Source organism: Coregonus clupeaformis, unplaced genomic scaffold, assembly GCF_020615455.1.
Source record: "Coregonus clupeaformis isolate EN_2021a unplaced genomic scaffold, ASM2061545v1 scaf0662, whole genome shotgun sequence".
Taxonomy (NCBI): Eukaryota; Metazoa; Chordata; class Actinopteri; order Salmoniformes; family Salmonidae; genus Coregonus; species Coregonus clupeaformis.
The window spans coordinates 84,567-156,060 of NW_025534117.1; the positions used below are offsets into that span (position 1 = coordinate 84,567).

General features: G+C 43.2%; 3 protein-coding genes across 10 annotated transcripts; 2 read left to right on the forward strand and 1 right to left on the reverse strand.

The window, feature by feature from the left end:
* Nucleotides 1–17,860: 17,860 nt before the first annotated feature.
* Nucleotides 17,861–38,480, forward strand: LOC121551357 (small G protein signaling modulator 3). 5 transcript variants are annotated; one of them, XM_041863971.2, is made up of 21 exons: nt 17,861–18,000; nt 28,013–28,108; nt 28,518–28,603; nt 29,053–29,116; nt 30,279–30,478; nt 30,633–30,740; nt 30,892–31,035; nt 31,396–31,591; nt 32,013–32,158; nt 32,646–32,879; nt 32,940–33,122; nt 33,320–33,475; nt 33,801–33,855; nt 34,367–34,416; nt 34,857–35,009; nt 35,086–35,156; nt 35,450–35,498; nt 35,909–35,994; nt 36,080–36,202; nt 36,507–36,567; nt 37,058–38,480. In XM_041863971.2, the coding sequence occupies exons 2-21, from the start codon at nt 28,102–28,104 to the stop codon at nt 37,139–37,141; spliced, it is 2,256 nt and encodes a 751-aa protein (XP_041719905.1). In that variant the 5' UTR covers nt 17,861–18,000; nt 28,013–28,101; the 3' UTR covers nt 37,142–38,480. The 5 variants fall into 5 exon arrangements, with proteins under 5 accessions (XP_041719905.1, XP_041719901.1, XP_041719904.1 ...); XM_041863967.2 differs by having other exon boundaries at nt 17,862–18,000; nt 30,633–30,755; nt 32,616–32,879; XM_041863970.2 differs by having other exon boundaries at nt 17,862–18,000; nt 30,633–30,755.
* LOC121551359 (zinc finger BED domain-containing protein 4-like) lies at nt 24,267–25,718 on the forward strand. Its single transcript, XM_041863977.2, has 2 exons — nt 24,267–24,835; nt 25,050–25,718. Exons 1-2 carry the CDS (start codon nt 24,450–24,452, stop codon nt 25,708–25,710), a joined length of 1,047 nt encoding a protein of 348 aa, XP_041719911.2. The 5' UTR covers nt 24,267–24,449; the 3' UTR covers nt 25,711–25,718.
* Nucleotides 38,481–38,826: 346 nt separating the features above from the next.
* On the reverse strand, nt 38,827–49,679 carry LOC121551358 (GTP-binding protein 1-like). 4 transcript variants are annotated; one of them, XM_041863974.2, is made up of 14 exons: nt 49,178–49,679; nt 46,499–46,610; nt 46,167–46,347; nt 45,627–45,810; nt 45,253–45,417; nt 44,884–45,007; nt 44,429–44,543; nt 44,168–44,312; nt 43,871–44,053; nt 43,464–43,599; nt 43,195–43,373; nt 42,759–42,923; nt 42,234–42,284; nt 38,827–40,400 (listed from the first exon to the last, which is right to left on the reverse strand). In XM_041863974.2, the coding sequence occupies exons 1-14, from the start codon at nt 49,373–49,375 to the stop codon at nt 40,290–40,292; spliced, it is 2,049 nt and encodes a 682-aa protein (XP_041719908.1). In that variant the 5' UTR covers nt 49,376–49,679; the 3' UTR covers nt 38,827–40,289. The 4 variants fall into 4 exon arrangements, with proteins under 4 accessions (XP_041719908.1, XP_041719906.1, XP_041719909.1 ...); XM_041863972.2 differs by having other exon boundaries at nt 43,195–43,599; XM_041863975.2 differs by lacking the exon at nt 42,234–42,284 and having other exon boundaries at nt 49,178–49,678.
* Nucleotides 49,680–71,494: the final 21,815 nt, after the last annotated feature.

Here is a 71,494-nt window from a genome sequence, read left to right on the forward strand (position 1 = left end):
CCCCTCTTAATTTCGCCTACTGTTCTGACTTGGTGGTGCACATGTAGCCTATAGCCTGTTTTAGAGAAATGTAATCATTGAATATTGTAAGAGTTTTCATTGTCTGCTTATATGCCTAATACTAAGGAAGTCTTGAGGTTTTGCTCGCCTGAGGTAGAGTATCTAATGATAAGCTGTACACCACACTATTTACCAAGAGTTTTCATCTATATTTTTCGTAGCTGTCTATTTACCACCATAATCCGATGCTGGCACTAAGATTGCACTAAATGAGCTGTATAAGGCAATAAGTAAACAGGAAAACGCTCATCCAGAGGCAGTGCTCCTAGTGGCCGGGACTTTATGCAGGGAAACTTAAATCCGTTCTACCTAACTTCTACCAGAATGTTAAATTTGCAACCAGAGGAAAAAAAACTCTAGACCACCTTTACTCCAAACCCAGAGACGCGTACAAAGCTCTCCCTCGCCCTCCATTTGGCAAATCTGACCATAACTCTATCCTCCTGATTCCTGCTTATAAGCAAAAACTAAAGCAGGAAGCACCAGTGACTTGGTTAATAAGGAGGTGGTCAGATGATGCAGATGCTAAGCTACAGGACTGTTTTGCTAGCACAGACTGGAATATGTTCCGGGATTCTTCCGATGGAATTGAGGAGTACACCACATCAGTCACTGGCTTCATCAATAAGTGCATCGATGACGTCATCCCCACAGTGATCGTACATATATACCCAACCAGAAGCCATGGATTACAGGCAACATCCGCACTGACCTAAAGGGTAGAGCTGCCGCTTTCAAGGAGCGGGACTCTAACCCGGACGCTTATAAGAAATCCCGCTATGCCCTCTGACAAACCATCAAACAGGCAAAGAGTCAATACAGGACTAAGATTGAATCGTATTACACCGGTTCTGATGCTCGTCGGATGAGGCAGGGCTTGAAAACTATTACAGACTACAAAGGGAAGCACAGCCACAAGCTGCCCAGTGACACAAGCCTACCAGACAAGCTAAATCACTTCTATGCTCACTTCGAGGCAAGCAACACTGAAGCATGCATGAGAGCATCAGCTGCTCCGGATGACTATGTGATCACGCTCTCTGTAGCCGATGTGAGTAAGACTTTTAAGCAGGTCAACATTCACAGGGCCGCAGGGCAAGACGGATTACCAGGACATGTACTCCGAGCACACGCTGACCAACTGGCAAATGTCGTCACTGACATTTTCAACATGTCCCTGAATGAGTGCTCATCTCACTCTGAAGTCACACTAATAAATGAACTGCGCATGTGTGGAGTTCTAGGAGTTTACAGTTACACAAAACGTTATGCCACTCCCCTGCCTGCACTGAGCTGCTGTTGTTAGGCCTACTGCTGCTAGGTAGCTCTCTCTCTGCTCTCTCCCTCCCCTCTGTCTGTCCTTGATTGCAGGAGTGAAGTCTGGTGTGCGGGAGTCAGGGTTCCAGCTGCAGCTCATTCACCATAATCACCTCAGCCTTTAAGACCCGGTCAAACTTTCCACTCATCGTCAGATCATAGTCAAGACGACCATGTTAGTCTCGCTGCCGACTCAACCTGGTTATTTTTGCTCTTTGTGTTTTTTGGACTGTTTATTTACTTTTTCTCCTGTGCCACAGATATTTGGAACCTGACTCCTGCCTCCGCTTCACTCCTGCCACCACCATCCTGCTCTCCACTATCGGGCCTCTCCTTTGGACTCACCACGGACACTAGGACATTACGGTACCACACCTGCCCTGACCTGGATCTGTACCCTCCCTGTAACCTGGACTTGCTCTTCCCCATTTATTGGAAACCTGGACTATTGAACATTATAATAAACCTGTTAAAACTTCTCTGGCTTGGTGTACTTGTCTGCATTTGGGTTCTATCCAGTTAAATCATAACAGCTGTGGGACGCAGACTTACAGCTGCAGAGAGAAGGAGGGGGAGATTTGAATACACATGAATAAAGTATTCTGTTTGTTAAGCGGCTGGTGCTTGACTAAGAAAACATACAGTGGGGAGAACAAGTATTTGATAAACTGCCGATTTTGCAGGTTTTCCTACTTACAAAGCATGTAGAGGTCTGTAATTTTTATCATAGGTACACTTCAACTGTGAGAGACGCAATCTAAAACAAAAATCCAGAAAATCACACTGTATGATATTTAAGTAATTAATTTGCATTTTATTGCATGACATAAGTATTTGATACATCAGAAAAGCAGAACTTAATATTTGGTACAGAAACTTTTGTCTGCAATTACAGAGATTATACGTTTCCTGTAGGTCTTGACCAGGTTTGCACACACTGCAGCAGGGATTTTGGCCCACTCCTCCATACAGACCTTCTCCAGATCCTTCAGGTTTCGGGGCTGTCGCTGGGCAATACGGACTTTCAGCTCCCTCCAAAGATTTTCTATTGGGTTCAGGTCTGGAGACTGGCTAGGCCACTCCAGGACCTTGAGATGCTTCTTACGGAGCCACTCCTTAGTTGCCCTGGCTGTGTGTTTCGGGTCATTGTCATGCTGGAAGACCCAGCCACGACTCATCTTCAATGCTCTTACTGAGGGAAGGAGGTTGTTGGCCAAGATCTCGCAATACATGGCCCCATCCATCCTCCCCTCAATATGGTGCAGTCGTCCTGTCCCCTTTGCAGAAAAGCATCCCCAAAGAATGATGTTTCCACCTCCATGCTTCACGGTTGGGATGGTGTTCTTGGGGTTGTACTCATCCTTCTTCTTCCTCCAAACACGGCGAGTGGAGTTTAGACCAAAAAGCTCTATTTTTGTCTCATCAGACCACATGACCTTCTCCCATTCCTCCTCTGGATCATCCAGATGGTCATTGGCAAACTTCAGACGGGCCTGGACATGCGCTGGCTTGAGCAGGGGGACCTTGCGTGCGCTGCAGGATTTTAATCCATGACGGCGTAGTGTGTTACTAATGTTTTTCTTTGAGACTGTGGTCCCAGCTCTCTTCAGGTCATTGACCAGGTCCTGCCGTGTAGTTCTGGGCTGATCCCTCACCTTCCTCATGATCATTAATGCCCCACGAGGTGAGATCTTGCATGGAGCCCCAGACTGAGGATGATTGACCGTCATCTTGAACTTCTTCCATTTTCTAATAATTGCGCCAACAGTTGTTGCCTTCTCACCAAGCTGCTTGCCTATTGTCCTGTAGCCCATCCCAGCCTTGTGCAGGTCTACAATTTTATCCCTGATGTCCTTACACAGCTCTCTGGTCTTGGCCATTGTGGAGAGGTTGGAGTCTGTTTGATTGAGTGTGTGGACAGGTGTCTTTTATACAGGTAACGAGTTCAAACAGGGGCAGTTAATACAGGTAATGAGTGGAGAACAGGAGGGCTTCTTAAAGAAAAACTAACAGGTCTGTGAGAGCCGGAATTCTTACTGGTTGGTAGGTGATCAAATACTTATGTCATGCAATAAAATGCAAATTAATTACTTAAAAATCATACAGTGTGATTTTCTGGATTTTTGTTTTAGATTGCGTCTCTCACAGTTGAAGTGTACCTATGATCAAAATTACAGACCTCTACATGCTTTGTAAGTAGGAAAACCTGCAAAATCGGCAGTGTATCAAATACTTGTTCTCCCCACTGTATATGATGATTACTCCAATAGTTTAATATCTGTATTGTATGGTTGAAATAACCCAGTGAGTACATAAAATACTGAATTGTTGTCTGTTTCTTTTGTTCTCCTGTGGTGTGAGAGACGAGAAGGAGGAGACAGAGAGAGAGGAGGTGCTGACCAGTGCGTCACGCAACAGCGTGTGCTGTCCCGGATCCAGTCCAATTAAGGCCAGTACTGTTCTATCCACAAACGTACTTTCCCTTACAGGATATTATAAACACATTTCTCGATAAAGGGCATTTATCTGTTTGTGTATGCCTAAAATATTTCATGTTGTGACCATTTAGCAGGGGACTTGGCAACAGACTGATCAATTGATGTAATTGAGAATTACACATTGAAGTTTTCTTTGTGCATGGGTTGTTTTGATTAGAGTTGTGTTGAAAATCCAGCACTGAGATTATTCTGTAAAATTAAGATGATTGGGTGCTTATTAAGCAATTGGTTTGTGGGTGCTGTAGTGTTGCTGGATTACAAGTCTTTCTTTTTTGATTGCTCTGAAGTTGACTAGTTTCCTTTACTTTTCTTTATCGGATGTGGTAAGATTGCCACTAATCAATAATTTGGTAGAATAAAAACAATTTTTAAAAAAATTAAAAAATAGGAGGGAAAGATAAGCTACATAGCTTAAAGTATTTTTTGGTTTACAAATTAATTAGTTTAAAATAATAATAATAATAAAATAATTCACAATAAAGGAATATAAAAGAGTTGTTACAATACGGAAAAAGGACATCAAAACTATGAAAGTAATTACTCCTGTTGATGTAGTACAAAAGAGTAACCCTCTAGTTCAGTGGTTCTCAATTATTTTCTGTTACACCCCCCCCCTAGGAAGAAGTAAACATTTCGCGCCCTCCAACTCTCCGCCGCGACTGTAAATAGTATCATTTGTCTATAAAATTGTTATAAGTACACCTCTGCATAACATTGTATCCTTATTAACATTAAAGAAAACACAAAAAGAAAAAAAGAAAGTAATATAGATCAACTTACAACAAATATTAACTTTATTAACATTGTTTTTAGTCTGTAACAGAAAATACTTAAAGTTCATCAATTTGCCTGAAATAAAAGAAAAAATTCAAACCTTATTTAAACTGAATTTTTTTTTGGACCATTTGATACTGAAAAATAAAATTAAATATAATCAATAAATAATAATACATTCAAATTGATCAGCAACATTAACTCAGGAGCACAATATATGAAACACTTTGACCTATAAAACAAAAATGAATAAAACAATTTGTGCTGATTTTTTTATAAAAATGAGGAAGTCAGGATTAATGGCTACAATGAGCACGTTTTGCAGTGCACAGCTTTTCGAAGCGGGTTTTGAAGCATGATACTGCAACTCTCAGCTCCTGCTCAATGTTTAGCTGGGACCTGTACTTGGTCTTCAGTGCAGCAACAGCAGAGAAGCCTGTCTCACAAAGATAAGATGTTGCAAAAGGAAGAAGAATGCCCTTGGCCCTCTGCCCTAAGAGTGGATACTGCCTCTCTACACTCAGCCAGAATTCACTCAGTGTCTGTGATGTGAACCTCAGTCTCAATGTGGAGTCAGACATATCAATGAACTGGTCCTCCTCTGCAGAGCTGAAACCAGTTGGAGCTGGTGCATTGAAAGGATCTCTGACCCAGTCATATTGGGAACTGTTTTCAGGGAAGTACTTTTTAAAGAATCCCATCAGTGATGAAATATGCTCCTTAATATATGGAATCACTGAGGTGGCATCATAGTCAGTAGTGTCAACAAATTCATGCAGGTTCTTGAATGAATTAGTATTTCCTTCATCAAGTCGCCTGTCCCACATTGCAAGTGTTCAAGTGAAAGAGCTGATCTTGTCTGTGACCTGAGGTGTTTATCTTTCCCTTGAAGCAGTGGTCTAAGGCACTGCATCGCAGTGCTAACTGTGCCACTAGAGATCCTGGTTCGAATCCAGGCTCTGTCGCAGCCGGCCGTGACCGGGAGACTCATGGGCGGCGCACAATTGGCCCAGCGTCGTCCAGGGTAGGGGAGGGAATGGCCGGCAGGGATGTAGCTCAGTTGATAGAGCATGGCGTTTGCAACGCCAGGGTTGTGGGTTCGATTCCCACGGGGGGCCAGTATAAAAATAAAAAAAATGTATTCACTAACTGTAAGTCGCTCTGGATAAGAGCGTCTGCTAAATGACTAAAATGTAAATGTAAAATGTAGATTTAGTTCATTTAGCTTTCCAAATATGTCACTCAGGGAGGCCAGTTTTGCCAGGAAGTTCTCATCACTAAATTTTTCTGCGAGGTCATACTTGTGCTCCTGCTCCGAAAACATTCTTATCTGCTCTCTGAGCTCAAAAACTCGGTACAAGACTTTTCCTCGTGACAGCCACCTTGCTTCACTGTGAAACAGCACAGCTTGATGTTCAGCTCCCATCTCCTCAAAGATAGCAGAGAAGACTCTTGTTTTTAGTGTTCTGGTGATTGGGGTGTTTCAGCGTGATTGGGGTGTAATGTCTTTAAGTGACGCCTTAATTTATTTGGCTTCATGCTGTCCGCTGCCAACATTTTTAGACACAGTAAACATACCGGTCTTTCCTCGTCTCCCACCGTAGTCGCAGTGAAGCCAAGTGCTACATACGCTTCGTCATATTTCCTTGTCTTAGCTTTCGGGAGACTTATGTTTGTCTCATCTCCATCTCTCTCCGCCTTTCTTTTCATCCCTGTTAAATATTTTTCCCCGGGGTCACACGCGCCCCCCCTGGCATCGCTCCGAGCCCCCCCAGGGTGGCGCGCCCCACTATTTGAGAAGGACTGCTCTAGTTAATGGTATTGCAAGGTTATCTGGAAAATGGCATAAACGTTGGCCTGACATTGAACAACCATGGCCAGTGGAAGGGACTCTTAACCCAGACGTAATTAAAATAATGCAAGTGATTGTGTCCACGTATAAGGCAGATCAAAAGAAGGGGAAAAAAGGGGAACAACGTAAAGAAAAGAGACAAAGAGAGCTGGGTGTTCTTAAGTTGTTTGAAAATGAGGGACAAAAACTGATAAAAGATACAAAAGATAAAAGAGACAGAGGTATAGAGAAAATGGCAAAAGAGGCGAAGGTAACAGAAAAACTAATGGCAGAAGTCAATACACCTTTCTCACATACGGATTCAGCAAAAAGACCCCCACCTTACGAGGAAGAAGTAGAGTTTAAGGACGTCTATCCTCAGCTTCCAGTGATCATTCAGGAGGGTGATTATTGCATCAGAGATGAAGATGAACGAATAATAGAGAGAGGATAAGCAGAAACGACCATAAAGATGAATCCAAACTCCAAAAGTAAGAAGAAAACGACACGTCTGGAAACTAAGGGTAGAGTGAGGTTCAGGAGGATGGAATTTGAAGATGATGATGATGATCAGAGTGATTCAGAATAGATCATGGGTGGATATGACCCTGTGATCAGACGGAGGTTGGCCAGAGCGGAATGAAGGGGTGATGGAAGTTGGAAGAAGAAGGATACAAGAGATCTGACCTCTGATGAAAGTGAAGATGGAGACAGCGATGAAGATTTGGAGATTAAAGGTGCTTCATGTTCAAGAGGATTTTATCCTACAATGACTAGCACAGAAGAAATAGAAAGAGATATGGATCGATGCATATCATGCTTGAATAAGTCGAATAATTTAGAAGAAGTAAGAGAATTGGAAGAACAACTCGAGAAGCTGAAGATACAGAAGGAAAAACTGCTGAAAAAAGAATCCCAAACATTTCAGTGGAAGTATACATTGCGGCCAAGAAAAGGGAGCACAAAGTAAGAAGATGATGCCAGTGATAATCCGACGACAGAACCTGGAGTATAAGCCTTTGCAGAATACCGATATGTCAGATATACTTGAGAAGCTGCCTACTCTTCAAGATGGAGCACATCCTTGGATTTCAAAGTTGGAAGAAATTACGGTGGGAACACAGTCTGCCATAGGAGACATTAAGAGACTTTTGGCTAATCTCCTTGGGATTCCAGGTATGGAAGACATTTTTCAGAGAGCTGGACTTAATCGATATGTGGAGACTGCGGTGAATGATCCTGAGTTGTTAGCTGCAAGTAGAAATCAGCTGTGGAGAGCACTGAAAGATACGTTTCCAACAAAGGTGCATCCTGACAACATTCTGATTGACCCACTAGGACAACAAGAAAATCAGAGAGCCTATGTGTCAAGAGCTCATCAAGTGTGGAGAAATATTACCGGAAATGATCCAGATGTGAGTCAAATGGAGCAGTCAATTTTGCGAGCTAAACTGCAGATGGGGCTGCCCCCACCAGTAAGGAGCAAACTGGCAGAGGTGGTTGGACATGGAAGCATGGCAAAAGGAATCTATACAGATCATATAGCCCATCAAGTGGATCTATACAGGAAAAAGGAACACAACCAGAAAGAATAGGACCAAGAAACTCTCAGAAAACTCAATCAAATAATACTGGTGGAGAATAAGAAGACGGAGAAGAAACAGGCTTTGGTTATGCAGAATCAGTGTTCACCAAATCAACAATCACTGCCACAGCTTCAACCGAACTAGGTCCAACCGCAATTGTCCCAGCCACCACTAGTGGTACCAGTTGTTTCATATCCACAGCCAGTTTCCAGACAGACACAGAATTGGAGAGGAAGAGGACGAGAAGACTTAGGAAGAGGAAGAGGAGGAAGATTTAATCCATACTTCCAGCAATCTTCAGAAGTGTGTTATAATTGTGGACAGGTTGGTCACTTTGCCCGTGAGTGTAATGGGCCAGGAGGAAACACCAGAGGAAATTTCAGAGGAAGATACAGGGGCCAGTCAAGATCATTTGGAGGACCGGTGAACCCTTATAGGGGCCCGGAGCCAGGATTCTAGAGGTGCCCAGAAGATCCGAAAGGGGGGTGTCAGCTGGTAGCATCAGGACCGGAAAAAGATCCAACAATTGAGGTGAAAGTAAACAACCGACCATTGGAAGTGATGGCGGATAGCGGAGCTGCTTTCACCTGTGTTCGGCCTGAAGATGCTACACATCTCCCTATGTCCAATCAACTGATTCGGACAATCGGGTTTGAGGGAGTGAAACAGCTGATTCCTCTTACAGAACCAATTGAGCTCTGCTATAAAAATCAGAAAACTACAATACCCATACTGGTATCGGAACATACACCTATTGCATTGTTGGGAAGAGATGCATTGTGTAGATTGAATTGTACAATAAAATGTACGCCAGACGGCTGTCAGGTAGAAGTGCCAAAAGAAACGGTTTACCAATTGTTGATGACGACAGAGATTGACTCTTCTTCAGTATTTTGGATTGGAAATCTCAGTGCAGATTTTTTGAAGCCGGCTAGGATATGGGAGAAATTCATTGTGGCAAACATGCCAGATGCGAGGCTTCCGGAATATCCATTTCATTGTACGCTCAAGTATTTCAAGAATGCTGCCCAATCAAACTCAGAGGAATGGTTGAGTCATCAACCAAAGAAAGTTCAACTCAGCTCATGTTGCATAATTTTAGGACCACAAGGAGCAGCTATGAAGATAAACACAGACGATTATCTGGATAAAGAATTTGAGATTGAGAAGAGTGTGCCACATGTGACCTTGTTGGTTTCTGAAGACTATGAGCAGAAGCACATAGGAGAAATGATGACAGAAGCAGAGAAAGCTGTTTTTGTACCGATGAAAGAGAATTTGGCGATTTGGAGGAGTGAAGATCAGCGATTTCTCAAAATCATGATTTCGGCTCAAGGACAAGGACAGCCACAAGCTGTACGGATGACACATTAATCTATTTGCAGTGCGAAGATGGATTCAGACCCTATGAAAGAGGAGATGTTGCAACAAGTTCCAGAATGTTTGTGGTCTCAACACAGTACCGATATTGGACTTGTAAAATCAGCCCAACCGGTGAAAGTTGAACTTCGACCAGGAGCCAGACCTCTTTGGAAGAATCAGTATCCCTTGAAAGATGAAGCAATCCAAGGGATCGAACCACAAATTGAAGGACTTTCGAAAGCAGGTGTTTTGAAGACAATAAAAAATCCTCAGAGTAACACGCCTTTGTTGCCTGTGAAGAAACCCGATGAGACTTATCGTATGGTTCATGATTTGAGAGCAGTAAATGAAGTAGTAACTGATTTTCCAGCAGAAGTGCCAGACCCGCATACCTTGTTAGCCCAAATTCCTCCTGATGCGACACATTTCACGGTGTTAGACTTATGTGGTGCATTTTTTTAGTGTTCCACTTAGTGTAGAAAGTCAGGGTTTATTTGGGTTCACATATAATGGACAGTTTTATGAGTACAGGCGATTGCCACAGGGGTTCAAGCATAGCCCTCACATTTTCAATAAAGTACTGAAGGACGATTTGGTAGGGATAGATCAGATATTGCAAAGCACTGTCATTCACTACGTGGATGATATAATTATCTGTTCACAGAATGAGGAAATATGTCATAAAGACTCAATTAAATTGCTACAGGTATTGGCAAAAAGGGGGCATAAGGTTTCACTGAAAAAGTTGCAATATTGCCAGGAGAAGGTCGTTTATTTGGGTCAGAAAATAACGCATGGACACAGAAGCATTTCTGACAGTCAATTGGAAGCTATTCGTGAGGCTCCGAAGCCTAGAACTGTCAGAGAGATGATTACATTTCTTGGTATTGCTGGTTATTCTTCAGCCTGGGTTGAGGGCTATGCTAGTTTGACGGGACCTTTGAGAGCTATGGTTAAAGATACTGGGAATGGTCAACTCCATAGCAATCTTTCCTGGACACAGGAAGGCCTTGTAGCATTTGAAACGATCAAACAGAGGTTACAAGAGGCACCAGCACTCACACTACCAGACTACTCTAAGAATTTCTTGCTATATGTGTCTACTTCTGCTGGAGGTAGATATGCATGTGCAGTTCTTTGTCAGCCGACAGGTACAGGGACGAATCCTCAACCTATTTCCTACTACTCTACTGCCTATTCAGAAGTAGAACTAGGGCTACCACTGTGCTACAGAGCAATGGTGGGAGTATATTTAATGTATGACAAAGCATAATCTGTTACGATGGGTTACCCAGTAACAATTCTTACCCATCATAGTCTCAGAACTATGGAAAATATACATTGACTATGTCAGAGACTATCATAGGCTCTTAGAGCAGGAAGATGTCACCCTAGTGAGGTGTGATACGGTGAATCCAGCCGAGAATTTGCCAACTTCAGAGGATGGTGAGCCACATGATTGTGTTCAAGAAGCTGAGAAATACTTGAGACTTAGATCAGATTTGCAAGCCCTTCCATTACGTGAGGCAGACCTGGAGTATTGGACGGATGGGTCTTGTTATCGTGTGGGAGATAAATTGTGTGCTGGCTATTCAGTAGTTAAAGCCCAAGGAACTGGATTTGTTGTTGAAAAGGCTGAAGTAATACCACAGCCTGCGTCCGCACAACTTGCTGAACTTGTGGGGCTAACAGAAGCGTGTTTGTTAGCAGAAGGAAAGCGAGTGACGATATATACTGATTCTGCATATGCACATAATGTATGTCATTTGTTTGGAGCAGTGTGGAAAGGTCGAGGGTTTAAGAAAACGGATGGTTCTCCGATACAACATTACGCGCAAATAATGAAACTGTTGCATGCTATGATGAAGCCTAAAGAGATAGCGATAGCTAAGTGTGCAGCTCATAAAACAGATGTGTCAAAAGTCACACAAGGGAACAAAGCTGCTGATGAAGCTGCAAAAGCCGTCACAGGAGCGGACAAATTGGGCAAGGTTTTTCTGGTCACTCATGGAGTGGACTTGGAAGACAAAATTACGCTTAAGGATGTGATTTTGATGCAGGAAGCTGCTTCTACGATTGACAAACAGTTTTGGCTAGATCGAGGTGCCGTCAAAGATGCTACGGGTCTTTGGAGAAACCATGAGGGGTTGATAGTAGAGCCTCTAGACCTATTAGGTCTGATGATTCAGGAAGCACATGGGTTAGCTCATGTTGCAAGGGGGGAGGTTAGGAGAAAGATCACAAAGCAGTATGGTTTTTGGGCACCATATTTGCTTGAACAGGTTGACTATGTCATAGGCAGGTGCACAATCTGTCTGAAAAATTATGTTTGCAGGGGTGTGACTGTTCTTCCTGGTCACATTCCAACACCGAGAGGTCCTATGCGTGAGTTGGTTATCGATTTTGTTGATATGATAAAACCAATTGAAGGGAAAAGATACATGCTGGTGGTTGTGGATAGATTTTCACGATGGCCGGAGGCATGTCCAACCAAGCGAAAAGACGCTCAGTCGGTTGCCAAGTTCTTGTGTAAAGAAGTCATAAGCAGGTGGGGACTTCCCGATCGAATATCCTCAGATAATGGGAAAGAATTTGTGGATTAGTCAGTGAAATTGATTTTGCAAAAATTGGGAATTAAGCACTGTCTAGGAGCAGTTTATCACCCACAGAGTCAAGGGATTTGTGAAAAAATGAATGGTGTTTTGAAAAATCGCATTGTCAAGATTTGCCAGCATACGGGTCTAAACTGGATAGCGGCGCTCCCTTTAGCATTAATGGTGTGTCGCTCAAGTGAGTTGCGTGATCTACGTATGACACCCCATGAACTGGTCACAGGAAGAAGGATGCCTACGCCTTGTTTGCGAACAAGCGGAAAGGGTCCAAGTTTGGCTCTTTTGGAAGATGAAATGAGAGCGTATGTTGCATATATGGCCAATTTTCATAAAACGTTATCCACATATGTTTCTGACAGGCAAAGAAAAGAAGAGGTGCAGGAGAAGCTCGATGAGCAAAAAAGGAGTACAGTGCAACCTGGGGACAAAGTGTTCGTGAAGGTATTTAGAAGGAAGTGGTATAACGAACGCCGTGAGGGACCATTTGAAGTTGTTCGTAGTACTGGAACGGCTGTCCAGGTTAAAGGGTCTCCAACGTGGTATCATTTGTCACATTGTGTTAAAGCGCCTAGAGAAGAGGTGCCGCGCGCAGAGAGCCAAGATGTTGAAGGCTCAAGAGAGCAGGATGAAGATAGGGAAGAACAGACAGAAGGAGAGATGCATGACAATTTCCAGAGTCAAAACCCAGAATGAGAGATTGTTCATGCTGTGGACAACGTTGATGATCATGTGTACACTTCTGATGATGCCAGACACGACTCTGCAATGGATGGACAGGAAAGGAGATTTGGGGACATTGATTTTCAATACGTCCCAGAAACAACAGGGCATATTTCAGTGGAATGTGAAACCGCAGAGATCACCAAGGGCAACTCTGTTACAGGAGAAGCCAGTGATTTGGTTAGACAAAGTAGCCCCAGACTAGTTCGGAAAAAAGTCAGACCAAAACGTTACGAAAACTAGGGTTGAAGTAACTCTAGGAAAGTCTTTGTTATTGACTTTTGCGAAGGCTATGATATTGAGATGGGTTGGAGTTGTGATGCCTGGAGACAACACTCAGATGCCGTTGTTAACCGTGACTGATCTAGATGGAGATGAACAAGTGGTACTGGATGGAGTATTGATGGATAGATATCCATTTTGAATATCTGATTGTGCGATAATTTTCACATTTCTTTGCATATTGTTGTGATATTTAGTGTTTTCTTATGAATCAAAGGGGGGAAATGGAATGTGATTCATTTTTATATATTATTTTTGATATTTTTGATATTACTCTGCATTTGCACATATTATTTTTGATATTAATTGATGTTTTAATTTTCATGTGTTGCTTTGCAAAAGACACTGGTTGGTGTTTTCTTTTCTTCCAGAAGCATATGGGGAATGTGTTGAGTGGGATTCAAATACTCAAACATGGACAATATGAATGGACTGGAGGAAGCTGAACAAGGACGGTGTGGAAATGTTCAGATTCCATCATCGACGTTGCATTGAAAGTCGACACTGCTGAGGAGCTGCAGTGTAGTGAACTACATTCCAGTGTCTGCACTGATATATATACATATTTGCATGTGTAATACATAATTTGTGTCATATTCTTTTTGTATACATTTTTTGAAGAATGATGTTTTCTGTTGTTGGGTACATGTGGGGACCTCAGATGTTTTTCGTTTTTTCTTTGACGCTTAGGGATATTGGGTCTAGGCAGGGACAGAGAGAATCCACGGGAGGGTCCGATGGGTCGACAAGCCTGAATGTGGACATTTTTTGATTGTATTTTGTTTTCTGAGGCTTTCACGTGTATTCGATTGCATCATAGCTTAAAATGCATTGATGAAGATTTATAAATTTATCTGGAGTACTTAGGTGGTCGCCTGAGGCAGAGGAGCCGTGAGAGAATTGTCCTGTCTTGATTGATTGATGGATATTTGGAAAGAAAGCTGCCAGACAGGTTTTTCGCTCTTACACTCCATAACAATTTGTTTACACTCCATAACAATTTGTTTACACTCCATAACAATTTGTTCACACTCCATAAACTTTGTTTTATTGCTAAAGTTACACAAGAAGCCTAATGTAACAAAAATTGTTATTTGTCATAATCCTATTATTTTTGTTTTCAAAACTTAATTAGTCTCGAAGAGGGGAAATATGTAGTATCTGAACTTCTATCATATTGTTGGTTAGATGAACTTTACTCTGCTTTGCTGAAACATCTGGAAAGTGTTACTATAGGGGCCCCCTAAAACAGAGGACATTGGGCTATGTGGAGGCCAGGGATTGGTCTATTGAAATCACGCCATCTTATGTTACATAAAGTATAGGATATATATACCATGTTTTAACAAAAGGACAGGGAGAGTGAGCATATTTGGGATTTGTTTCGTTGCTCTCCAGATTCTGCAGAGTCTGTAAATTGATGCTGAAATCTTTGATATAATAAACCTTTATAATCAAAGTACAGTGTCAACGGATTTCTTATCAACACATCATCGCAGCATCGTTGTTCACCACCACAAGAGCTTCAAGTTCCTAGGTGTCCACATCACCAACAAACTATCATGGTCCAAACACACCAGGATAGTCGTGAAGAGGGCACGACAAAGCCTATTCCCCCTCAGGAGACTGAAAATATTTGGCATGGGTCCTCAGATCCTCAAAAAGTTATACAGCTGCACCATCGAGAGCATCCTGACTGGTTGCATCACCGCCTGGTATGGCAACTGCTCGGCCTCCGACCGCAAGGCACTACAGAGGGTAGTGCGTACCGCCCAGTACATCACCGGGGCCAAGCTTCCTGCAATCCAGGACCTCTATACCAGGCGGTGTCAGAGGCCCTAAAAATTATCAAAGACTCCAGCCACCCTAGTCATAGACTGTTCTCTCGGAGCGCCAAGTCTAGGTCCAAAAGGCTTCTTAACAGTTCTACACCCAAGCCATAAGACTCCTGACAGCTAATCATGGCTACCCGGACTAAAAAATATTTTTTAGTTTGCCCCACCAAGATTTACATGCTAAAATCGCCACTGATGATACAGTATGTTACGAATTCTAGCTAGGTGCTAACGTTAGCTAGCTGGCTAACGTTAGCTAGTCTAGGGGTTAGGATTAGGGGTTAGGGTTGAGGTAAGTGTTAAGTTTAGGAGTTAGGTTAAAGGGTTAAGGTTAGGGGAAGGGTTATCTAAAAGGGTTAAGGTTAGGATTAGGGGAAGGGTTAGCTAACATGCTAAGTAGTTGCAAAGTAGCAAAAAAAGTAGTAAGTAGTTAAAAAGCTACTAATTAGCTAAAATGCTAAAGTTGTCCATGATGAGATTCAAACGCACAACCATTGGGTTGCTAGACATTTGAGACATTTGTTTTTGTCTTAAGTAACCATACCAAACATAACATATTATACTAATTTGAGTATCCCTGATTTATATTTAGTGTGTTACGTCTAGTCTATGAGACCAGGCTGACGTCCCCGGTTCCCAAGGTCTATTCTATACAATATATTTATATCTGAAGGAGGGCTTGTTCGCCTCCAGGCTGCCCTTGCTCAGCTCTAATACCTGCCTCCACATTATGAAGTTCCATTCTGAGGCTGTCCCTTACTGTTTCTACCTTATAAAACGGGGAAAAGCCTCCAGGCTTAGACCTATAATGAACCATAGAGAGTTCCGTCTTTGATGGCAGACTGCCAGAGCTGGCATTGAGACACAGAGAGGAAAATATAGGGAAGTGCGTCACCTTGTGGTGATGATGATAAGTGCATCATTGAAATAAATTATAAATACAGCTCTAGCCACAGGTTTCCACAGAAGCAGTTTACGCTTCTCCTAAATCTCAAGCAAATCATATCTAATCTAATTTTATTGGTCTAATACACATATTTAGCCGATTGTATTGCGGGTGTAGCGAAATGCTAGTGTTCCTAGTTCCAACAGTGCACAACAATACACACAAATCTAAAAAAGTAAAAGAATGGAATTAAGAAATATAGAAATATTAGGACGAGCAATGTCGGAGTCCAGAGTATGTAGGTATATACACTACCAGTCAAAAGTTTGGACACACCTACTCATTCAAGGGTTTTTCTTTATTTTTACTATTTTCTACATTGTAGAATAATAGTGAAGACATCAAAACTATGAAATAACACATATGGAATCATATAGTAACCAAAAAGGTGTTAAACAAATCAAAATATATTTTATATTTGAGATTCTTCAAATAGCCACCCTTTGCCTTGATGACAGCTTTGCACACTCTTGACATTCTCAGCTTCATGAGATAGTCACCAGGAATGCATTTCAATTAACAGGTGTGCCTTCTTAAAAGTTAATTTGTGGAATTTACTCCCTTCTTAATGCGTTTGAGCCAATCAGTTGTGTTGTGACAAGGTAGGTGGGGTATACAGAGGATAGCCCTATTTGCTAAAATACCAAGTCTATATTATGGAAAGAACATCTCAAATAAGCAAACAGAAACAACAGTCCATCATTACTTTAGGACATGAAGGTCAGTCAATACAGAAAATGTCAAGAACTTTGAAAGCATGGAGGAGGAGGTGTTATGGTGTGGGGGTGCTTTGCTGGTGACACTGTCTGTGATTTATTTAGAACTCAAGGCATGCTTAACCAGCATGGCTACCAAAGCATTCTGCAGTGATACGCCATCCCATCTGGTTTGGGCTTAGTGGGACTATCATTTGTTTTTCAACAGGACAATGACTCAACACACCTCCAGGCTGTGTAAGGGCTATTTTACGAAGAAGGAGAGTGCTGCATCAGATGACCTGGCCTCCCCAATCCCCCGACCTCAATCCAATTGAGATGGTTTGGGATGAGTCAGACCGCAGATTGAATGAAAAGCAGCCAACAAGTGCTCAGCATATGTGGGAACTGCTTCAAGACTGTTAGAAAAGCATTGCCAAGAGTGTGCAAAGCTGTCATCAAGGCAAAGGGTGGCTATTTGAAGAATCTCAAATATAAAATATATTTTGATTTGTTTAACATTTGTTTTTTTACTACATAATTCCATATGTGTTATTTTACAATGTTAATGTATTCACTACTATTTTACAATGTAGAAAATAGTACAAATAAAGAAAAACCCTTGAATGAGTAGGTGTTTCCAAACTTTTGACTGGTACTGTATATATATGATGGGATGTATAGACATTATTGACAGTATATGGATAGAATATGTAGTATATCTGAAGAATACATAGGATAGAATAGTATATGTATAGTATATGTACAGCAATAGTTAAATAGGATAGGCCTTGATTAGAATACAGTATATACATATGAAGTGGGTAAAACAGTATGTAAACATTATTAAAGTGACTAGTGTTCCATTAAAGGAAAGCTGGGTAGTATTAATTCATGCACACATTAGCAAAACCTTACGCAACAGAAAACAAATTTCTTATTGGACAAGTTCAGGTAGTCCCTTCACGTTCATTACTAGTAAAAATGACCCTGGAGAGGGGGAACAGCACATTGTTAATGCGTCTGTTTACATTGAATAGATGTCAGAGAATGTCTGAACAGGAAATTCATCGAATGTAAATGCCTATTCTTTCCATACTCACTTTATTTCTCTCAAATATCATTTATTCAGACACGTTCTTGGACTGAATCACTTTCAAAGTATATATTATATAATTTAAATAAAGAAATTGATCCATATTCATTCATCTCAATCCACGCACTCACGTCATTAATTTAGTCCAAGGCGGAAGGATATGGAGACATATTACTTTACGTACTGTAGTTCCGGGATTTGGGACTACTTTCCACATTGGAAAACACTGGAGAAGCGTAGGAATACCAAATAGAAACGCACTGCTAACAGGTGCATGACGCAAAACGGAGAACCCTAGTAGTACCAGCTTTGGCGATTTTTACAACCTAAGCAACGCCGTCGGAAAACACTGGACAGAGTTTGTAATGGTACAGACTGATAATAAGGTAAGCCACTCGCTATTGTAATTTAGTCACTGACGCTGCACTTGTTGTAGCCAGAGCCATATGGTTAGCTACCTAGCTCGCCAGTTAGGTAACGTTAGCTAGCTAGTGGTTCTGTTATCAAGCAAGCTAGAACTGTACTAGCCAGCCTCCAGGCTTCATGCACGTCCATTGAATCTATCTCTCAAGATTGGCAATGTAGCTAGCTAGCATGTTCTGAACAGCATATTAGCAAACTAAAGTTACGTTAGCTAGCCAATACAATCACGAATCAAAGAATACGTTTATGTCAAGTGATGACGAACGATAAAGGTTTCCATCCATCCAAGTCGTGACATATGGTTGGACTGTTGACATCAATATAATGTGCTAAAATATGTTATTAATAGCCGAAAAAGTAAAAGTTAGCTAGTATGGCGAGTTTATTAACGAGGATTTGTGAACGGTGGCATGGATGATGGCGCTTACTACGTGCACCTTCACACATGCGTAGTGTACACTTCTACACTTTTTGTAGGCTCGCGGTACATTTTTTTCTTTTTTGGAACTCAGTTGGGATCTCAACTTACTGAGTTACAATATAGAATATATGAGGTGCAATTTGGTTGTGCATCAACAGTTTTCTCTTATGTCAGTCACTGATAGTCACTCAATTAGCCCATGTCAGCAAAACATTTTTTGATTGGTAAATTAGTCTAGCCAGCTATCTAAACTTGTAGTAATCGTGGTCAAATGAACGACCGGGGGTCCTTATTCAGAATTTTATTAATTGTTTTATTCTGTGTTACAGCATTCAACCCGCATAAAGCATAGTGCATTTAATGTAAAAAATTAAATAAACATTCTCTCCGCCCCATGGCAAAATGAGTAGAATTGCATGAAATTAGTTATAAAATTGCAATTATTATTTCATTTTTTTGTCGAGGGGGGCTGCTAAAATGTTTTGCTCAAGCTGTGGATGGGGAGGGGCCCAAGACAATTTCACATAGGGCCCCAAAAGGCTAGGGTCGGCTCTGACCGCATGTGCAGATATGGATATGGACCATGAACAGAGTTACCCATCCCTTGGTCAGGTGCTTGCAGGTTGTGTGTGTAATTTGCATCCTTATTAGCTTACTGTATCTATTAGATGTTTAAAGTGGTGTGAAGTACTTTACTGACACCGTTAAGTATTGATTTGAGGTTGTCATACATGGCTCTGTTTGTTATTGGTGTCTGGTCTGAGCGCCCAGGGTGGTTGTATTTAGCCTATGCAATGCAGCAACATCACGTTTATCAGAGGAGTTAAAAAAATAACAAAATAAGTCTGACGTCTGTACGTTGGTCCAGTGTGTTGGAAACATCTGCACGTCTCAATACTGAAATGAATGGGGAAGACTGCTACCATGTTACTGGCTCCACCACACACACTGCCTTTGACACCTGAGACCACAGTGTGACTGATGTTGTTGCATACTGTGCTCATTTGGATCAGAGGCAGAGCCTGTTGTTTCCTCAATAGGGAGTGATGTGTTTACATTTAATTTCCGTCTAAGCTCCTTGGAAAGCTGTGGATTTATGGATCTTTCCCCAGAATAGTATTTGGGATTTCAGAGAAAGTGCCATTTCTCATTACCGCGTCACACGTGTCTGTATGTGGGAAAAGTTGTGGGAACTGCTAATGAATAGCTGTGGGAACCTGTGATGGGGCGTGTATGCTACTGTTTGTGTGCGTTTGCACCGCCAGCATGCCAAAGAGAATGGGGCCTGCTGCTCATCATTTAGCTGTTGAGCTCGTGGCAGTTATTCTCTTGCGCGTGTGTGTTTCCAATGATATAGCCTGCTGTGACTCACCATTTGCTGACGTGACTGGCTGGCTCTGAGGGGACCTGCTGAAAGGAGAGCCAGGGAGTAAGGGGATTGATTTAAGGATTTTGAGCAGAGAACAGGTCACACATACCAGACTCTGCAGCAGGAGAGAGGGAGAGGGCCCATTACAGCACTTCCTTTAAGAGCATTGGGCCAGTAACTGAAAGGCAGATGGTTTGAATCCCAGAGACAACTAGGTGAAAAATCTGTCTGTACCCTTGAGCAAGGCACTTAACCCTAATTGCTCCTGTAAGTTGCTCTGGATAAGAGCATCTGCTAAATGACTAAAATGTAAAATGTAGCTGCCATTTAATAATAAATAAATAAACTTTGTATAGCACCTTTCAATACAAGCAACACAGTGCTTCACATCATAAAACAATATAAAATAAAAGTACTAACAAAGAAACAGACAGGAGGAAGGAAAAATAAACAAGGTAGATAATTAGAATCATACATTAAACACATTGTTATAAAAGCGTCTTCAGCAGGGATTTAAAGAGGCACAGAATCTGCAAGCCAGATCTGCTCTGGTGACTCAGAGGGCTCACACACACACACACACACACACACACACACACACATGGCTCTCCCAGCCTACACAGCAGGATCTTCATTGTGTAAGGTGTGGGTAAACACAGGATAGCCTCACCTTAAAATCTGTCCAGGCATCTCTCTTTATCTTGCTTTCTTCCATAATCGTCTTTAAGAATGTGGAAAAGAGATACATTTGCGCTATAAATGTGACTGTAATACCAATCCAACCAACAATCAATGCCTGTGTCGCCTACTTGTTGCCCTATACCCCCAAAGCAGGACAACCACTGGGACTAGTCTAGGACTGCTCTGGCCAGCCTCCAAACCACCAATTTGATTTCTCAAATATCCTCTTCATATGCTGATACTCCCTGTCTGGATGAATGACTGCTTTGTTGCCAAACGCTTAGCTGTTTTGCTGGCTGGCTGTAGCTATTTTGCTAATGTAGTCTATGTTTATGAGGAGGTGGTAGTGGGGCTGTTGACTGTGAATGAATGGTCTCTAGGAAGTTGTCTCAGAAGAGCGAGCCTCCTGCTGTTGCTTAATGTTTTCAAGGGGGTCGTGTTGTTGCCGCAATGTTGGTTTTCCGACGGCGTCTATTTCCATGAAGCTGTCGTCGGTTACCATGATATTGTTGCCGGGAGTGATTGTCACAGTTCAACGAGGTAAACAGGATTGTAAAAGGTCTCCTGGTGTTGTAAAATGCATCCGGAAAGCTTAAAAGTGTGTGTGTGCATTTTCCTTTTTCTGTGTGACATGTGTCCCTACATCACTTCCAGTCAACAAGTCTCTGGCTGTCGCTGATTACAACTTCAATAGGCTAAGTACTGTTAGTTACCATGGACACTGTTACTAGGGCCCATGGGGGATGTTATATGTTTTTGTCATAGGGATTAGAGAACATGACTTGTTGGCTCAGAGGAATGGCAAACAAACATCTTCTAGGCTACACAGGTCATAAGACTGATGAGTTGAGTGAGTTTTCCTCCCAACCCAAGATTAAAAGACGACACTCTGTCTCCGGGGGAAACGGTCTCCATGGGTAACCAACCAGGTGTTATTTTGGCCTGTGATGAGGTAACTGCGTTTGCTGTCTGTAAACGCAATCTCAACTTGCTGTGATACAGTGAGGGGAAAAAAGTATTTGATCCCCTGCTGATTTTGTACGTTTGCCCACTGACAAAGACATGATCAGTCTATAATTTTAATGGTAGGTTTATTTGAACAGTGAGAGACAGAATAACAACAAAAAAATCCAGAAAAACGCATGTCAGAAATGTTATGAATTGATTAGCATTTTAATGAGGGAAATAAGTATTTAACCCCTCTGCAAAACATGACTTAGTACTTGGTCCGTTATCTCAGCCAATCATGGCTAGCGGGAAGGTTCCTGTCTTTTTCTGTGGCTAAACCAACTATGCTCGTAATTTACCAATTGTATTCGTATTTACAGATGGCATCAGACTTTGTTATTAAGGCATATGAAACTTCACATGTTCCAGAAGGCATTTCTGCCCCAAAACGCATTTTGATAAAAAAATTAAAATAAAATTACGTTCAAATGCCTCTCCTGTGAAGTAGTGATGTGCGACATACACCTAGCTTCCTCAAACGAGTCACATTTGTGGTTTGTAAGGTATTTTTGGATTGAATGGAATCCTAGGGGCAAACAACGTAACAAAATATGCCTATAAAGTATCTAAATACATAAGATATGGACCAATAACTTTCTTGGGATATCAAACAACAGTATAGTTAAGTGTAAGAATGGATACACATGTCAAAATGGGGGATATCCTCCTTTATGTGGTGGGGTTACTCTTTGCTGAAACACAAACTGCAGATTGTGGCTTAAAGTTAGTTAAATGGGGTTTATACACCCCATATTTCTTGACAAAACCCTTACTCAAATAACTGTTTTACAGAAATCTATACAATAGGTTTAAGAAGTGGTCCTAGTAAATTAATATAGTTACCAGCACAACACATCCATTGACTATACATTAGAATTAGCTTATCGCTACCAAAGGAGACATTTGTTTCGTTAGCTAAATCTGCAAATAATAGGAGACAACTGTTATGAGTCAGCAAACAATTGACCACACCACTAAAGCCCATTCATGCATCCATGTTGGTAAGGTAATGGTTCTCTGACTTTTTCCCAATTTTGATATTTTTAGCCGTTTCGGTAATGAGAAGACAAAGTGGGGTAAAGGGGGTGTTTGAGAATAAGAACCTCATTCTGAAGGCATATAAGCAAATTAATTTGTGCTAATCTAAGGACTTCTTCTCTAGATGCATCATGGCCATGGGTGAATAAAACTTTATTTAGAAATTGATTGGAGTTTTTACAGGAACTTGAAAAGGTGTTACGGTAATGAGATGTCCACAGACACTGTTTTTACGTAATAAATATTATAATATAAACTTCAAGTATACAATTTTTATGATTTATGGACAAACTACATCAACATATGTTGTGTTTTTATTCAAATATGTAAAAACATTTTTACTAAAGTAAAATTGTATAAAATGACCCGGATTTAGTCCGGACGCATTTTGGTACTGAGAATTTAGGGTGAAAATGTACAAAATTCAGGCAAATATACAAGTACAGTGCATTCGGAAAGTATTCAGACCCCCCCATTTTATGTTACAGCCTTATTCTAAAACAGATTGATTTTTTCCCCTCAATCTACACACAATACCCCATAATGACAAAGCGAAAACAGGTTTTAGAAATTGGCTGAAAAGCCTAAAGCACTTGCAATACCTGGCATTAGCTAAATGCTAAACTAAAGACAAGGAAGTTGTCTTATGCTGAAAAATACCTAATCAGGGAAGTAAAGAGGTTATTTCCCTCCTGTTCTTATAGAGGTAGTTTCCCAGAATTAGGCCTACTTTAATCCCTTGTACCTACCTCAGGTAGGGTGGTGTACATATTAAGCCCACCAAAATATAAGTTTAGACATTTCTAACGTATACAGCCCTAATTTTCATTTAAAAAAGTGAAGATAATATTAATCTCTCGAAGTTTTAGGACTATAGGTCAATGTGTGAAAACAAGATGCTACAAGATATATTTGATAATGTGAAAAGTCTGGAGTGGGTGTAATGGGTACCAAATGTACCCTTTAGGCCCATGGGTGTTCCAAATAAGCCCACCTCTTAAATAATCCATTTGAATTAATTTCCAAATGTTAATTTACAAACTGACATTTCTTTATGTAAGATTAAATTTAGGGCTGTCAAAAATAGCGCGTTAACGACGTTAATTAGTTGTTTGCTGTTAATTACGTCAATTTTTTTAACGCATTTCACGCATGCGCAGTGTGACAAATTATTCAGGTCAGGAAAGTGGTTGGGAGCTAGAGGCGAGATGGAGCAAGGTGAGCAAAGTGGGCCTATTGACGGATTCAAATATAAAAAGAATGATGATGGTACAGTTAACAAGTACAAGGTTATTTGCAAGATTTGTAAGAAGGAGTTTCAATTTCACCGGAGCTGTTCAAGCTTGAAGTACCATGTCAACGCCAAACATGCGTTTGCTGGGCCGTCAGATTCAGCAAGTGGTTTGCGCCAGACCACGCTGAATGTTTGCAGGCAATTAACAAAATCAACCTCAGATAATTTGACCAACACAATAGCAAAATGGATTGCAAAGGATTGTAGACCCATTAGCATTGTAGAAGACTCAGGTTTCCTTGATGTTTTGCAAGTGGCGTCTCAAGACTCATTCTATAAGCCACCGTCAAGAGCCACAGTTATGAAGAAAATCCACGAGCTCTATGAAAACGAAAAAGAAAAAAGGAAAGAGGTCTTGGCTCAAGTAAATCATATCGCCCTGACAGGAGACCATTGGACATCAGTGAGTAACAACAATTACCTCGGAGTAACTGCACATTTAATCAGTGACACGTGGGAACTGAAGTCTTTTGCGCTGACTATATTAAAAACTGAGGAGCGTCATTTTGCGGAGGCTTGTAAAGAACAGTTCCTGTCTGTTGCACGTGAGTGGGACATCGAGGGCAAGACTACAACCATTGGGACTGACAGTGCACGCAACATGGTTGCCGCAATTCGACTTACACGCTATGAACACATGAACTGTGTCGCTCACATGGTGCAGAGAAGTGTCACAGTGAGTCTTGCTGACAGCGGCTTTGTAAATGCTTTGGCCAAGGCTCGCAAAGTTGTCGGTCATTTTAAGCACAGCCCAGCAAATGCTGCGGAGCTTCAAGCACAACAAGTCAGCCTGGGAAAGAAGCAAGAGCCATTGATCCAGGATGTTCCAACACGTTGGAATTCGACGCTGGAAATGGTCAAGCGCGTGAGCAGAAATAAAGAGGCTGTCATCGCAGCCCTGGACAATCAGGAGCACAAACTCGTTTTGCCGACCGCAGCAGAGTGGGATAAACTGCAGAGGCTGGAGACACTTCTAGAGCCATGCAGGTAAATCAGTCTGTAACTTATCAAATAACATCGCTTTGATTATTTTCTGGAATGAATTAAACCAAGTCAAATATCAATAACATGTATCTATGTAAAAAATAATGATGATGATGATAATAATAATAATAATAATAATAATAAATAATAATATGTTGATAACCACTGTTCTAATAATACACTGTCTCTGTGTGCATGTGTGTGTTTGTGTGCGTAGGTATGTAACTGAGCTCCTGGGTGGAGAGGCCTATGTCTCCTGTTCTGTGGTACTACCTTCTCTCTGCCACTTGCGTCTCAAGATGGAAGCCTGTGATGAGGACCCTGCATATGTGGTGAGATTCAAGACCAAGTTCAAGGAGGACCTAGCATCCCGTCAAGAACAGCTCAACAATGCATGGCTCCAGATTGCTACAGTTTTGGATCCTCGTTTCAAAGACTTGAAATGCCTGCCCAAGACAGACAGGGAAGAGGTGTGGACCACACTTGAAGGGATGCTGCAACAAGAATCACCCAGAAGGTCTTCACAGACACATGATGATGGGCCACCCAGGAAGAAAATCAGCCTTCTGCAAATGGGCTCAGATTCAGAATCAGAAGATGAAGAGGTCCAACCTGCCATACAGAGGTACAGAGCAGAGCCCACCATTAAATTGGAGGACTGCCCCTTGAGGTGGTGGGCATCTCATTCAGGAGCCCATGAGAAGCTGGCCTCACTAGCTCACAAATATCTAGCCACTCCTGCAACCACTGTTCCCTGTGAACGACTTTTCTCAGTTGCAGGTCACATTGTGAACAAGAAAAGGTCAGCTTTACTTTCAGAAAATGTGAACAAGTTAGTTTGCCTCAGCAACTGGCTGAAAGATGATGAAGCTCAGTAGATTTGAAAGGTGATGTTCAAACAAAATGACCAGTTTCAGTGCAACATGTTATAGTAGTTAGCAACTGGATTTTTGAGCAACTGGATTAAAGAATGGAGGAAAAGGTAAAAGATTGTTCTTTGGTTTGATTTAAAAGTTTTATTGAAAATGTTTTTTTCCACAGATGACTCAAATTGTGCAAAAATGTGGTAGGTCACTGTTATGATTTGACTACATTTATTGCTTTCTGTTCAATTGAATACTGTAAATTGTACATCCTGGTTAAGAGGAATGCCAAAGAGGAAGTGATGGAACATTACAAAGACAAATATTATGGTGTGTAGTATGTTTCAGCTTGATTTAAAACACCATTATTTGGCTGTGTTAATAAACAGACATAATATGAAAATTATGTATCTGTGTCCTGTTATTTATCTTTTGGTATGCATTTCAGAAAAAAAATGGTTAGGATTCAGGTGTAATTGCAAATAGTGATTAATCATGATTAATCCACTGAAAATTCTGATTAATTTGATTAAAAATTTTAATCATTTGACAGCCCTAATTAAATTATAATCATCTCCCCTAAACTCATTAAAATCAATTGATCATTACTATTCATCATGAAAGTAGCATTCCATAACAGGGAGGTAGGTGTCCAATCGTATCCACAGAGATCAATTTGGGACCAAGCTTTTGTTCTTGCCAACCAGTACACACCTGATTCAACTAATCATAGACTTCAATCAAGACTTGATTAGTTGAATCAGGTGTGTTACTGCTTGGTTAGAACAAAACCCTGCACCGTCACCGGCCCTCTGTGGATAAGACGCCATGCACAAAGACCATAACACAAATGACTTTTAATGAATTATCTGAAAGCTGGTTCACATTACTCATAGAATATTTGGAAACCAATTGTCTGGGATATAAATATACACTATATACTACAATATTATGCAAAGTTAGTATTGATGATATTGAACAATATTTATTTATATCCATTTACATTCTGTATACAGAGGGTGATTTTTGTGATACTGTACCCTTTAAGCCCACCTGAGATAAATGTCAAATTTTACAAAAATTGCATCTATGTATAACAATGCAAGGTTCATTTAACAGTAAAATAAGACAAAATGCATAAAAACAATTAGCTGTGAGTTATATTATATTGTTGTGGTTTACAGAGTTCTGTTGCTACTGTATTGACTGTGACGTGGTACAACTGCTAGCATGAAAAAGCCATATTTTCAATTGGTAAGCAATAGTAGTTAATACCCATGTATTTTTCTATCATGCGCATATCAACACATTCATCTCTTAATTTTACATTAAGTACGATCACTTATCTGAGGAGGTACTACAAATATCTGAAAAATGTGTTTATCTGAGAGTCACCTAATTTTTTTGCAGCTTTGAAATAGGCCACTAGTAGGAACATACACAACTGTCCATAACTTAATAATAAAACATCTGAGTAAAAACTGGTATGGATGCAACAACCACATGAACTGATTGAAACATTAGGCCATTGTATTACCCCCCCCCACACCACTCCCTGAGGAGCTAGGCATGTCATGAGTTTACTTTTAAGACAATAACACTCATAGTGTGTGTGGGAGAAGTCAAGGGAGGGCAATATTTACAGTATGTAGAGCAGCAGCCATGGTCACGTTGCCATGATTATTGCATGAGAACAGTTGGTGCTTCAGGGAGTTTTATCCCTCTTTCTCCCTCCTTCACATACCCCCCGCTTTCTTTCTTTCTTTCTCCCACTCTTGCTCTGATTATCGGTTCTTCCTCCTTCTCTCTCGTTTCAATCTCTTTCCTCATCTGGTCTCTCTCTCCATCCTGACCTCCCTCTTGTTCTATCAGTTTTGATCCTGGCTACATGGTGCAGGAATAAGTAATGTGAGTCTCTTCTGTTTTGTTTGTTTTCAATAAGGAAGAGGTGTGTGTGTGTGTGTGTGTACCCTGTGTGTGTGAGAGAGGCTGTTGCTCCAGTAGTACTGTTGCTTCACATTGAGAAGGGTAAAGCTCTTATTGTGTGCTCTGTCTACTGGTAATGTGTTTGAACTGACCCCTCCTTACTAGGGGAGGGAAGATTTGATTATGAAAGGATGTACTGATGATGGATACCTTGCTACATGCAATTGAAGACCAAACTGAACATGCAAGAGCTTTTCTGCCACTCTTGGATTCAAAAAGGAGTTCACTAAAGGGGTCTAATCTTTGGGACCTTATAGTGTGAGAGACGGAGACCCATTTAAGTTACTGGCTCAGATAGGTAATTTGTCTGTGTTGTGTTTTCTCCTTCCAGAGTCGGTGCTAGTATCTGTTGATCTCCCTCCTTTCCCAGAGTGGCTGTCTACACCAACACACTCCTCATTCATTCTGCTCTCCTCCAGCATGTCAGGTAAGGGCTCCCATCCCTCTCTTCCCCTCCTCCCTCAATCTCTCTGTCCTCTCCCTTTTCTTTCCCTTATGCTTCCCCCTTCTGATAGTGCTTTTGATTATCCTTCTGCCAGTTTCTCCTCTCATCCCACTCTCATTTTCTGTTCCGTCTTTCTCTCAAACTCTCTGTCAGTCTATTCTCATTCAGTCCTCTCTCATCCCACCTCGCCCCTTTCCGTTCATGTTTTTTCTCTTGACCTTCTATTCTCTTTCTGTCCCTCACATTATTTGATTCTCTCCATCAGTTCCTCCTCTCACAGTACCTCATCCACCTCTTCTATCTCCCTGTCAGTTCCTCCTCTCACAGTACTCTCATTCATCTCTTCGATCGCCCTCTTCTCTCATATTCCTTCCCCCTCTCTGTGTTCCAGGTGGTTACACTCCGGCCCCTGGGGGCCCCTTCTCAGCCCTGACCTCCAGTATGTGGCCCCAGGACATCCTGGCCAAGTACTATCAGGTATAGACTGACCTGACAGAACCGATATCTTGGTACTGCTGGGTTAACACTGAGGAGAGGGAGCCTCTAGCTTAGTACTGTGGTTGTCTAGGCTATTTCTGGATTCATTGAATGTGAAAGTTTTTACCACTCCAGCACATATTCATATTTTTTGCCATTCATTCTTGTTTGCACACATTGACCTATAAAATTACTGCTGAACTCCGTTGGTCTCAAGGTCTTTGATTTGTTTCAAATTACACACCGTTTGCATATCTCAGGTCAGGCACTGTATCAAAGGGTTGCCATCTTACTGATCTTGTCCCCCTCTGCTGTGGATAATCAATCTAAAAGCATCTGTTCTGCTATTTACTGTAGTAAGCCCTTAGTTTTTCGTGATTTATCTTGTGCTTTAACATAATATGCCATGGAACTCTTTGTTGACTGGCTCTTGTTGTCTCTGTTTACAGAAGGACCCAACAGAGGAGGCTGAACCGCAGTATGATGAGTTTGGCTTCAGGCTGGATAGTGAAGGTAGGAACACACATTAGTTACCCACTTAGTTGCTTTTATTTATTCTGTATTTCAGGCAAAGGCATTTCTCACAAACCTAATATTAGACCTGAGGAGAAAATATCAGAGAATATCTATTAAAGGTTGTTGCGGCCACTATTTTGACCTAACTTCCTGTCCTAGAGAGGACATGCACATTTAGGTTCCACCTCCGAAAAATGATGAAGGCTACTTATACATATTCACAAATTGGGTGTGGGAATTTCCATGATTTAACATCAACAAATATGGCATTGACAGCTGTCAGTGTACCTAGCTAGCATGCTAACCTTATCTAGCTAGCTGGCTATCTTGCTAACCTTATCTAGCTAGTTAATGTTATCTGTTGTTGCTGGTTTTCTTTTTTAGTATTCAAAAGATTAGCCTGCTGGCTCTATGGCTGGTTCTGCAGCTGGATTTGTCATAAGCATTGATTTAGGGAAAACTTCTCCACAGATGGAAACCACTGGCCTATCTTTGACTTCACCATCTATTGTTATCTCCATAGTTGTGGCATCTTCCATAAATTGCGTTCGCAAATCCGCCATTGAAATTGTTAGAAAAAATAAGATGAAGCTCCGGTAATATGGATAACTATTGAAAGATAGCTGGGGTGTTTAACCTTTAGGCACAGCAATGGCTGTACAGTTACAGTATGCAATGTGTGATCAATTCAATGCCGGTGACCTGCACTGATTGCCCAAATCCTATTGACCTGTTGCTGATATTGTAGCTGTAGTCCACTGTAAAGGAACTGAGACACCGCTGAACACTGGGGCTGTTGTTGGGCCCATGTCTAATGGGTTAACCAACGTTTTGCTCTAATCTCGTTGAAGGTGTACACACAGATGTTTGTTGACCTTTTGGTGAAGTGGTAGAATTCATTGAAAGGGGAGGACAGTGGAAGCAGATCTTTGGTGGAGGGGGAGAAACCATTGAAACGGGAGGATAGGGGAAGCAGACATTTGGAGGGGGAGAAACTATTGAAACAGGGGAGGACAGGGGAAGCAGACTGAGTGCCAAAGTAACAGGAAGGTAGGGGTATAACACTGAACTACAATAACTGAAGTTGAACACCATCTCTCTCTCCTTCCCCTTCTCCCCATCTCCCTCCTCCTCCCTCTCGCCCTCCCCCCTCCTCCAGATGGTGTAGAGCCAGAGCCGAGGCCAGAGCCCCAGAGAGAGGACCCCCAGCAGAGGCTGCGCTGGCAGGCCCACCTGGAGTTCACCCACAACCACACCGTTAGAGACCTGACCTGGGACCTCATCTCCCCTGTCCTGCCCCGCTCTGAACGCCTCCGCTCCCTGGTGCTGGGTGGCATACCACACAGCATGAGACCACAGGTAAGGGGGCCTAGAGGGGTAAAACAAAGGGAAAAGGCAGAATGAGACCACAGACTGGTAAGGGGAGGTAAAGTGGTCAGAGGGCCAACTCCTACTACGGTATATAACCTGATTCAGAGATGTCTGTTGTCGCTGCTCCCCCCGGTGGGGCTAGTTGTGGATGCGTCTGTCTGGAGCTCTGCAGAAGAAGAGGACTACAGAGATCTCCTACAAAGAGATCGTTAAGAACAGCACGAACGACGAGTCCACTGCTGCCAAACAGGTACTGGATGCTGAGGTACTGTACATCCAGATGACTCCAGGTGGAGGGTTGGAATGGTACTTATGTTGTAAGATGTTTGTCTCTCCCTTGATGAAAATCTGTGATGGAGGATCAAACGTTGTTAACCCTCCATCTCTTCCCCCTCTCTCAGATAGAGAAGGACCTGTTGCGGACCATGCCCTCCAACGCGTGTTTCTGCAGCCTGCAGAGTGTGGGTGTTCCCAGGCTGAGGCGGGTACTGCGGGGCCTGGCATGGCTCTACCCAGACATCGGCTACTGCCAGGGCACAGGCATGGTGAGGAGGACCTTCACTGTACTCTATTGTGTTGTTACGGTCTATACACTTTTCTCTGGCTGGCAAAGACCTGGCATATTACCATCCAGATCCCTTTCAGAAAAGGTTTTCCTGCATTTTTTAAGAACCTCTCACTCTCTCCCGCCTCCTTCCTCTTCTGCACTTTTTAAATAGTAATTTGATCATGTGTTCTTGATGAACTCTTTAATCTAGGGAGTTTGTAATACCTCTACTGTCATTTGGATTTGTATACTTTTGTATGTGTCCAGTATGTATTTTCACTGCAACCGAATTGCCCTACGGGGACAACAAAGATCAAATCTATTCTGTTCCTTTTCTTCACCCTCTCCCCATCCCCAGGTGGTGTCATGCCTGCTGCTGTTCCTGGAGGAGGAGGACGTGCTGTGGATGATGTGTGCCCTGATCGAGGACCTGCTGCCCCCCTCCTACTTCTCCTCCACCCTGCTGGGGGTCCAGACGGACCAGAGAGTCCTCAGACAGCTCATAGTCCAGTACCTACCAAGCCTGGACAGGCTTCTGCAGGAGCACGACATCGGTGAGAGATAGGGGGTTCTTTACACCAACACTCACACTTATATTTTCCTACTTTGCTGGTAGCTACTTTATTGAGGGAAAAGGTACTGTGACTATGTGGTTGTCTCACCTAGCTATCTTAAGATTAATGCACTTACTGTAAGTCGCTCTGGATAAGAGCGTCCGCTAAATGACTAAAATGTAAATCTAAAAATGTGCATAGGGATCTACTACCCAAGGGGAGCTATAGTTGGGAGAGGGGGGGATAGAGGAGACTGGGGTTAGAGAGGTGTGTTGGAGAGGGATGAGGAGGGGAAACTGAAATAACGAGGTATTTAAAGTCTAGTGGTTAAAGGCCACAAACATTGCTAAGAATGCCAGGTGGAGTGTAGGAGACCAACCTGCCTGTATGTCCTAACCTTTACCCTCCCCTCCTCCCCCAGAGTTGTCTCTGATCACGCTGCACTGGTTCCTGACGTCGTTTGCCAGTGTGGTGGACATCCGCATCCTGCTGAGGATCTGGGACCTGCTGTTCTACCAGGGCTCTGTGGTCCTCTTCCAGGTCACACTGGGCATGCTCAAGATCAAGGTGGGATAGTTGTTACTCTCTGACTGATTGGCTGGCTGGTTGCTGGTTTGATTTTAAACCAACCCCTATCCCATAGACCTGTGTAGATCAGAAAGGATTGGATAGGTATGAAATCGGGGCAGCAGGTAGCTTAGTGGTTAAGAGCGTTGTGCCAGTAACCGAAAGGTTGCTGGTTCTAATCCCCGAGCCGACTAGGTGAAAAATCTGTCTGTGCCCTTGAGCAAGGCACTTAACCCTAATTGCTCCTGTAAGTCGCTCTGGATAAGAGCGTCTGCTAAATGACTAAAAAATAAAAAAATAAAATAATATGGTAATAACTCCACCTCTCTCTGATGAGCTTGAAATGTATTTTTCTTACTACATCTATCCAACACTTTCAGATCTACAGGCCTACAAGTGTCTTGGGGATTTGGGATTGGTCATTCCCCTATTTAACCCTCTCCTTTCCCCCCTACAGGAGGTTGACCTTCTCCTCTCTCCCCTACAGGAGGAGGAGCTGGTGTCCTCTGAGAACTCGGCGTCCATCTTCAACACGCTGTCCGACCTGCCCAGCCAACTGGGTGACGGGGCTGCAGTACTGGGGGAGGCCATGAGGCTGGCAGGGGCGCTGTCCCAGGACACGCTGGAGGCCCAGAGGAACAAACACCTGGCCTACATCCTCAACGAGCAGGCCCAGCTCAACACCAACAACTCCCACACACTCAACACCAACCTCAATAAGGTGAGTGGTCTGATAGTAGAAGTGTGTGTGATAGCATGTCTAACCAGAGTGTGTCTATAGGTTGTGAGGAGACAGTCGTTACGTAGGAAGTCCACCCTGAGCTCTCTGTTGTGGGGTGAGGACGAGGCGGAGGTGCTCAAGTCTAAGAACATCAAGCAGACAGAGCTGGTAGCAGCGCTCCGAGAGGCCATCACCCGCACCGCTGAACACTTCCACTGTCTGGACCCCCGACACACCAGCACTGTGAGTCTCATTAATAAATCAGATTACTGAATCAACTCACTGAATCATATAATTGAATACTTCCCCTGTCTGGACCCCTGACACAGCAGCACCGTGAGTCATGTTACCTAACAATTCTGAGCTAATTTGATTAGATGAATCTATGTCCCTCCCTCTCTCGCCTTCTCTTCATCTCTCTCTGTCCCTCCTCCTCTCAGGACCTGACTCCAGACTACTCCATGGAGAGCCACCAGAGAGACCATGAGAACTTCCTGGTTGTGTCTCGTAACCGACGGAGACGGGCCAAAGCCCTGCTGGACTTTGAGCGCCATGACGACGACGAACTGGGCTTCAGGAAGAACGACATCATCACGGTGAGTGGACAGAACACATACATGTAACGGAGTTAAGAACGCTGCGTGAGCTCAATCCACAGCTAGCTTTAAATGTTGACATGTATTTGTACAGCTCAATCTGTTGGTAAATTGTCAAGGAGGGTGGTCACGTGTGTTTGTGAGCAGAGGATCACTAGTTGGAGCCGGTATGGGACAGTGGAGGAAGCTAGACTGTTAGCAGCACGCTGACATCAGTTTCACAAACACAGTGCGAAAAATGTATGTGAAAACATACATGTAAAAAACAACAACAAAGGGACTAACTCTCACTCCTCCATCTCATCCCTCTGTTTTACTCTCTCAGATCTTTTCCCAGAAGGATGAGCACTGTTGGGTGGGAGAGCTCAATGGGCTGAGAGGTGAGTGGAAACACCCCATCTCTATCCCAATCTCCCCTCCACACATCCTGTTGAATGTCCATCTCTATCCCAATCTCCCCTCCACACATCCTGTAGAATGTCCATCTCTATCCCAATCTCCCCTCCACACATCCTGTAGAATGTCCATCTCTATCCCAATCTCCCCTCCACACATCCTGTAGAATGTCCATCTCTATCCCAATCTCCCCTCCACACATCCTGTAGAATGTCCATCTCTATCCCAATCTCCCCTCCACACATCCTGTAGCATGTCCATCTCTATCCCAATCTCCCCTCCACACATCCTGTAGAATGTCCATCTCTATCCCAATCTCCCCTCCACACATCCTGTAGAATGTCCATCTCTATCCCAATCTCCCCTCCACACATCCTGTAGAATGTCCATCACTTTCCCAATCTCCCCTCCACACATCCTGTAGCATGTTCTAGTCCATGATTTTCTAACACTAGAGAACCTTCTATCTCATGATCTTTTGTTCTCTTACTCCAGGTTGGTTTCCAGCCAAGTTCGTGGAGATCCTCGATGAGCGGAGCAAAGAGGTTTGTCAGTGAATTATTGTATAGTCAAAGTCTAGTAAAAACAGATTTAAATTTGTCAGTGCTCTTTTAGTGGATATATACAGTCTATGGTGTTGTCAGTATTATATGTATGGTGTTGTCAGTTTGTCTAACTCCAGTACTCACAGAATTAATCTATGGTTGTCTGTTGTCCCCAGTACTGCCAGTATTAACTGGTCTGTTGTCCCCAGTACTGCCAGTATTAACTGGTCTGTTGTCCCCAGTACTGCCAGTATTAACTGGTCTGTTGTCCCCAGTACTGCCAGTATTAACTGGTCTGTTGTCCCCAGTACTGTCAGTATTAACTGGTCTGTTGTTCCCAGTACTGCCAGTATTAACTGGTCTGTTGTCCCCAGTACTGCCAGTATTAACTGGTCTGTTGTCCCCAGTACTGCCAGTATTAACTGGTCTGTTGTCCCCAGTACTCTCTGGCGGGTGATGACTCGGTGACGGAGGCGGTGACAGACCTGGTCAGAGGGACGTTGTGTCCTGCCCTGAAGGCCATCTTCCAACACGGCCTGAAGAAACCCTCTATACTGGGAGGACCCTGCCACCCCTGGCTCTTCTTAGAGGAGGTAGGAGAGAGAGGGTGTGGGTGTCTGTCAGTCTGTGCTATACCTGACTGTTCTTTGGTCTGTTTTCTCTCCTCAGGCAGCCAGTAGAGAGGTGGAGAGGGACTTTAACTCAGTCTACTCCAGACTGGTGCTGTGTAAGACGTACAGGTAACTTAAAAAGAGACACACACACCTCTGTACCATATGAACAGCTATGATTCCTACACAGTTGTCTTAGTTGTGTGGTGCAGTCCATCAGTTCTCCCTCTCTCTCTCACTCCCCCCTCTCTCTCTCACCCTCCCCCTCTCTCTCTCACTCCCCCGTCTCTCTCACTCCCCCCCGTCTCTCTCACTCCCCCGGCTCTCTCACTCTCCCCCTCTCTCCCCCCCCTGTCTCTCCTCTTCCCCCCTGTCTCTCATCTCTCCCCCTCTTCTCTCTCCCCCTCTTCTCCCCCCCCCAGATTAGACGAGGATGGCAAGGTTCTCACACCAGAGGAGCTGCTCTACAGAGTGAGTCCTCTTGTAAATGTTATCCTATAACAAGCCTGGTAACATACATAAATACATCCTACCACTAAAGACTTCCTCATTCCATCTCCAAGATCTGAAAGAACTGTGTAATATGGAACCGAGTTCTCTATTAAACTTACAGTATGTTGGCCAAGTTGCAGTTGTAAATGAGAACTTGTTCTCAACTGGCTTAACTGGTTAAATAAAGGTGAAGTGAAATAAAATAAAATACAATCTGTATTTCAGGTGGTTTCAAAGGGGGAATGAGGAAGTGCCTAGTGGTAGGGACAGATAGGCTGTACAGGTCGGCTGTTAGAAACTGTGCCTTAGGCTACAGATAGTTTTGCAGTGAATGTTTGGTTCATAAGCATTTGTTTCAGTGATGCTTCAGCGCCCTCTGTCTCTTTCAGGCGGTGCAGTCTGTCAATATGAGCCACGACTCTGCACACGCTCAGATGGACGTCAAGTTCCGCTCCCTCCTCTGCGTGGGCCTCAAGTGAGTCACACACTCACTCAGAGAACCCGGCTGTCCGTCGTATCAGTGAACACTCACCCTAACCCCCCTTCTCTCTCCCCCACAGTGAGCAGGTGTTACACCTGTGGTTGGAGGTGTTGTGTTCCAGTATGCCTGCAGTAGAGAAGTGGTACCAGCCCTGGTCCTTCCTACGCAGCCCAGGATGGGTCCAGATCAAGTGTGAGCTCAGGTAAGAAATGGACACAGAGATGCACATGAAAGAGAGACAGTGGGAGAGATTAAGAGAGATTGGGGAGAATGAGGAATAAAACAGATTTGAGTGAAACTGTGAGATCATATAAGTGTGAATGAATGAGAGTGATGCACACGAGTGCCAGCAGAATATTACGAGATTAAATCAAGAGATTAAAACATGTATTAACAGCTAGATTATTTTGAAAGACTGAGAGGCCAGGATGAAGTGAAATGGATATAATATGGTATGTGAAAATGGTCATTTTGATTTTTAAAAGGTTGTTTTGATGTTTCCTCAGGGTTCTCTCAAAGTTTGCCTTCAGTCTCTCTCAGGACTGCGAGCTGCCTGCCAAGAAAGAGGTATGCGTGTGTGAAACAGACACAAACACACACACACACCCTGGGAACTCATGCCTGTGTGTGGTCTTGCAGAATTCACCCGTTCTCAGAGAAGAGGTTGCAGATGTGTTGGTTGAGCATTACTTCTTTAGTTGGGATCTCTAGGTAAACTCTGATCTCTGGTCAATGTATTTGGTCTAGTTACTCAACTCTAGTTTCCTATTCTAGTCCCTAAACCCATAATTATCCAAACAGAAGCTATTCCTGGTTCAGTTGTTGGAGAACGTAGCTGGTGGTGGCTAGTGATGGTAGAATAGTGAACATTGGTGAAAACTGTCCCCCGAAACCTCCCTCAAACCCACACCCTTACGCACACTGCATGCATAAACGCGCACACCTCACCCATGCCCCTTTCACCTCCATTGTGGACATTTAAACTGCACCCAACAACTGCTGTTCCTTATACACTCCCTTTAAACAAACAGTTTCTTTCTCTTTTGCCTCCCTCCAGGAGAAAGATCAGAGGCCACTGAAGGAAGGAGTCCAAGACATGTTGGTGAAGCATCATCTCTTCAGCTGGGACATCGACGGCTAGACACACACACATATTCCACACACCCAAAGCCTGCAAAAAAACTCCCCTCCCCACACATGCTGTGTGTATACCAGAGTGATCTTTGTCTCTTTCATATTGACTGCTATGTCAGAACCCACTACTAGTGTTTATATCACTACCTCTCACTAGGAAGTATTGTATTGTTCAGACACTTGATCATCATTCTACAAACACGTTGGTATGGTTTCCCCTCCTCGTCTCAACTAAACTGTATCCAAAGCCTTGCTACTGAGGATTGTATCCCTGTATAGTACACTATGGGGAATAGGGGGCGCGTTCAACACAACGTTTTAGAACGTTCAGATAGAAAAGGCATTGTAGAACAAACATGCCTCTCTGACATGTAGAGTAAGGAATAACATCAGCTCTATTCATGGCATTTCTATCTGCAAGGTTGAAACCAGGAAGTTGATAGAGCCATGGTGACAGCCAGGACTAAGTTCTTGGGTGAAGCTACTGTGTATGTTGTGTCCACACCAGTGTTTCTGCTACTTTAGACTACGTGTGGAAGACTAGAAACATACAGAAAGTGCTCTGATGTAGCATTCCTTAGGTACAGAGTAGGCACCTCTACTGTGCCATATGAAGTATTTCCTCAGACTCAAGGACTGGGGTGTATCACTAGGAACCAAACGGAACAAAACCGGGAGGAATGTACCTGAATTTGTCCCATAGAAACGTGTTTTTGTTGCACAATGTTTTCCGTTGCCAAACATTTTGCTACGGTGTGCACTACTTATGCACTGATCTGATGTCCTAGTAGCACCTGTGTTCACAAGTGTCCTGCTACCAGTACTGTAGTAGGATGTGCTGATTGAGAAGTTTAACGTACTCTGCAACCACCCTGTCGATCCGTGTTGGCACCCAACGTTATAGAACAATCCCATTCTACTCTGCCTTCCGGCCACTATTGTCTTGAAACGTTTGGTGCCAACGTGGCACCCATGAAAATGACTCTCAAACCAAGTTTGTCCCTTGTGGTAGTCTGAAACCACTGTCTGTGCAGCCATTGAATCTGTAGTAGTCACTGGGAGGAACTACTGTACTATGTGTCAGAAAATGAAATTGTATGAAAAATGAGATCTATGATTTATAACTATAATAATGTCAACATTTCCTTTTCATTTCAGTTAATTTCTTTGTAAAACAGTCTTCATATTGAGATGTGTTACGATGGGTGTGTCCACACAACATCAAAAACAATTGGCTTCCATCTTGGTGTGTAATGACTGAAGAAAAGCCACTAGACTAACACACATCCACCTTGTACAGTAATGTTACACTATATACATAAGAAAATAAACATATCAGAATCTCCCTTTTGTGCTCTCTACGATGATAAATGGCAGTGTATATTTAACCATCAGAAAATGGTGGTACACTAACCCAATAACCTGTATGCCTTCCCCTCACCTTAACCCTTAGCACTGCTACCGTACCTATAGACTTTGTTGCGCTAACTTCCTTCATACTGCACACAGAGACAAATGGTATCCACAAGTGCATCTGACTCAATCAGTAGAATGGCTTAAATGCCAGAATCTCACAGTATCCCTTTAGCCTCACTGAAACTATACACAACTTTGACCCCTATGCCTATAGTTTTCACTGTTGGTGAAATATACACTTCATATTTCACGTACACAACAGTTGACCACAATAGAGAAGATCAATAATGCCTGTCTTTTATTGGTGAATGTCAGAGGCAAACTGTTGAATTCCACAACTACGTAAACAGTGATGGTCCAAACAGCTCCTTAGGCTAGGCTACAGCTATTATTATTACAACCAATAGCAACTGTTTAAGTGAGAGGATCAAGTGTAAATTATATTCTTAAATAAACCCTAGATATTCAGTGTAAATGGAAGATTTAGTTTTAGAGCAGACAAGTGGCCTTTTCTCAATTGGATTTGCTCAACTCCTCTCGCCTCCTTCTGAAAAAGATCAAAGGTAATCGAGGAGAGGGAACGTGGACGAAAATGCGCTTGTATGAAATGACGTTTACGGAGTGGATCCCAAAATAAGTGTAAAGTGATCAAATAAATTAAGTTAGTTGTGCAAGACATTATCGTTTTACCTATAAGTAGCATTGTTTTAAAAAGTGCATGTTTTTCTCCTTCAAAACTAGCTGATTCACAGGGGGTGTGGCAGAGTTCTAAACTCTTCCGATAAGAGTAGGATACACATGACTGTCCTCGATGAAAGGTGGCTATCGAGTAGGGGAGGACACTTTTCCATTTCGCCTACTAACGAATTGACACTCAACCACTTATCGGTTTCCGGGCCATGGAGGAGAGAGGACTGACTTTTTCCCAAATGAGAAAGGGCCAGTGTGTGATGATATTCAGACAAACCCTGGGTTTCCTTTTGGTTTCACTGATGGCCATAAATGGCCAATAAGATGTTTGAGGGATATTTTACTAATGAAGGCCCGCTAAAATGTACCATTCACTATGTCAGTTGTGACCTTACTTCCTTCCATTTTTGTATAAAATTAAATATGAAAAAATTATCGAAAACATGCTTCATTATGTCATAAATAGTAGGAAATGAGAGAAACACTTACTAGTATGCCTGCTAAACAGCGAAACAATGATGAGCTATATGCATGGAGCTGGGTTACTCTACTGTAAGGGAATAGCTGCTCATGTTGTGGCTTTGGGCTCATGATGAAGTATACACAGTATTACAGTCATTCTCACCATAGACCCAATAAAAGGAAGGCATATCAGGTTCATACACTGTAAATATAATAAGGATGCTTTCTAAACTAATCGGAGTGATTGAGTTAAGATGAGAGGAGGCAGAGTTAACCATCTACAAGCACAGAGCTGTGTGTTTACTTCGGGAGCTGCTTTTCACCTAGTCCCTCTTAAGACTTTTCTCTGGTGTGAGTGATAAAGACACTTGTTAAGGCGATAGATAGCAGGGTGGTATAGAGGGAGAGAGGTAGGGATGGAGGGGAAGGGACCATTTAGGACCACATAATTCTGCTGAGGGGTTACGACGGGGGGTAGTTGTTGAAGAGGGAGAGGGGAAGGGTAGTTTTGGAAAGGGGAGGGGGGGTTCTGCTGAAACAGGTGGATGGAGGAAGTACTGTAGTTTGGGGTCTGAGAGGGGTGTAGTTTAAGAACCTCCTGTGCCTATTGATGATGGGGCTGCTGTGGTGGAGTTGCTCTGGTTTGATTTGCCTTTATGTCTTTGTCCTCCTCGTCTCCTGCTCCCTCCTGACTTTGGCTGGAGAGAACAGATCACAATCAGACAGATGGACAACATAAAAACAACTGGATTCAAAATGAGGTTAGCATTCAAAATCACTTCCAGCAGAGACTGATGTTATCAAACTGAACTACATGCTGTGTACAGACGTTGGTTTTCACAAAGTTCGCTGCTTCAGTGTTATGAGATATTTTTGTCAGATGTTACTATGGTATACTGAAGTATAATTACAAGCATTCCATAAGTGTGAAAGGCTTTTATTGACAATTACATTAAGTTTATGCAAAGAGTCAATATTTGCAGTGTTGACCCTTCTTTTTCAAGACCTCTGCAATCCGCCCTGGCATGCTGTCAATTAACTTCTGGGCCACATCCTGACTGATGGCAGCCCATTCTTGCATAATCAATGCTTGGAGTTTGTGGGTTTTGTTTGTCCACCCGCCTCTTGAGGATCGACCACAAGTTCTCAATGGGATTAAGGTCTGGGGAGTTTCCTGGCCATGGACCCAAAATGTCGATGTTTTGTTCCCCAAGCCACTTAGTTATCACTTTTGCCTTATGGCAAGGTGCTCCATCATGCTGGAAAAGGCATTCGTCGTCAACCCAGTCCTTGGATGGTTGGGAGAAGTTGCTCTTGGAGGATGTGTTGGTACCATTCTTTATTCATGGCTGTGTTCTTAGGCAAAATTGTGAGTGAGCCCACTCCCTTGGCTGAGAAGCAACCCCACACATGAATGGTCTCAGGATGCTTTACTGTTGGCATGCCACAGGACTGATGGTAGCACTCACCTTGTCTTCTCTGGACAAGGTGTTTTCCGGATGCCCCAAACAATCGGAAAGGGGATTCATCTGAGAAAATGACTTTACCCCAGTCCTCAGCAGTCCAATCCATGTACCTTTTGCAGAATATCAGTCTGTCCCTGATGTTTTTCCTGGAGAGAAGTGGCTTCCTCGCTGCCCTTCTTGACACCAGGCCATCCTGGTGTAGATGCACTCACACCTGCCTGCTGCCATTCCTGAGCAAGCTCTGCACTGGTGGTGCCCCGATCCCGCAGCTGAATCAACTTTAGGAGACGGTCCTGGCGCTTGCTGGACTTTCTTGGGCGCCCTGAAGCCTTCTTCACAACAATTGAACCTCTCTCCTTGAAGTTCTTGATGATCCAATAAATGGTTGATTTAGGTGCAATCTTACTAGCAGCAATATCCTTGCCCGTGAAGCCCTTTATGTGCAAAGCAATGATGACGGCACGTGTTTCCTTGCAGGTAACCATGGTTAACAGAGGAAGAACAATGATTTCAAGCACCACCCTCCTTTTAAAGCTTCCAGTCTGTTATTCTAACTCAATCAGCATGACAGAGTGATCTCTAGCCTTGTCCTCGTCAACACTCTCACCTGTGTTAACGAGATAATCACTGACATGATGGCAGCTGGTCCTTTTGTGGCAGGGCTGAAATGCAGTGGAAATGTTTTTGGGGGATTAAGTTCATTTTCATGGCAAAGAGGGACTTTGCAAATTAATTGAAATTCAACTGATCACTCTTCATGACATTCTGGAGTATATGCAAATTGCCATCATCAAAACTGAGGCAGCAGACTTTGTGAAAATTAGTATTTGTGTCATTCTCAAAACTTTTGACCACGACTGTACACATCTCTAGAAGATTCCTATGTTTGGTTCACAGCAGTTGAGGCATGCATTGTTTCAGGATATTTACAGAAGTTAACGAGCAAGACTCATTTCCCACGCCTCAATTGTTACATACAACTAATTTGACCTAATTCTCTTTTGTTTATCTGTTTACCTGTCTGGTTCCCTTTGTTTATCTTGCTCTGTTTGTTTATCTGTTTACCTTGTTCTCTTTGTTCCCCTCATTACTCTGAGGGTCCTCCTCCCCCTCTGTCTGAGGAAGCAAGCAAAGCAACAACACAGAGAGAGAGAGTGGAGGAGAGAGAGAAGAGGGAGGAATGGAGGGCAAATCAAGGACGTAGTAATGATGTAATGTTATTTGTGCACAAAGAAGAGGATGAAGAGCAAATGAAAAAGTGGAAATTGAAAAGAATGGAGTGAATGAAAGAGGGTGACAGGAAAAGAGACAGGGTGGCAGGTGGCGTAATCAGTAAATGAGAATAGCAATGAAAAGGAAGGAAACAGTAGGGTGTGAAAACATGATGAAGAGGAGAAGAGGAAAGGAGAGGTGTTAGGCAGATCAGACAGAGACAGCTACAGAAGATAACGTTCTAGAAGCAGTAAGGCAAGTGAAGAGTGGGATTCAACTGCCCTGAAACTATTACTTTCATGACTCGACCCGCCATCTAACCATCTCCTCCACTCCCTTCATCCGTTTATATCCTTCCTTCACTCCTCGCACTCTCACCGGTTGTTGTGATTGGTGCGGACTGTCTGGTCGGGCTGTGCTCGCTTCGTCCTCATTGGCTGGCGTGGCTCCATCCTCTCTGCGGTACGGGGCCTTTTTCGTAGACTGCATTTTGATTTGCGGGGGTTTGAAGTTCGACGGCAGGTTATTGGTCGACTGCAGCAGCTGTAAACACCCACCCACCAATAAGAGTAATGCATGAGGGAAGTACTCTGCATGCAGGTACTCTGGTGTCTTTATGACCTTTCGTAAACCATTCAGAACCATTCATAAGCCCTGATCTTGGTGATGATACCTACAGCCCTGGTGCGTCCCTCTGAACACCAGTCTACTCTCTGGTCTATGTGGAGGAACTCTGGGGTCTTCATGCGCATGATCCTTCATAAACCCTTTACAACCATTCATAAACCCTTCATAAGCCTTTCTAACCCCTGACCTTGGTGATGGTGCCCACAGCCTTGGTGCGTCCCTCTCTGAACACCAGTCTCTGGTCTGTGTGGAGGTACTCGGGGGTCTTGATGAAGCGGAAGTGGACCGATGCCTTGTCCCCTGTTCGTAGACAGTCTCTGTTCATGGTCAGGATGGTGGCTGTCTGCCTGATGCTGCCACAGTGCACTGCGGAGGGGGATAAAGAGGGATGGCGAGAGAAGGAGAGACGTATAGTCAGACATGAGACAGCTGTGTGTGTGTGTGAGTGAGTCTCACCCATGGCCTGGTAGCGGGGTGATATCGTTGTTGGGTGGTGCAGAACCAGGATCTCAGCCATAAACTCCCATGATGCCTGTGGGTTTAACCTGGGGGACACCATCACCATGCCTTTCCTTATGGACGAACGCTTGATCTGAGGAGGGAGGAGAGAGGGAGGAGAGAGGGGGAGGGGGGAGAGAGGAGAGAGGGGGGAGAGAGGAGAGAGGGAGGAGAGGGGGAGGTAGAGAGAGGACGTGGAGAGGGAGAGAGGGAAGGAGGGAGGGAGAGAGAGAGAAACAATGAGATGAGAAACAGAGAGACTTGAGGCGTTGACTCGTATTCACTGCAAAACACGTTCAGTTCAACTAAGAAAAGTGTTGTAATACCAAACAACTCCAGCAGGGGACACTAAAGAGAAAACATACCTTTTTGAGGGCGAAGGAGGCAGTCTGTCCACCTCTCACCTCCTTGACTGGCATCCTCTTCCTGTGGATAGATTTGACCGCAATGGAGAGGAAACTGCCCAGTGGGTCTGGGCCTAACAGCATCGTGTCATTCAGACGTATCAATCCACGTAAAGTAGTCCCTGATACGACTGTGCCTACACCCTGACGGAGATGATAAACATGGTTAGAGAGGTGTGTGTGGCGTCAATATGTATGTGTAGTAGCTGCTCTCTGTGTGTGAGAGAGTGAGTGAGAGAATGAGAGAGTGAGACTAACCGGTACTGAGTAGGTATCATCTATCTGGAACTCTGCAGGTTCGTCTTCTCTGAAGGAGGTTTTAGAAGACAGCAAGTTGAGGAACATCTTCAGCAGGTCCATGTTCTCTCCTGTCACATTGGAGATCTGGAAGATTGGACACATCCTACAGAGAGAGACGCACACACACACAGAATGATGGTCCCCTATAATTGAAGCAAAATACAGTTTATAAAGAGCATATGTGTGATTCTGACTACAAAGTGTGTGCCTTAATGTTACCTCTCGGAGCTGAAGTTGGAGGCTGTGACGATGACATCATCTTTGTTTTGGACCAGAACAGGGATCTTTCTGCAGCCTGGGGACTTTAGTAACCTCTGGAGCAGCTTTAACGTCTCTGTTACAATTACATATCCAGTAAAGTCAGGTTTTGTGATGATGACTGTCAATATTGTGGCAAAGAAAGGGGGGGATTCCTCATCTCACCTGAACACTAAATCTAAGAGAAAGCAGTATGGTGGGTAGATGGAATATGGTTTCACCTGTATCATTCTTTCATATCAGTGCAGATGTGGGGAAGGAGTCCAGAAAAGGAAGCAGATTTAGACTTTTGAGATGCACCCAGAAAGAAAGAAAGAAAGAAAGAAAGAAAGAAAGAAAGAAAGAAAGAAAGAAAGAAAGAAAGAAAGAAAGAAAGAAAGAAAGAAAGAAAGAAAGAAAGAAAGAAAGACCCTGACCTTGTAGGATGTTGGCAGGACACATGTCTATCTTGGTAACCACTACGAACACAGGCACATTGAGGGCCAGGGCCAGACCTAGATGCTCCTTGGTCATCCCTACGATACCTGCATTACTGCCCACCTAGAGAGAGGAGAGGAAGGAGAGATAGAAACAGCGAGAGGGGGTAGAGAGAGTAATGGGGGTAGAGAGAGTAATGGGGGTAGAGAGAGTGAGGGGGATAGGGAGAGTGAGGGAGGGTGGAAGGAGGGAGAGAGAGAGAGAGAGAGAGAGCGAGCAAAAGAAAATGGCGAAAGATTCATCAGTGGTGCTGTTGATGGATAGTAAACTCAAACGCACCAAAGCACTCACACTACCCCCTCACTCACCATGAGCATGCAGAAGTCAGGCAGGTGTCCAGTCATTCCAAACACGGTGGTCTTGAGATACTTCTCGTGTCCAGCCAGGTCTATGAAGGTGATGACCTTAGAGGACCTCTCACAGATCTTAGTCCAGTCTAGACTGCCCCCATGGCTGTCTGGCTTATTCACCACCTAGGATACAGAGGTAGAGAGGGGTTACACACAACAACAACAACTTCATCTCTCCATCTATAAAACTAACTCATCAATAAAATGATCAATGAAGCAGGCTTACATTGTCATCTCTCAAGTCTCATGTCAATGTTATCCCAGCGTAATCTCTGTCACCCTTAAGTCACTACTAAGTCACCTATATGCCCCTCCTAAATCATCTCCCTCACCTGTCCCTTCTGGTCGAAGCCCAGGATGTCGTTGCCCACACTGCTGGTCCTGCCACTCTCCATCTCGTGTTTGTGTCTGAAGAGTTTCTGGCGGGCGAACCCCCTGCCGTTGTCCAGTTCCCCGTGGGTCAACACCCCCAGCAGGGTGCTCTTACCTGCATCCACGTTACCCACCACCGCTACCCTGAGAGAGAGAGAGAGAGAGAGAGAGAGAGAGAGAGAGACGGAGAGAGAGAGACAGAGAGAGACAGAGAGAGAGAGAGAGACAGAGAGAGAGAGAGAGAGACTTGACATTTGGGACACATCAACAGATCAAGATAAAGAGAAGAGGGATGAAGACAGAGAGAGAGTATTGCTCGTGTGTTGCTTTGACAACACTGGATTTTCCCCCTTTATGTCAACATCCCCTTAAGCTCTTTTGAATTTAAATTCCATTTGAGAGACGTGCTTCTCCTTTCCCAGTCTGCTCAGGTGTAATGTTAAAACACGTCTAATTGTTGGTCCAGTCAGTCTTTGACCCCTGACCCTTCCCCAACTCACCTGACCTCCAGGAAGTCTTGATCACCTACGCGTCGGCGGATGAGGTAGTCGCGTACCTGCCCCCCCGCTTCGATTCGTTCCCTCAGCAGGATCAGGTCTGACTCTGTCTGCTCACACAGGGACTGAATCGTGGCTACAGAAGCCTCCATATCTCCCTCATCCAGACCATAGTCACCTCCGTCTGATAGAGAGAGGGTGGGGGGGTTATCGGTGTAAACTGTCGCTCGCTACAGTGAGTGACTGATTCTGTGAGTTAGTGAATGTAGGAGCAAATCAGTGCATATAGCCTCATTAAGTGAGTGAGAGGGAGGGAGGGAGGCTGAGATACTTACCTGAGCCCATCCCAACAACGTAGATGGTCTCCCCACAACCCTCGTCCATCCTCTCCCGGAGTTGTCGTAGTAACAAGTCATACTGCTCTCCATTAGGGCTGACCAGGGCCAACTGATGAGGGTGGGAAGGAGAGAGACAGAAAATGTATACAATCTAGATTCCTGCTTGGTTGATGTAGGCCTGGGTATCCTATAACATGGCCATATTTCCATTGATATAGGCTTAATTGTACCTTATCAAAAGCTATAGGCCTATTCATCTTGTATTTTCCTCTATCTGGGTAGAGTTGTGAATGCTACACCATTTTTGTGAAAATAGATTATTAATCTTGTCTAAAAACATGCATTTTACTCTATCTGGGTACTCAGATTTGGCTGTAGATTTACAATGCAAGCTTTCAGTCCAAATCGATCTCTACACAATGTTCTCAGCTTAGGGAACCGTGATAAAGACAATTTAGAGTTGTGAATGCTCCACTATTTTTGTGAAAATAGATTAAGCCGAACAGTGGGCGAGTTCGTTTTGAATCACTCAGGGCCCCGGGTGGGCGGGGTTTGCACATTTAAGACCATTCCATTGGTCCTAAACTGAAATCTCTACCAACCCAGAACACCCGGCCATGGAAAAGAAAATCGCCCAATCAAAAGCAGGTGAACTTGCTTGACAGCGTTCTGTTGCCGAGTGTTGCATCAGAAGTTGACTTCTTTGGCTTTTTCGAGACATACATTGATGGCAGATTTGGAAATCATCACAGTGATTTCATTATTTTTATTTTTTTATTTCACCTTTATTTAACCAGGTAAGCCAGTTGAGAACAAGTTCTCATTTACAACTGCGACCTGGCCAAGATAAAGCAAAGCAGTGCGATAAAAACAACAACACAGAGTTACATATGGGGTAAACAAAACATAAAGTCAAAACTACAACAGAAAATATATATACAGTGTGTGCGAATGTAGTAAGTTATGGAGGTAAGGCAATAAATACGCCATAGTGCAAAATAGTTACAATTTCGTATTAACACTGGAATGATAGATGTGCAAAAGATAATGTGCAAATAGAGATACTGGGGTGCAAATTAGCAAAATAAATAACAATATGGGGATGAGGTAGTTTGGTGGGCTAATTTCAGAATGGCTGTGTACAGGTGCAGTGATCGGTAAGCTGCTCTGACAACTGACGCTTAAAGTTAGTGGGGGAGATAAGAGTCTCCAGCTTCAGAGATTTTTGCAGTTCGTTCCAGTCATTGGCAGCAGAGAACTGGAAGGAATGGCGGCCAAAGGAGGTGTTGGCTTTGGGGATGACCAGTGAGATATACCTGCAGGAGCGCAGACTACGGGTGGGTGTTGCTATGGTGACCAGTGAGCTAAGATAAGACGGGGATTTGCCTAGCAGTGATTTATAGATGACCTGGAGCCAGTGGGTTTGGCAACGAATATGTAGTGAGGGCCAGCCAACAAGAGCGTACAGGTCACAATAGTGGGTAGTATATGGGGCTTTGGTGACAAAACGGATGGCACTGTGGTAGACTACATCCAATTTGCTGAGTAGAGTGTTGGAGGCTATTTTGTAAATGACATCGCCGAAGTCAAGTATCGGTAGGATAGTCAGTTTTACGAGGGCATGTTTGGCAGCATGAGTGAAGGAGGCTATGTTGCGAAATAGGAAGCTGATTCTAGATCTAACTTTTGATTGGAGATGCTTAATGTGAGTCTGAAAGGAGAGTTTACAGTCTAACCAGACACCTAGGTATTTGTAGTTGTCCACATATTCTCGGTCAGACCCGCCGTGAGTAGTGATTCTAGTCGGGTGATAATAGTGACTCAACAGCTGTAGATCCCACACACACACAGCTGTCTCCTTTCCCACGCCCCTCAAGGACAAGTATGGAGAGACCACTGAACCAATCACCACAGGCCTCAGAGTGACTGATCAATACAAGTTATAGGAGTTATTGAATCAGAGGGTTGAAACAGTCTCTCTCACACACACTAGTTAATCTAGCCTATTTGTTATGTATTGACACCAAAAAGTCCTAGATGTAATGCATATTTCTGTACAGGTGGAGCAGCTCAGGTCTGACACCAGAGTTATTCTAGTTTATTCCTCTCTGCTGATACTGATCGTGATATGGATGGGTGCCAAAGGTGAAGGGAGATGGGTTTCCTGTAACACTGTCCAATCAGTCAACTACACTCTATTTCCCTATTGCCCTGTGTTTCATTAGGCCAAGTGGTGGCACAGTATGTATGGGGACTCATCAACCAGAGAAAATCATGCCCATGGCTGTGGTTTGTGAGTCACACTGCTGCTGGAGTGTCCTCTCTCTAGCCAGCAGTTACATCAGCCATAACACATTCAAGACCCATTCAAACTACATCTGACCTACTATGCTAGCTAGCTCTTTAAGGTGACAGAGTCTATCAGTATATGACATTTAAAACCACAAACTTTTGCCACAATATATAGATCTGCACTTTTAGATATGCAATTCTGCATAACATTTTATGCAAGCTGGGCACTCAGCTAGATTGATTAGTATATGCCACAATCGGTAGTCTAACTAGTTAACTTAGTTAGCTTGCAATACAGCAGCCAGAATGACTGCAAGCTTTAGGCATAATAAATGCCAATTTGATGATAAACACAGCCCCGGCTGGCGCAGCCTAGTTAGCTACCTTGCTAGTGAAGTCAATGCCGAGATCCACGGCCTCGCCGTTGAAGAGGTCGCAGTCCTCGAAGCACTCTACCCCGGCGTCATGATCTCCACAACCTCCTCGGTCCGGAGCGAAAATGCTCGCGGGCATCAGAGCGTCGGTGAGGACTGGTATCGAATTTGGGCTTAAACTTGACTCGTGCGCCGCCAAAGATGCCATTATGCCAGCTTTGCAGTAACGATTGCTATATTGTCTTCTTGCTGTCTCTTGCTGTGTTGACGATTATGACAGCTAACAGTAGCTGGCTAACTAGCTTCAGTTGCGTTGGCAAAAATTCAGACCACATAAACAGCTGATATAATATGCAGTTAACAAAGCAATTGTATGATATAGCCAGAATACAGAAACTCTCTCGTACGTTTTGGCTATCTGCTTTCTGTTTAGCTAGCAATACAACATGTTTACAATCCTCCAAGTGGCAACATAAAATAGCGGTGAAGTAAATAAAAAAACATGAGTTTATTATTTTTAATTTTTTTGCTGACACACCTTCTTATCAAGAATCTAACCAATTGCGCGCCGAAAAACCAAATAACGTTTCAGAATAAACCAATCAGAGCAAGTGGGCCTTCCTATATAATTAGAAAAAACGTCCAGCGTGGTTAAAAAAAAATAGGCGTGGTTGAAATCACCAATGCGTCAACTCATTGTATCAGGATTGGTTCCTGCTCATTCATGAATAAAGTCGCTTGAACCGAATGATGCGAAGAGGTGCAAAAATATGTGCAAAAAGACAAGTGTTGCTGACATGCCTAACATTATTCCCAAACATGCCATAGGTCAATTGTAACCAAGTAATAACCAGTCATTGAGGGGAAATCTGCAAACAGGGGCCACTTCCTCTTGAGATGCCACAGGGATCCCACTTCTTCCACCAGTGTAATTTTTACATTTACATTTACGTCATTTAGCAGACGCTCTTATCCAGAGCGACTTACAAATTGCCACCAGTGTAATGATGATAAAGGGGAAACAGCAAGTGCTGTGATGTAGCTAGCTTCAACCGCAACTAAGGATTCTGACGGGACATTGGTATAAACAGACCACAAGCTATGATGTAGCCTGCCAGCGAGTCAGCAACTGTGCAATCATGGGGCGAGCACCCTACCAACTGTGACATAAAGGCCTAGACCTCTTGGGAGAGGCCGTAGTAGACTATGATACATATAGAGAGCGAGTTTCATACAGGAAGGTAGAGGGGCTACATACAGTACAGGGAGGTTTCATACCCAAGACAGGGATTTTTTCCATGGAAATCAAAGAACATTTTCTCCACTCACCCCTCAGTCTCTGACTGACTGATATGTAGGCTGGATAATGGCCCATGGGTGTGTTGGCAACTATTTCCTTTTTAATTCTGCACCTGTTAAGTCTACACCTGTTGTATTCGGCGCATGTGGCAAATAAAATGTGATTTGAACTTGGCATATACTCTAAGCCTATATTATAGTTTCTATTGCAAGTGTACTACCCAGTGACAACACACGAGGGCAGTATAGGTTAGGGAGGAATGGTTTATGTGGATAACGTCATTCAGATGCCATGTGCACAGTTTACAGTAACTGGGTGTGCCCAAGCCTGAGTAATAGTGGGCTGGTGACCAACATAGATATTACTAATGATAGTGATAGTACTAATAATACTGATGCAAATAAGAATATGTCCTGATGTGTTATTAGTGTTCCAACACCCATTGACACATACTGTACACTGGCACCCCTGTAATTCAAACATCTAAAATGGACCATGGCCCTATCCCAGAAGTTCAATTGGTGCATAAAACCTGTAAATCCAGATAAGTAAAAAAGTGTGGTGTGTCCGCACTCAAAAGCGGTAGGTAGCCTAGCGGTTAGAGCGTTGGACCAGTAACCGAAAGCTCGCTAGGCCGAATCCCCCAGCCGACAAGGTGAAACATTTGTCGATGTGCCCTTGAGCAAGGCACTTAACCGTAATTGCTCCAGGGTCGCCGTTGATAATGGCAGACCCTGGCCGTGACCCCACTCTCCGAGGGTTTCTCAGGGAGGGAAGGATATGCAAAAAAACACATTTACAATAACCACATGTGTATAATACACACTTGTACATGACAAATATAAGCAGCCACCAAATTATTATAATAAAATGATGATGTGTAAAGATCTGATGGACTATTTTACGTGACTGGAACATTGTCCTCTATATCTAACCCAGTGTACAGTTTGCTGTAGAAGAAGTATCAGTTATGCAGCTGTTTCCCCTGTCCATCCAGCTCTGGTGTCTGTGTTGTAATTGAGTCTTATGACTGTCTCAAGACCAGCCCAGGGGAACTGAGTCTGTGCTACACATTGAACTCTTACACCACATTTAGCAACACACAATGTAATCTGAATTTGGCCTGATACTGTGCTGGTATGTGTGTGGCTATGTGTGCATGAAACCACAGAACCATAGAATGATCATGGAAAACGTCTAATTTTCTGGATGGTGTGTGTGTGTGCTACTGAATGGAGGATATATTTTTGTAAACAGTAGCAATGCAGTCCAAAGGATATTAAATGTGGGCTATCCTCACTTCCCACAGCTGTGCATCGCCTCATTATCCCCCACTAATTCTGTTCTATTACATAATCATCATGGCTCATGTAGGCTTCCCCCATGTTCCTAGAGAACAGGGACAGCTAGGCCTTGGCAGAAGAACACTTCAAGAACAGCTCCTCTATTACAGATGATAAGATGCTGATCTATCGGCCTCCGTATCCAAATTCACAGAAAAGCCACATCCTGTGCCACAGCCTACTGTCGTTTGTCACTGCTTATCTTGGAGTGCCTTTGAGTCGACAATTGCAAAGTCAGTCCTTATCTCCCACATGGCTGTGAAAGAATTTGCAAAACAAAGGTGCAGTAAAATGTGTCGGTGATGTCAAAGAAAAGGACTACAGTCAACTGTATCTTAGGCTAGGTTGAGGAGTGATATTGCAATGAGGAGGAGTTGAAGACAAGGTTTCCAGTTCAGAGTATTTATTAACTAACTAAAATGGCATAGCACAAGGACACAGGAGCATATTGGGGATAGGATGGAGATATGGAATGGCTTGTAAGGCCGGTAGGTAAGGTTGTGTGATACAAGTTGTGGTTTTTAGTCAGGCCACGCACAACAAAAGGAAAGGTAAAATACACTGCTCAAAAAAATAAAGGGAACACTTAAACAACACAATGTAACTCTAAGTCAATCACACTTCTGTGAAATCAAACTGTCCACTTAGGAAGCAACACTGATTGACAATACATTTCACATGCTGTTGTGCAAATGGAATAGACAACAGGTGGAAATTATAGGCAATTAGCAAGACACCCCCAATAAAGGACTGGTTTTGCAGGTGGTGACCACAGACCACTTCCTATGCTTCCTGGCTGATGTTTTGGTCACTTTTGAATGCTGGCGGTGCTTTCACTCTAGTGGTAGCATGAGACGGAGTCTACAACCCACACAAGTGGCTCAGGTAGTGCAGCTCATCCAGGATGGCACATCAACGCGAGCTGTGGCAAGAAGGTTTGCTGTGTCTGTCAGCGTAGTGTCCAGAGCATGGAGGCGCTACCAGGAGACAAGCCAGTACATCAGGAGATGTGGAGGAGGCCGTAGGAGGGCAACAACCTAGCAGCAGGACTGCTACCTCCGCCTTTGTGCAAGGAGGAGCAGGAGGAGCACTGCCAGAGCCCTGCAAAATGACCTCCAGCAGGCCACAAATGTGCATGTGTCTGCTCAAACGGTCAAAAACAGACTCCATGAGGGTGGTATGAGGGCCCGACGTCCACAGGTGGGGGTTGTGCTTACAGCCCAACACCGTGCAGGACGTTTGGCATTTGCCAGAGAACACCAAGATTGGCAAATTCGCCACTGGCGCCCTGTGCTCTTCACAGATGAAAGCAGGTTCACACTGAGCACATGTGACAGACGTGACAGAGTCTGGAGACGCCGTGGAGAATGTTCTGCTGCCTGCAACATCCTCCAGCATGACCGGTTTGGCAGTGGGTCAGTCATGGTGTGGGGTGGCATTTCTTTGGGGGCCGCACAGCCCTCCATGTGCTCGCCAGAGGTAGCCTGACTGCCATTAGGTACCGAGATGAGATCCTCAGACCCCTTGTGAGACCATATGCTGGTGCGGTTGGCCCTGGGTTCCTCCTAATGCAAGACAATGCTAGACCTCATGTGGCTGGAGTGTGTCAGCAGTTCCTGCAAGAGGAAGGCATTGATGCTATGGACTGGCCCGCCCGTTCCCCAGACCTGAATCCAATTGAGCACATCTGGGACATCATGTCTCGCTCCATCCACCAACGCCACGTTGCACCACAGACTGTCCAGGAGTTGGCGGATGCTTTAGTCCAGGTCTGGGAGGAGATCCCTCAGGAGACCTTCCGCCACCTCATCAGGAGCATGCCCAGGTGTTGTAGGGAGGTCATACAGGAACGTGGAGGCCACACACACTACTGAGCCTCATTTTGACATCAAAGTTGGATCAGCCTGTAGTGTGGTTTTCCACTTTCATTTTGAGGGTGACTCCAAATCCAGACCTCCATGGGTTGATACATTTGATTTCCATTGATCATTTTTGTGTGATTTTGTTGTCAGCGCATTCAACTATGTAAAGAAAAAAGTATTTAATAAGATTTTCATTCATTCAGATCTAGGATGTGTTATTTTAGTGTTCCCTTTATTTTTTTGAGCAGTGTAATTGGCCAGCCCCATTGACGGGTTGGTTGTTTATAGCATCAATACCAACGTGTGCGCGTCCATAGCCGTGGGAAGTAGTTTGGGGGTGGGGGTGCTGTGAAGTAGGTCCAGTGCACTACGTTTGTGAAAAAACTACATGTATTTAAGTGTTTACCAGCATTTATAACTTGAGTCTGATAATTATCTGTACAAAACAGTTAATCTGATAATACTTGTGGAATATAAAAATACTTGCTTGATATATGTTTACCAGTTTATTGAAATACTTAGCAAAATCAACTTATCAACTTAAACTGAAATGGTGTATTCATTCCTTTTTAGTAGACACTCTTATTCAGAGCAACTGAAAGTAGCGAGCACATACATTTTCATAATGGTCCCCCATGGGAATCAAACCCATAACCCTAGCATCGCAAGTGCCATGCTCTACCAATTGAGCTACATCATCACATCACTTCATCACAAACCACTTGATGTCTCAATGTATTCAATTACTGTATTGTGCATTTTTTTTCTTCATGGTGATGGAAAGTCTACAGGTACAAACCTAGATGACCAGCCTATGTACAATACAGTTGTCAGAGCGACGTGTATGCGGTAAGCAAAGTCAAAAGCAGGACACCGAGCTACTGGCAACGTACTTTACTGTACACAGTAATCAAAGTACAACACAAACCTCCTAACAGGGAGGAACAATAACCCGCACACAATAGCAACTGCCGACCTAATGAAAAACAATCACGCACAAAACACAATGAGAGACAGAGGGCTATAAAGGGAATACAATACAACATAATTGGAAACAGGTGTAAACAATAAAGACCAAACAAGACAAACACCGAAACATAGATCGGTAGCAGCTAGTACTCCGGGGACGACGAACGCCGAAGCCTGCCCGAGCAAGGAGGAGCAGCCTCGGCTGAATCCATGACAACAGTAAATTAATACTGCACAAATTTGATCACGAAAAATATTTAATTTGATGTTTTGTATCTTTGTCCATAACTTTGCACCTTTTGATGTAAATGTTTGAGAACAGGGTTTTGCTCTTTCTGGGTTCCATTAGAATGACAATTACAGAGAAGAGAAAAGGAGAGGGCAACAACTCTTACAATTCCAACTATTGAAACCTGCAAGATACTGTTCTTAATTATACAACTACCTTTCTTGCCAAAGCAGAGATGCTGCAAAACAATTTTGTGCCCCCACTACACTATATTGGTCCGCTAACACTAGCAAAGGCCCAGTGCACAACTTTTGTAAAAATTATAATATATATATATACACTACCAGTCAAAAGTTTGGACACACCTACTCATTCAAGGGTTTTTCTTATTTTTTACTATTGTTTACATCGTAGAATAATAGTGAAGGCATTAAAACTATGAAATAACACATATGAACTCATGTAGTGCTCCCGAGTGGCATAGCAGTCTAAGGCACTGCATCTCAGTTCTAGATGCGTCACTACAGACCCTGGTTTGATTCCAGGCTGTATCACAATCTGGCCATGATTGGAAGTCCCATAGGGCGCCGCCGGGGTAGGCCGTCATTGTAAATAAGGATTTGTTCTTAACTGATTTGCCTGGTAAAATAAAATGTAATAGCCAATTTTTTTTAGATCAAAATATTTTTGAGATTCTTCAAAAAGCGACCCTTACCTTGATGACAGCTTTGCACACTCTTGGCATTCTCTCAACCAGCTTCATGAGGTAGTCACCTGGAATGCATTTCAATTAACAGGTGTGCCTTGTTAATTTGTGGAATTTCTTTCCTTCTTAATGCGTTTGAGCCAATCAGTTGTGTTGTGACAAGGTAGGGGAGGGGGGGGTACAGAAGATAGCCTTATTTGGTAAAAGACTAAGTCCATATTATGGCAAGAACAGCTCAAATAAGCAAAGAGAAACGACAGTCCATCATTACTTTAAGACATGAAAGTCAGTCAATACGGAACAATTCAAGAACTTTGAAAGTTTCTTTAAGTGCAGTCGCAAAAACGTTACCTCTGCTGCAGAGGATAAGTTCAGTAGAGTTACCAGCCTCAGAAATTGCAGCCCAAATAAATGCTTCACAGAGTTCAAGTCACAGACACATCTCAACATCAACTGTTCAGAGGGGACTGTGTGAATCAGGCCTTCATGGTTGAATTGCTGCAAAGAAACCACTACTAAAGGACACCAATAATAAGAAGAGACCTGCTTGGGCCAAGAAACACGAGCAATGGACATTAGACCGGTGGAAATGTGTCCATTGGTCTGGAGTCCAAATTGGAAATTATTGGTTCCAACTGCCGTGTCTTTGTGTCTTTGTGGGTGAACGGATGATCTACGCATGTCTAGTTCCCACCGTAAAGCACGGAGGAGGAGGTGTTATGGTGTGGGGGTGCTTTGCTGGTGACACTGTTTGTGATTTATTTAGAATTCAAGGCACACTTAACCAGCATGGCTACCACAGCATTCTGAAGAATACGCCATCCCATCTGGTTTGGGCTTAGTGGGACTATCATCCGGGATGCTGACCTGCTAGCCAGAGTTGCAAAGAAAAAGCCATATCTCAGACTGCCCATCTTAATCTTTTATTTTTATTGGCCAGTCTGAGATATGGCTTTTTCTTTGCAACTCTGCCTAGAAGGTCAGCATCCCGGAGTCGCCTCTTCACTGTTGATGTTGAGACTGGTGTTTTTCGGGGTACTATTTAATGAAGCTGCCAGTTGAGGACCTGTGAGGTGCCTGTTTCTCAAACTAGACACTCTAATGTCTTTGTCCTATTGCTCAGTTGTGCACCGGGGCCTCCCACTCCTCTTTCTATTCTGGTTAGAGCCAGTTTGCGCTGTTCTGTGAAGGGAGTAGTACACAGTGTTGTACGAGATCTTCAGTTTCTTGGCAATTTCTCAAATGGAATAGCCTTCATTTCTCAGAACAAGAATAGACTGATGAGTTTCAGAAGAAAGTTCTTTGTTTCTGGCCATTTTGAGCCTGTAATGGAACCCACAATTGCTGATGCTCCAGATACTCAACTAGTCTCAAGAAGGCCAGTTTTATTGCTTCTTTAATCAGCACAACAGTTTTCAGCTGTGCTAACATTGAGGGAAAAAAGTATTTGATCCCCTGCTGATTTTGTACGTTTGCCCACTGACAAAGAAATGATCAGTCTATAATTTTTATGGTAGGTTTATTTGAACAGTGAGAGACTGAATAACAACAACAAAAAATCCAGAAAAACGCATGTCAAAAATGTTATGAATTGATTTGCTTTTTAATGAGGGAAATAAGTATTTCACCCCTCTGCAAAACATGACTTAGTACTTGGTGGCAAAACCCTTGTTGGCAATCACAGAGGTCAGACGTTTCTTGTAGTTGGCCACCAGGTTTGCACACATCTCAGGAGGGATTTTGTCCCACTCCTCTTTGCAGATCTTCTCCAAGTCATTAAGGTTTCGAGGCTGATGTTTGGCAACTCGAACCTTCAGCTCCCTCCACAGATTTTCTATTGGATTAAGGTCTGGAGACTGGCTAGGCCACTCCAGAACCTTAATGTGCTTCTTCTTGAGCCACTCCTTTGTTGCCTTGGCCGTGTGTTTTAGGTCATTGTCATGCTGGAATACCCATCCACGACCCATTTTCAATGCCCTGGCTGAGGGAAGGAGGTTCTCACCCAAGATTTGACGGTACATGGCCCCGTCCATCGTACCTTTGATGCGGTGAAGTTGGCCTGTCCCCTTAGCAGAAAAACACCCACAAAGCATAATGTTTCCACCTCCATGTTTGATGGTGGGGATGGTGTTCTTGGGGTCATAGGCAGCATTCCTCCTCCTCCAAACACGGCGAGTTGAGTTGATGCCAAAGAGCTCCATTTTGGTCTCATCTGACCACAACACTTTCACTCAGTTCTCTTCTGAATCATTCAGATGTTCATTGGCAAACTTCAGACGGGCATGTATATGTGCTTTCTTGAGCAGGGGGACCTTGCGGGCGCTGCAGGATTTCAGTCCTTCATGGCGTAGTGTGTTACCAATTGTTTTCTTGGTGACTATGGTCCCAGCTGCCTTGATCATTAACAAGATCCTCCTGTGTAGTTCTGGGCTGATTCCTCACCGTTCTCATGATCATTGCAACTCCACGAGGTGAGAACTTGCATAGAGCCTCAGGCCGAAGGAGATTGACAGTTATTTTGTGTTTCTTCCATTTGCGAATAATCGCACCAACTGTTGTCACCTTCTCACCAAGCTGCTTGGCGATGGTCTTGTAGCCCATTCCAGCCTTGTGTAGGTCTACAATATTGTCCCTGATATCTTTGGAGAGCTCTTTGGTCTTGGCCATGGTGGAGAGTTTGGAATCTGATTGATTGATTGCTTCTGTGGACAGGTGTCTTATACAGGTAACAAGCTGAGATTAGGAGCACTCCCTTTAAGAGTGGTTCAAATAAACCTACCATTAAAATTATAGACTGATCATTTCTTTGTCAGTGGGCAAACTTACAAAATCAGCAGGGGATCAAATACTTTTTTCCCTCACTGTAATTGCAAAAGGGTTTTCTAATGATCACTCTTTTTTGGGGGGGGGGTCATTTAGCAGACGCTTTTATCCAGAGCGACTTACAGTTAGTGAGGGCATATATTTTTCATACTGGCCCCCCGTGGGAATTGAACCCACAACCCTGGCGTTGCAAGTGCCATGCTCTACCAACTGAGCTACAGGAGGCCTCAATTAGCCTTTTAAAATGATAAACTTGGATTAGCAAACACAACGTGCCATTGGAACACAGGACTGATGGTTGCTGATAATGGGCTTCTGTACGCCTATGTAGATATTCCATTTAAAATCAGCCGTTCCCAGCTACAATAGCCATTTACAACATTAACAATGTCTACACTGTATTTCTGATCAATTTGATGTTATTTTAATGGACAAAAAAAATTTCTTTAGAAAACAAGGACATTTCTAAGTGACCCCAAACTTTTGAACAGTAGTGTATATTTACTGTATATATATACAGTTGAAGTCGAAAGTTTACATGCACCTTAGCCAAATACATTTAAACTCAGTTTTTCACAATTCCTGACATTTAATCCTAGTAAAAATTCCCTGTCTTAGGTCAGTTAGGATCACCACTTTATTTTAAGAATGTGAAATGTCAGAATAATAGTAGAGAGAATTATTTATTTAAGCTTTTATTGCTTTCATCACATTCCCAGTGGGTCAGAGGTTTACATACACTCAACTAGTATTTGGTAGCATTGCCTTTAAATTGTTTAACTTGGGTCAAACGTTTCGGTAGCCTTCCACAAGTTTCCCACAATAAGTTGGGTGAATTTTGGCCCATTCCTCCTGACAGAGCTGGTGTAACTGAGTCAGGTTTGTAGGCCTCCTTGCTCACAAACGCTTTTTCAGTTCTGTCCACACATTTTCTATAGGATTGAGGTCAGGGCTTTGTGATGGCCACTCCAATACCTTGACTTTGTTGTCCTTAAGCCATTTTGCCACAACTTTGGACGTATGCTTGGGGTCATTGTCCATTTGGAAGACCAATTTGCGACCAAGCTTTAACGTCCTGACTGATGTCTTGAGATGTTGCTTCAATATATCCACATAATTTTCCTTCCTCATGATGCCATCTATTTTGTGAAGTACACCAGTCCCTCCTACAGCAAAGCACCCCCACAGCATGATGCTGCCACCCCCGTGCTTCACGGTTGGGATGGTGTTCTTCGGCTTGCAAGGATCCCCCTTTTTCCTCCAAACATAATGATGGTCATTATGGCCAAACAGTTATATTTTTGTTTCATCAGACCAGAAGACATTTCTCCAAAAAGTATGATCTTTGTCCCCATGTGCAGTTGCAAACCGTAGTCTGGCTTTTTTATGGCGGTTTTGGAGCAGTAGCTTCTTCCTTGCAGAGCGGCCTTTCAGGTTATGTCGATATAGGACTCGTTTTACTGTGGATATAGATACTTTTCAACCTGTTTCCTCCAGCATCTTCCCAAGGTCCTTTGCTGTTGTTCTAGGATTGATTTGCACTTTTCGCACCAAAGTACGTTCATCTCTAGGAAACAGAACGCGTCTCATTTCTGAGCGGTATGACGGCTGCGTGGTCCCATGGTGTTTATACTTGCGTAATATTGTTTGTACAGATGAACGTGGTACCTTCAGGCATTTGGAAATTGCTCCCAAGGATGAACCAGACTTGTGGAGGTCTACAATTTATTTTCTGAGGTCTTGGCTGATTTCTTTTGATTTTCCCATGATGTCAAGCAAAGAGGCACTGAGTTTGAAGGTAGGCTTTGAAATACATCCACAGGTACACCTCCAATTTACTCAAATGATGTCAATTAGCCTATCAGAAGCTTCTAAAGCCATGACATCATTTTCTGGAATTTTCCAAGCTGTTTAAACGCACAGTCAACTTAGTGTATGTAAACTTCTGACCCACTGGAATTGTGATACAGTTAATTATAAGTGAAATAATCTATCTGTAAACAATTGTTGGAAAAAGTACTTGTGTCATGGACAAAGTAGATGTCCTAACCGACTTGCCAAAACTATAGTTTGTTAACAAGAAATGTGTGGAGTGGTTGAAAAACAAGTTTTAATGACTCCAACCTAAGTGTATGTAACGTTCCGACTTCAACTGTATATACAGTGGGGAGAACAAGTATTTGATACACTGCCGATTTTGCAGGTTTTCCTACTTACAAAGCATGTAGAGGTCTGTAATTTGTATCATAGGTACACTTCAACTGTGAGAGATGGAATCTAGAAAATCACATTGTATGATTTTTAAGTAATTAATTTGCATTTTATTGCATGACATAAGTATTTGATACATCAGAAAAGCAGAACTTAATATTTGGTACAGAAACCTTTGTTTGCAATTACAGAGATCATACGTTTCCTCTAGGTCTTGACCAGGTTTGCACACACTGCAGCAGGGATTTTGGCCCACTCCTCCATACAGACCTTCTTCAGATCCTTCAGGTTTCGGGGCTGTCGCTGGGCAATACGGACTTTCAGCTCCCTCCAAAGATGTTCTATTGGGTTCAGGTCTGGAGACTGGCTAGGCCACTCCAGGACCTTGAGATGCTTCTTACGGAGCCACTCCTTAGTTGCCCTGGCTGTGTGTTTCGGGTCGTTGTCATGCTGGAAGACCCAGCCACGACCCATCTTCAATGCTCTTACTGAGGGAAGGAGGTTGTTGGCCAAGATCTTGCGATACATGGCCCCTTCCATCCTCCCCTCAATACGGTGCAGTCGTCCTGTCCCCTTTGCAGAAAAGCATCCCCAAAGAATGATTTTTCCACCTCCATGCTTCACGGCGAGTGGAGTTTAGACCAAAAAGCTATATTTTTGTCTCATCAGACCACATGACCTTCTCCCATTCCTCCTCTGGATCATCCAAATGGTCAATGGCAAACTTCAGACGGGCCTGGACATGTGCTGGCTTGAGCAGCGGGACCTTGCATGCGCTGCAGGATTTTAATCCATGACGGCATAGTGTGTTACTAATGGCTTTCTTTGAGACTGTGGTCCCAGCTCTCTTCAGGTCATTGACCAGGTCCTGCCGTGTAGTTCTGGGCTGATCCCTCACCTTCCTCATGATCATTGATGCCCCACGAGGTGAGATATTGCATGGAGCCCCAGACCGAGGGTGATTGACCGTCATCTTGAACTTCTTCAATTTTCTAATAATTGCGCCAACAGTTGTTGCCTTCTCACCAAGCTGCTTGCCTATTGTCCTGTAGCCCATCCCAGCCTTGTGCATGTCTACAATTTTAACCCTGATGTCCTTACACAGCGCTCTGATCTTGGCCATTGTGGAGAGGTTGGAATCTGTTTGATTGAGTATGTGGACAGGTGTCTTTTATACAGGTAACGAGTTCAAACAGGTGCAGTTAATACAGGTAATGAGTGGAGAACAGGAGGGCTTCTTAAAGAAAAACTATCAGGTCTGTGAGAGCCGGAATTCTTACTGGTTGGTAGGTGATCAAATACTTATGTCATGCAATAAAATGCAAATTAATTACTTAAAAATCATACAATGTGATTTTCTGGATTTTTTTTTTAGATTCCGTCTCTCACAGTTGAAGTGTACCTATGATAAAAATTACAGACCTCTACCTGCTTTGTAAGTAGGAAAACCTGCAAAATTGGCAGTGTATCAAATACTTGTTCTCCCCACTGTATATACTTCTTTTGATTTTTCAGGGGGTGCAGCTCCCCTAATTTCCGCGGCTATGTGCGCAACTATGGGACAAAACAGACGAGGTTGGATTCGATTGTTGACAACATGTAAACTATACAGTGGGGAAAAAAAGTATTTAGTCAGCCACCAATTGTGCAAGTTCTCCCACTTAAAAAGATGAGAGAGGCCTGTAATTTTCATCATAGGTACACGTCAACTATGAGATACAAAATGAGGAAAAGAAATCCAGAAAATCCCATTGTAGGATTTTTAATGAATTTATTTGCAAATTATGGTGGAAAATAAGTATTTGGTCAATAACAAACAAGCAAGATTTCTGGCTCTCACAGACCTGTAACTTCTTCTTTAAGAGGCTCCTCTGTCCTCCACTCGTTACCTGTATTAATGGCACCTGTTTGAACTTGTTATCAGTATAAAAGACACCTGTCCACAACCTCAAACAGTCACACTCCAAATTCCACTATGGCCAAGACCAAATTGTAGACCTGCATCAGGCTGGGAAGACTGAATCTGCAATAGGTAAGCAGCTTGGTTTGAAGAAATCAACTGTGGGAGCAATTATTAGGAAATGGAAGACATACAAGACCACTGATAATCTCACTCGATCTGGGGCTCCATGCAAGATCTCACCCCGTGGGGTCAAAATGATCACAAGAACGGTGAGCAAAAATCCCAGAACCACACGGGGGGACCTAGTGAATGACCTGCAGAGAGCTGGGACCAAAGTAACAAAGCCTACCATCAGTAACACACTACGCCGCCAGGGACTCAAATCCTGCAGTGCCAGACGTGTCCCCCTGCTTAAGCCAGTACATGTCCAGGCCCGTCTGAAGTTTGCTAGAGTGCATTTGGATGATCCAGAAGAGGATTGGGAGAATGTCATATGGTCAGATGAAACCAAAATATAACTTTTTGGTAAAAACTCAACTTGTCGTGTTTGGAGGACAAAGAATGCTGAGTTGCATCCAAATAACACCATACCTACTGTGAAGCATGGGGGTGGAAACATCATGCTTTGGGGCTGTTTTTCTGCAAAGGGACCAGGACGACTGATCCGTGTAAAGGAAAGAATGAATGGGGCCATGTATCGTGAGATTTTGAGTGAAAACCTCCTTCCATCAGCAAGGGCATTGAAGATGAAACGTGGCTAGGTCTTTCAGCATGACAATGATCCCAAACACACCGCCCGGGCAACGAAGGAGTGGCTTCGTAAGAAGCATTTCAAGGTCCTGGAGTGGCCTAGCCAGTCTCCAGATCTCAACCCCATAGAAAATCTTTGGAGGGAGTTGAAAGTCTGTGTTGCCCAGCGACAGCCCCAAAACATCACTGCTCTAGAGGAGATCTGCATGGAGGAATGGGCCAAAATACCAGCAACAGTGTGTGAAAACCTTGTGAAGACTTACAGAAAACGTTTGACCTGTGTCATTGCCAACAAAGGGTATATAACAAAGTATTGAGAAACTTTTGTTATTGACCAAATACTTATTTTCCACCATAATTTGCAAATAAATTCATTAAAAATCCTACAATGTGATTTTCTGGATTTCTTTTCCTCATTTTGGCTGTCATAGTTGACGTGTACCTATGATGAAAATTACAGGACTCTCTCATCTTTTTAAGTGGGAGAACTTGCACAATTGGTGGCTGACTAAATACTTTTTTCCCCCACTGTATATACCAGAGGAAGGGAGAGGAATGATGATTAGCAGAGTGATTTCAGAGGTACGCTCAGTTCGCTTGAATGTTTGCTACATTGTGGAACAGTTTGTACTATGCCTACAGTGAAAAGCCTACAAGAGGAATGTCCTTCTTGTGGACAAGTTTTTATATTGTAGGTGATTAAGATGAGAAGAACTTTGGAGCGGCCAAATGCAGGCTACTGTGAAACTCGCTATTCAGGTAGATTGCAATTTTGGAACTTACATTTATTTATTTTAGTATTTGTAATAATTTGTTTTATTATTATTGTATATCATTGTTATTATTGTAAGCCTATTTATTAATCAAAAGTAGTTCTCTAATATGCTAAATGTAGACATTTTCATTGGCTAAATTTAGTTTGATCTGTCTTTTTAATTGTGTGATCCTTTTTTAGTTTAAGATAGAATATAAGTAGGACTGTTGTAAAATAAATAACAGTAGGCTATTGCTGTCATTTGTTGGGTGTGGTAGCCACTAGCCTTTTTTTGGTAATTGCTGCAATATACATTTCATTTAGCAGACGCTCTTATCCAGAGCGACTTACAGTTAGTGCATACATTATTTTATCGAACCCACAACCCTGGCGTTGCAAACGCCATGCTCTACCAACTGAGCTACATCCCCTGCCGGCCAAATCCCTCCCCTACCCTGGACGACGCTGGGCCAATTGTGCACGCCGCCCCATGGGTCTCCCGGTCGCGGCCGGCTACGACAGAGCCTGGATTCGAACCAGGATCTCTAGTGGCACAGTTTAGCACTGCGATGCAGTGCCTTAGACCACTGCGCCACTCGGGAGTCGAGTGTTGTTCAAAATATTTGTGAAGGTTTAAACCAGTTCGCAAGTGTTTTGTTTCATTCTGTTGAGACATTTTCTTTGGCCAAATTAAGTTCCAACAGTAATGTTGTGTTTGTGGCAATATAATAGCGTGCTCGTATTTTCCTTATAACAATGGCCTGACTTAGTTTTGATATTACCCTAATAAAGTTTAGAAATGTTTCTGAAGGTTTGGTGTGGTGTGCAGTGGCGATTTTAGCATGTAAATATTGGTGGGGCAAAAAATTATAATTGTGGGATGCATGCCAGCAAAGCCACTAGACAACACTAAACAATACATTTATTGCACTATAACGGTGACAAATGGTGCCCACAAACTGTTAGGGCCTACATAAAGCTGTCCCAACAGCAGAGTCCCAACAGCAGTTCCAACACCTTACCACTGCAACACCTGGCTATCAGCGCAGCCTTGTCTGGCAGCGAAACAGTTCATTCAGCCTCATTTACTGCCTTTAAAAAAAACATAGCTGATATGGCTGACTTGCTTAAACAAATGTGGTTTCTACTGACAATTGAGATGTACAAACTATGGCATAAGGGGACGACAAGCGGATAAGAGGCAATCTGTAATTTCGATTAAGACAATGAGCGAGCTAGGACGGACATAGTCAATATAACTATTTGTTCAGCACTTCTGAAATGTACAGCGACAGAATTCAGAACATGGGCCATTCTTACAGTGTTCTCCCTGTACACCAAGTCAGAACCCTAGGATAAATAAAGGGGGCATATAAGCAGACAATGAAAGCTCTTATAATATTCGATGATTACATTTTCTCTAAAACAGGTAATAGGCTACCCTACTTGTGCACCCCCAAGTCAGAACAGTATGTGAAATTAAGAGGTGAAAATAGACCACATTATTAGGGTGAGGCACATGGGCTACTAACAGCTTACTACACAACATACACTTAGTATTACTTTCTTAGCTACAGTACACATATCTCCCTGGCATATTACATTATTTATGCAGCAGCATACAATGCATTTTGGACTCACCTTGTTGTGCTGTGCTCACTTGAACAGGAAGGTGGCACGGCGGTCCTCTGGATTTATGGTGCTTTCAAGACAACTGTGAACTCGGAAAAAAACAAGGTTGAATCATGATGACGTAAGTGATCTTCAGGTCGTAGTTCTAGAAAGAGGCCCGAGTTCCAGATTTACAATTCCGAGTTGGATGACCATTCAAAACATTTTTTCCCAGTCATAGCTCGTTTTTTCCCGAGTTCCCAGTTGTCTTGAAGTTAGATTCCGCAGTTCTGAGTTAACAGTTGATTTGAGCTCAGCACACTTCTTACACTTCTAATGTAACTCAAGGGCAGCACCCAAGGGGCTTGAATTTTCGAGCTCTACCCTTAGACTTGGCGGTGAAGTAGTGTGCCCATGAGTGACAGAACACTGAGCCAATCACGACTCAATGCTCCGTATTTTCAGCTGGCTGCCCCACCACCACAGAAAGCACTGAGCTAGGCTGAAACACCTGCATTTTGGAGCTGCCTTACTCAAGAAAACAAAAAAGAGACCATGTTTGTATGCAGATTTATTAACTCAATGATATATATACAGTGAGGGGAAAAAGTATTTGATCCCCTGCTGATTTTGTAAGTTTGCCCACTGACAAAGAAATGATCAGTCTATAATTTTAATGGTAGGTTTATTTGAACAGTGAGAGACAGAATAACAACAACAAAATCCAGAAAAACGCATTTCAAAAATGTTATAAATTGATTTGCATTTTAATGAGGGAAATAAGTATTTGACCCCCTCTCATTCAGAAAGATTTCTGGCTCTTTTATACAGGTAACGAGCTGAGATTAGGAGCACACTCTTAAAGGGAGTGCTCCTAATCTCAGTTTGTTACCTGTATAAAAGACACCTGTTGTCACGCCCTGACTCAGGGGACTCTTATATGTTGAGTCAGGGTGTGAATATTCTATGTTGTGTATATCTATGTGAATGATCTAGTATGTGTAGATCTATGTTGGCCGGTGTGGTTCCCAATCAGAGGCAGCTGTCGCTCGTTGTCTCTGATTGGGGATCATACTTAGGCAGCCTATTGGCACTCGTTAGTTGTGGGATCTTGTTCCGTGAGTAGGCTTGTTTTGTGTGTAGCCTTAGGACTTCACGTTTCGTTGGTTTGTTGTTTTGTCGTGTGTTTATCAGTTAAATAAACATGTACGCATTTCACGCTGCGCCTTGGTCTGACCCGTCCTTAAACGAACGTGACACCTGTCCACAGAAGCAATCAATAAATCAGATTCCGAACTCTCCACCATGGCCAAGACCAAAAAGCTCTACAAGGATGTCAGGGACAAGATTGTAGACCTACACAAGGCTGGAATGGGCTACAAGACCATCGCCAAGCAGCTTGGTGAGAAGGTGACAACAGTTGGTGCGATTATTCGCAAATGGAAGAAACACAAAATAACTGTCAATCTCCCTCGGCCTGGGGCTCCATGCAAGTTCTCACCTCGTGGAGTTGCAATGATCATGAGAACGGTGAGGAATCAGCCTAGAACTACATGGGAGGATCTTGTCAATGATCTCAAGGCAGCTGGGACCATAGTCACCAAGAAAACAATTGGTAACACACTATGCCGTGAAGGACTGAAATCCTGCAGCGCCCGCAAGGTTCCCCTGCTCAAGAAAGCACATATACATGCCCGTCTGAAGTTTGCCAATGAACATCCGAATGATTCAGAGGAGAACTTGGTGAAAGTGTTGTGGTCAGATGAGACCAAAATCGAGCTCTTTGGCATCAACTCAACTCGCCGTGTTTGGAGGAGGAGGAATGCTGCCTATGACCCCAAGAACACCATCCCCACCGTCAAACATGGAGGTGGAAACATTATGCTTTGTGGGTGTTTTTCTGCTAAGTGGACAGGACAACTTCACCGCATCAAAGGGACGATGGACGGGGCCTTGTACCGTCAAATCTTGGGTGAGAACCTCCTTCCCTCAGCCAGGGCATTGGAAATGGGTCGTGGATGGGTATTCCAGCATGACCCAAAACGTACGGCCAAGGCAACAAAGGAGTGGCTCAAGAAGAAGCACATTAAGGTCCTGGAGTGGCCTAGCCAATCTCCAGACCTTAATCCCATAGAAAATATGTGGAGGGAGCTGAAGGTTCGAGTTGCCAAACATCAGCCTCAAAATCTTAATGACTTGGAGAAGATCTGCAAAGAGAAGTGAGACAAAATCCCTCCTGAGATGTGTGCAAACCTGGTGGCCAACTACAAGAAACGTCTGACCTCTGTGATTGCCAACAAGGGTTTTGCCACCAAGTACTAAGTCATGTTTTGCGGAGGGGTCAAAAACTTATTTCCCTCATTAAAATGCAAATCAATTTATAACATTTTTGACATGCGTCTTTCTGGATTTTTTGGTTGTTATTCTGTCTCTCACGGTTCAAATAAACCTACCATTAAAATTATAGACTGATCATTTCTTTGTCAGTGGGCAAACGTACAAAATCAGCAGGGGATCAAATACTTTTTTCCCTCACTGTATATTTTCTTACATTGTTTGCAACCTGATATGTGACACGTATTAATGCCAAAATAACATACAAAACATGCAACCCCCCCAAAACAATATATACACTACCGGTCAAAAGTTTTAGAACACCTACTCATTCAAGGCTTTTTCTTTATGTTTACTATTTCTACATTGTAGAATAATAGTGAAGACATAAAAACGATGAAATAACACATATGGAATCATGTAGTAACTGTCACGGATCCCCCCGGTAATGCTGCTCATTCCGTTCACCAGCTCCGGTGGTCTACATCACCGGGCTTCTAGGCGTCACTGACCTGGATCATTACCACCAACCCCGGACTGTCTTGTCTCATTACGTACACCTGGTTCCCATTCCCCCTGATTAGTATGTGTATATATGTGCCCTCTGTTCCCCATTGTCCTTGTCGATTATTGTCCCATGTCCGTTGGTACCTCTGCTCTGTTGTATCGGCTTTCGTGTTACTGTACATTGTATTACGGTTTACATACCGTGTCATTGTGCACTTGTTATTACAGGTCTAGTCCCGTGTATTATTTAGTGTTTACACCTCTCTCTTTTGTTTAGGTTACATCCCTGTGTTTTATTTATATATATATATATATATAGCTGTGGAAAAAAATATCAGTTTCTCTGGTTTGACTATTTATAGGTATGTGTTTGGGTAAAAATAACATTTTTGTTTTATTCTATAAACTACTGACAACATTTCTCCCAAATTCCAAATAAGAATATTGTCATTTGGAGCATTTATTTGCAGAAAATGACAACTGGTCAAAATAACAAAAAAGATGCAGGGTTGTCAGACCTCGAATAATGGAAAGAAAATAAGTTCATGTTCATTTTTAAACAACACAATACTAATGTTTTAACTTAGGAAGAGTTCAGAAATAAATATTTGGTGGAATAACCCTGATTTTCAATCACAGCTTTCATGCGTCTTGGCATGCTCTCCACCAGTCTTTCACATTGATGTTGGGTGACTTTATGCCACCCCTGGCGCAAAAATTCAAGCAGCTCGGCTTTGTTTGATGGCTTGTGACCATCCATCTTCCTCTTGATCACATTCCAGAAGTTTTCAATGGGGTTCAGGTCTGGAGATTGGGCTGGCCATGACAGGGTCTTGATCTGGTGGTCCTCCATCCACACCTTGATTGACCTGGCTGTGTGGCATGGCACATTGTCCTGCTGAAAAAAACAATCCTCCGAGTTGGGGAACAATGTCAGAGCAAAAGGAAGCAAGTTTTCTTCCAGGACAAACTTGTACGTGGCTTGATTCATGTGTCCTTCACAAAGACAAATCTGCCCAACTCCAGCCTTGCTGAAGCACCCCCAGATAATCACCAATCCTCCACCAAATTTCACAGTGGCTTGTAGGCCTCTCCATGTCTCCCTCTAACCATTAGACGACCAGGTGTTGGGCAAAGCTGAAAATTGGACTCATCAGAGAAGATGACCTTACTCCAGTCCTCTACAGTCCAATCCTTATGGTCTTTTGCAAACCTCAGCCTGGCTCTTCTTTGCTTCTCATTGATGAAGGGCTTTTTTCTAGCTTTGCACGACTTCAGCCCTGCCCCTAGGAGCCTGTTTCGAACCTTCCTCGCCGTGCACTTCACCCCAGCTGCCATTTGCCATTATTTTTGTAGGTCACTTGATGTCATCCTACGGTTGTTGCGTGACATTCGAATGAGTTGGCGGTCATCCCGGTCAGTAGTCGTTTTCGCCCTCTGCCGGTCTGTAGCTTTGTTGTCTCCAATGTCTGCTGCTTGACCTTGTTCTTATGAACCGCCGACTTTGACATTTTAAGGATGGAAGCAACCTGACGCTCACTGTATCCCTCTGCCAGTAAAGCCAGAATTGAACCCTTCTTTTCCTCACTCAACTTTCCTTTTCAACTCTTTTGGCATGGTCAATAGTTATTTTTTGATTAATATTACTTTTGAGGTACTATTAGCACTGTTTTTGCCATCCAGCTAGTCCTATTGCAAGAGGATAGTGATGACCACAGCAGTGGTTTTTATACTTTTCCTCGTTAAATAAGATTTGGTTTATGTGATCACCTAATCAGTACCTAATTCAGTAGAATGAGGTGTGCCTGTGTTGGAATTCAACAGACACTGGAATGGAATGGCTGTCATACATGTAGAGATGCTGATTTTAAGAAATTTGCAGTGGTCTCTTAATTTTTTTCCACAGCTGTGTGTGTATATATACATGTTTTGGGCTTCGTCCCATAATTTTTGTATTACTTACCTTATGTTGGGTAGAGAAATAAAAACCATATTACGTATTCCTGTGCCTGTCTTCTATCAATATACAACGTGACAGTAACCAAAAAAGTGTTAAACAAATGTATTTAGAATTCAAGGCACACTTAACCAGCATGGCTACCACAGCATTCTGCAGCGATACGCCATCCCATCTGGTTTGGGCTTAGTGGGACTATCATTTGTTTTTCAACAGGACAATGACCCAACATACCTCCAAGAAGGAGAGTGATGGAGTTGTATCAGATGACCTGGCCTCCACAATCACCCGACCTCAAACAAATTGAGATGATTTGGGATGAGTTGGACCGCAGAGTGAAGGAAAAGCAGCAAACAAGTGCTCAGCATATGTGGGAACTCCTTCAAGACTGTTGGAAAAGCATTCCAGGTGAAGCTGGTTGAGAATGCCAAGAGTGTGCAAAGCTGTCATCAAGGCAAAGGGTGGATATTTGAAATATATTTTGATTTGTTTAACACTTTTATGGTTACTACATGATTCTATATCTGTTATTTCATAGTTTTTATGTCTTCACTATTATTCTGCAATGTAGAAAATAGTAAAAAATAAAGAAAAACCCTTGAATGAGTAGGTGTTCTAAAACGTTTGACCGGTCGTGTATATACAGTATATTTTTTATTATTTTTTAGCTAAAAATGTGGGGCTCAAAACAGGTGGGGCTCTTATTAAGCTTTAGCTACTGCAGGCCTATGATATGAAGGCAGAGAGCACCTGGGCTCCAACTGACTCTGACCTTTGAACTTGAGGTCAGGAAGAACGTTTTAGGCCTACCAGAGTTACTCCTATAATCTAACAATATAATGCTTATCTTTATACAAAATATTCTGATCGAAAATTTACGAATTAGCCTCATTCTGTACGCCTATATCTGTATAGCAGACACAGTACCCATGTGACATAAAGAAATGCATGTTGGTGTTGCAGCATGCCACTGGCATATCTCTCTTTCTATCGGGGGCTAGGCCTAAGCTTCTCTTCCTTTATATATTTTGTTATTTTTTTTAAATGAATATCATACCAATAGGCCTA

What these genes read in the sequence shown, in the direction of transcription:
- LOC121551359 (XM_041863977.2), top strand. Translation starts at nt 24,450, where the DNA reads ATGGTTGCCGCAATTCGACTTACACGCTATGAACACATGAACTGTGTC. An exon ending in ACACTTCTAGAGCCATGCAG is followed by an intron (nt 24,836 to 25,049) that starts GTAAATCAGTCT and finishes TTGTGTGCGTAG; the next exon opens with GTATGTAACTGAGCTCCTGG.
- LOC121551357 (XM_041863967.2), top strand. An exon ending in ACCCCCGACACACCAGCACT is followed by an intron (nt 33,123 to 33,319) that starts GTGAGTCTCATT and finishes TCCTCCTCTCAG; the next exon opens with GACCTGACTCCAGACTACTC. An exon ending in CCTGGCTCTTCTTAGAGGAG is followed by an intron (nt 35,010 to 35,085) that starts GTAGGAGAGAGA and finishes TTCTCTCCTCAG; the next exon opens with GCAGCCAGTAGAGAGGTGGA.
- LOC121551358 (XM_041863972.2), bottom strand. Translation starts at nt 49,375, where the DNA reads ATGGCATCTTTGGCGGCGCACGAGTCAAGTTTAAGCCCAAATTCGATA. An exon ending in GCATTGACTTCACTAGCAAG is followed by an intron (nt 46,611 to 49,177) that starts GTAGCTAACTAG and finishes CACCCTCATCAG; the next exon opens with TTGGCCCTGGTCAGCCCTAA. An exon ending in CTGACTTCTGCATGCTCATG is followed by an intron (nt 45,008 to 45,252) that starts GTGAGTGAGGGG and finishes TCCTCTCTCTAG; the next exon opens with GTGGGCAGTAATGCAGGTAT.